The sequence below is a fragment of the Vigna radiata genome, chromosome 10 (assembly GCF_000741045.1).
Source record: "Vigna radiata var. radiata cultivar VC1973A chromosome 10, Vradiata_ver6, whole genome shotgun sequence".
In the NCBI taxonomy this organism is placed as follows: domain Eukaryota; kingdom Viridiplantae; phylum Streptophyta; class Magnoliopsida; order Fabales; family Fabaceae; genus Vigna; species Vigna radiata.
The window spans coordinates 16,361,761-16,416,487 of NC_028360.1; the positions used below are offsets into that span (position 1 = coordinate 16,361,761).

Here is a 54,727-nt window from a genome sequence, read left to right on the forward strand (position 1 = left end):
AAAATTTAGCCTATCCTAGACATCACAAACGTACTCAGTTTTGCAATTCCTTGCATCACGTGTAGTCTTGATGTCTTCAGATAGTCTTCTCAGCGTCTTCAATGGTCTTCAGAGGTCTCTCCAATTTTTCTTCTGTGTCTGCTGATAAACTTCCTCTCTGTCACGTATCATTAAGAGCCNGTTAATTTTTCAGTAACTTGCACCATTCGCTCAGCGCACAGGAGCAGATTCGCTATGCGAATAAATTTTATTTATGCAGCTAAACTGCTGTAATTCGCTCAGCGCACAGCCTCAGGTGCGCTTTGCGAATTTGCAAGTTTTTCTCTTTTCTGCTGTAATTCGCTTAGCGAACCAATACTGGTGCGCTTAGCGAATTATTGACTTTTGCTCCTCCAAATTGGTTGATTCGCTCAGCGAACCAATAATGGTGCGCTGTGCGAATGTGTTCCTCTGGCCCTGCGAATTTTTGCTGGCTTTGCGAGAATTGGCTGTCAACTTCACATTTATGCAACTTTTCCTGAACAATAATTTACGAAACACTCTGCTACAAATTACAACTTTTCACTGAGTAAAAACATGAATAATTACATGATTAAGGTAATTTATAAGTGTAAAAATATTTATTTTTCACACTTATCAAAATATATATATATATATATATATATATATATATATTATTTATTCATTTGTATTGTATTTTATAAATACTCTTTTATTAAAATAACTTTATATATATTTTGAAAGTTGTATCATTGAAATATTTATAAAGTATTGTAAATACATATTATATGTTTAAGTGATTGTCTATTACTTAATACATAATTTTAATAATTTAAGTTAGTACTTATTAAAATGGATGCTACAATTTTGAAAATTATAAATATTTAAAATAACATAGTTTTATTATTCCATTAATAGCACGAGTTATTTGTTTAGTCATGGAAGTCCTTTGTCTTTCTTCCAACAGTAGAGGAGATAACTTTTTAGATTAATTATTCTTAATAATATATAACAAAAGGCACTCGTCAAAGAATAAACAGTGATTTGGATAAAGTTGGCCTATTAAATATTATAATTATATTCATAACGTAATGCTGCAATAATTGAACCGAAACATTTCCTGAAAGTCACAAATACCCTAGACCCTAGCAGCATTTGCTGTGCAGTCTTTTCTCAAGATAATAATAATAATAATAATAATATTTGTATCATAATGTTTTAAAACAATAAAAAAAAAAACAAATAATTAAATAATAATTCAGCTTCGAGTATCTTTAAAAAAAAAAAATCTTTTAACAATTATTTATTTTTGACAATATATATATATAATAATTTATGATTTATTTATTTTAAATATTTTTTTAAATATAAATTTAAATATATCAATAAAATAATAATATGTATTCTATTGTTAAAAAATTATTAAAAAGATTATCACGTTGAAGATGAAAGGGATAGTGATGAAGGGAATCTTTTGATTGAATCCCTTAAAGAACGAAGGACCATAGTTGTTGGCTATCAACTACCTCACTACCTCATCTTTCAAATCCTAAATCAACTTACATTACGACAAATCCATCCCACAACAATGTCTGAATTCCACATGTAAAATACCCATTTTAATTATATTATTTATTTATTTTATTCAATTTGTTTCAACATGTTTAATTAAATATCCTAATTGAGAAAATGTCGCATTGTATTTTTCTTCCAATTAAAAATATTACTGATTTAACAATCAAAGAGTTATTAAACAAATTCCAAGATCATAACTTCAATATTATATGCACATTAAATATATAAGATTAATCAATTTCATTGCATAAGGTATCTATTTGTATAAAAAACAATTATAACTAAGTAAATGAACTTAACTCATGAATAACACTTTAACAATGGGCAATATAGTGTTAGGATAAAAATGTCTACAGTTATAAATGATAATGATACAACAGGTGGTTAGTTACTAGAACTAAAATATGAAACGAATAAATAATTGGAAATTGTAAATAAAAAAATACCTAAAGAAATGTGGAATGTTAACTTTAATGTATTTTTGAAAAACCAATAAATGCAATAAAATTTCATTTTGCATGTATTTTATGCATACATCGTAATATATATCACGTAATTAGTATTCATCTGTATAATAAGGATACTATTAGTAAAGTGGTATTTTTAAAGTGTTCCTGAAGTTTGAAAATAATAATTATATAAAATTTATTTAAAAAAAAAACTTACAATAAAAATTCGATATATAAAAATTGAAAGTACAGTAAATATGATTTTGTTAATATTTAAACAATTTTGCTAAAATACAAAAAACATATTTGTAATAAATCCTACTTTATTTAAAAAAGTGGAAAGGAAACACATCTATTTTGTACGGTTGTATATCTGTGATTTTTTTTAATTCAAATGATATAATTATTTTAAAGATATATTTTAAAAAAAATATTTAAATTTTTTAAAATATGTATTATTTATCTTAAGTGAAGAAGTTATGTATTATATTTAACGAAATATTTTTTACTTATTAGGGATATTTTAAATAAAACTATTTTTATTCATTAAAAGATAAAATTGTTTAATTAAAGAAATAAAAAATTCCGTGAATTCTTTTATGTACCGGTATAAATTAACAAAGAATGAAATTATTTAATAAAAAGTTACATGCTAAAAGAATTACATCTTTTATATAATAGTATAAATTTTAAAAGAAGGGTTGATATATACTTGAAAATATGTTTCCATTCGGATTGATAAAATCAGATGATATTAAAGTGTCAGGTGTCAGAAAATTTTATTTGTAAGAATTATTGACAGCAAAATTTTCGATAGAAATAGCAATGCAGTGGTAACAGAAACAGAATAAAAGAACACAAGACAAAAAAATGAGCCCATAAAAAGAATTAAAGCCCAATTTTTTAGTTTAGAAAATATTTTTAGTGTGTTGATCCCAGCATTTCTTTTTACACCTTCAACTTTTACAAAAATTCCACAACTAACCTATTTAAAATATATTTTCAATCCAAAAAATTGAGTAGTTTTAATAAGTAACCCCGGTGAATCCATTTTGTAATTTTTGTAGGGTTGTAAATCTCCTAGAACAAGTACTGTTAAATGTTTATATGTACAACTTATTATAAATATAGAATTGATTTAATATTCGTTTTAGTCTATGTAAGTTTTGTTTAAAACGATTATTAACTTTTTCGAGTGTTCAAAATGGTCATAACTTTTATAATATTTATTCAATATGGTCTTTTTTCATGGCAGTGTATAACTTTTATAAATCGTTAAAGACATAATGTCACAGTGAGCCATTAGTTCTAGCGTTCCCGTCACATCATTTCATATTCTTTCTAATATCCTCGACTCCATCGTCGTCGCATCACTGGTCATCAAATTTTTCTTTCCAACCACTACGTCGTCGCAACGCACCACCATAATTTTCTGCGTACTACCAACCTGTATACAGAAACCTAAATTGTAAACCTTAATATGCAAACAGAAATTCAAATTGCGAACCCTAAACTACAAACAGAAACCCAAGTCGAGAACCCCAATCTGCAAAGCGAAATCCAAATCACAAAAACATAAATCTCTACCACAGATCTTGCACCTTCATCACCAAAAACCTGAAAAGTTGCTCGCAATTTAAGGTTTTTTTTTTTTGTTTTGTGATGTCGTGGTTTTATTTCGTTGCAGGTTTCTATATGCAATGAAAGGTGATTCACAATTATGAACAAATTTGGATATCTGGCAGTTGCGCGACGACTTCTCTTTGTTCTTTTGTAAATTTGTGGTAATGAAAGTGCGAGATCTGCATGAAAATTTAAGCTTTTGTGATTTGGTTTTCGCTTTGTAAATTAAGATTCACAATTTGGATTTTTGTTTGCATATTTTTTATTTATTTTTAGATTGGTGATACGAAGAAGAAGAGGATGATACATTATAGTATCATAGTGGTGGAAGAGAGAGTTTGGTGACTGATAATACAACATATGGATGAAGAACAAAAAGATGAAATTATTTAATAAAAAGATACATGAGAGGCTACAAAAATTTACATATTTTATATAGTAGTGTAAATTTTTAAAGAAGCATTGATATATGAGTGAAAATGTGTTTCCATTGGAATGTTGATAAAATCAAATGAATTAAAAATGTCAGGTGACAGAAATAAGAATGTCAGGTGTCAGAAATAATTTTGTCAAAAACATTTTTTTAAAGAAGTGAAGTACTGATAGCAAAATTGTGGATAGAAATAGCAATGTCCTTGTTGGTAGTGAGAAAGAGAAGAAATGTTGTTTCTTCTTGCACCTCCACACATTTTTTCCTTCACCATTACATTTTTTTGAAATTTCAAAATTATTTTTTATAATTCAAAAATCCTACATCTCATTTTTTTTTGTGATATTTGTTAAATTTTTTTTTAAGAATTTCGAAATTTATTGAAACTTAAAACTTTTTAAATAAATTTTGAAAATCATTAAAAAAAATTTAAAAATTTCAATAAACTTTGAAATTTGTTAAATAAAAAATCTTTTAATAAATTTTAAAATCTATTAAAAGAAATATAATCTTAAAAGTTATTTTTTAAATATAAAGATGGATGAAAATATGTGTGGAGATGCAAAGAGGGTTTAGAAGAAGAGAGCGCATGACAAAGAAATGAAGTCCATTAGAAGAATTAAAGCCCAATTTTTCAGTTTGAAAAAAAAAAACTTTTATAATCTGAATTGTGTACTCCTACCATGATAGGCTCAATCACTGCTCTCTAAAAGAAAAAAAAAAGTGCATTAAATTAAATTGTCTTCAGAAAAGAGCATTCTGAAAACCTTATTCTCAAAATAAAATTGGTCATAACCATTCAACAAGTGGAGAAAACATTTATTGGGTGTAATAAATAATTAGTTAAAGTATGGTCAGAAGGTGTTTGCTTTACCCAAACCCATATAAAGAAGAGCATTTATTTATCCACCTTTTTTCCTTTCTGTTTCCCATAAAACTTGCATTTTCTAAATTATTCCTCATTAAAAATACAGTAAAAATCTTTATACATTTTAGCATAGCAGGAATCTGGAACGCATGATGCCTGTTTCAATTCCCTGCGCTGCTATGCTACTTTTACATTGCATAATTAACAAATGAATAATGATAGTTAAATAATTTTTTTTATAATATTTGAACATCATTTACGTGTCATTATGTAATTGATTAATGGTGAGATTTATAATTATTATTATTATTAATTATGGAATAATTTTAAACTAATCATATAATGACACGTAAATTATATTCAAAAATAATGTCAATAAAATATTATCTAAGCATCACTATCCTTATAAGAAGAAAATAAGACTTGTCTCTTTTCGTATCTTCTGGCAATCCTGTGCTATCTCGTCCTTTACTTCATAACTAAATAACCCAACATGTGAGACTATGCAGGAATTGATCATGGCTAAAATAGGTTGTGCAGCAATTTCTGATACCTAATATAGATATACATAAACGTATCTAAAAGGGATATAAGTCATGAAAAGGTAGAACAAAGTGCAATAAAATTGTGACGAATGAGTGAATAGGAGCACAGTACATTATCCAAAAGCATGGTCTGTTGCATCAGTCAAAGCTTTCAAAGCCTGCAAATTTCACCTTTGCCGAGGAATCTTGTTATTGGACCGAATGGAACGCCGACTACAAAGATGCTCCAAAAACGATGCGATGCAGAAGTAGCAGAGCAGCGTAGGGAATTTAAGAGGGTATCATGCATTCCGGATTCCCGATTCTCCTCAGTCAAAATCATAGCTTTTGGATTGTAACTTGTAACGGTTACCATCTATATATTTCTCAAGAAAGAATCATGTTTTAAAATATATATTTTTAGATTAAATTTTTTTTTTTAAAAATACTTTTATATTTTGGATTGAGTATTTTTGAAAGTATTTTTATATTTGAAAAAATAATTTCTAAAAAAAATGTACAATTTTTATTATATTTTGAATGAAGGACAATTTGAAAATTGTAACTTTAAGTGTATGGGAAAATTTCAGAAACTTTTAGTTTTGGGACTTAAACCCTCGTAATTCATAGTAAAATAATTATTAAAAAAATTCTTATTACATAGATAATGCAAAAACATTAATGAATATCTTTTTAAATAATAAGAAGTATGTTATTAGATATAATTATAGGTATTTTTAAATATATTTTCATGGCACAAATCCATTCTTTCATCTTACACTACACAAATTCGCACTTTCATGCACAAATTTGCTCAAATTGAAAAGAGTAAACAGCATCAAATTTCTAAAATTAGCATTTTTAATTTAATTTTCATTATTAAAAATAAATTTAAAAATGATAAATCACCCAACAGTAATATATATATATATATATATATATGAAAACCTTAAAAAAAATAAGAATTAAAAAATAATGAGTTATAATATACTTATTAAAGTCTCTTTTGACACTTTTAATTTTAATGTATATATTTAAACTATTACAATATTTTAACCAAGAATATGAAATTACATCAAACACATTTTTCCAATAAACCAAAATAAAGAAGTGAAAAGAAAGTTTACAAAACAATAAAACAAAATACACAAATATCATCTAATACAAAAGAAAAAGTAAACGGCCAAGTCCAGATTATATAGACATCTATAGTCTTGGTCTATTTTTTTTCATATAACATGGTCATAGAGAAAAAATTTAATTAAACAATGGTTATAAACAAAGATTTTGATAAACTTTTAAAAAAAAATCCTGCAAAAGTAATTGGAAAATTTTGAAAATAACAGTTTCCTTATAAAAAAAAAAAACACTTTAGCTTCCTATAGAATGTTGTCTGTACCTAAAGTTTTAAAGAACAAATTGAACTACCACACCACAAACAATTTTTTCTCTCAAAAACCCTAAAAATCAATACTTCATTATCAAACTCTAAATAGAAAAATTATACTTTCTTATACATACAAAAGAATGAGAATGACTCGTTTAAAGAACATTCATAATTTTTCTTTACTTCTTCTTATCAGTTTGTGAGAATAACAAAAGAATTAGAGGTATGTCTATTAACACTTAAATTGGTAGAGTTCAATAATGAATATAACAGGTTTCCTTAGACAGTGACATGGGAAGACTTCCAATAAAAGAAAGAAGATGAAATAAAGAATAAACAAAAATTCGATCTATTTATTGAAAAAAAAAATTAAGTTGAACATCAGAGAAGAAAACATGCATGCATGCTGGCCAAAGAATTAGATTTAAGGTTGTTGAAAGCTAAACTCCATCGTGTTTCACATTATCATTGACATAAGTTTGAATATATTACATGTCATTAAATAGTACGATAATGTAATCTTATAACAAAATTGAATGAAAATAAATTATTAAAAATTTAAGTGTGAGTCAAAGTTTTAAGATAAAAATAAAAAAGAAAAACACTTTATAAAAATGAAAAACGCATATATACATATAAGTTATTTTTATTACTAAGAGGTAGTTTAGAATGATATAAAAACAAATTCGTGAATACTTAATAAAAAGAATCTAATACATATAATATAATTTGTTTTGAACATTAAATTATATAACTGAAACATATTAATAAGAGATAAAAGGAAAATGGTGAATTGTTTACTTTACCAAAACTTACATTTTTTTAATTAAAATTAGATCTAATAAGAAATAATTATTTGAAGAGTTGTTTTTTAGAAAAGATTATGAGTTGAAGTATTATTCTTCAACATCAATACTGTGTTTGTAATAAAAAAATAATATTCATAGCACTACATCTAGAAAAGTTCTAATTCTAAACAAATCAGATATAAGAAAAAAAAGTTTGATAAATAAAATGAACTCTACTAAAAGTCAACCTAGTTCCGTGTTAAAATTGGATAAAACTTTCATTTGATAATGCACAAATTAGTTAACTTATTATTCAATATTAATATAATCAAACTTCTATCCTCTCGTCGTATATCTTCATTCATAATAAAAATTAAATTAAATTATATTTAATATACTTTTTTACTCAACTCAATTAAGTTGAAGTGAATTCATGTAAGTTAAATTTAATTTTTTTTTATTTAGAAATACCACTCAATCGAATTAGATTGATCATTGAATTCATTACGATTTAAAAATTATCTGTTTTTGTTTGTAAAATTAGTACTTTAAAATATATTTTTTATTAATTATAAGATAACAAGCATGTTTATCACGCATATATACAAATAATACTTTATAAGATAATATAAAATTGTTAGATAGATAATATTTGTATTCATTGTATAAGTGTATATTGAATTCATTAGGTTTGAGTTTGATAAGGCTCTTTTATTTAATATAGTTTAAATTTGGTAAACTAAATAAAAATGAACCTTAACCAATTCAACCTACTGTAATTGATTAAACAAATTTGAAAATTAAGTATATTTGAAAGTTAGGTACAAGCAACATTTTATATCATCAAAAACAATACAATTTATATAACATATTCCATTATTGATAGATTTCCATTTTTGTGTTAGCAAGAGCTTTAAAGATAAATGAAACCAAGGTTTATTTGCTTCATGTAGACTTAAATTCAACATTCTAAAATGCTAAAACAAACCCACTAATTGCTAATTATCAACACTGACAAAGAATTTAGCAAATAAATGGTTTTACAAAATCAAAAGTTGCCAAATTGTCGAGAAATAGAAGTCGAATTGTTTTAAAAACGTCATCGATAGATATCATAATTTTTTTTTAAAATAAAGATAATTATTTTCTCTTACATTTTAAATATACAAAAAAATAATATTTCAATTCATAAAAGAACTATTAAAAACAACTTTATGGGATTAGAACACGTAACAACAAGATAAGGATTTAAGGAAAATCTTACCTATAATCTTTAGATTAGGTGACACAATTAAATGTGTGGGACAAGACAATTGTGTTTGTTTGTTAGATCTGAGTCTACATTCTTTAATCAACCATATGACTACCATCGTGAAGTACCTATTTTTCATTCAATTAGTCAAACAATTGACGTTTGCTGCAAATATATGTCTGAACATGGTGACTGAAGAGGCAACTCAACCTAGCAAACCAATGTTCAATGAAGAAGTTTCAATTACAACAAAAATGTTAAAGATTTATTTGGTTAAGAAAATTAGTAGTTACTAAATTATATTTTAATTTTAAATTTGTTGAGTGATGTTGTTAAAATTACTTATTGTATATTTAATAAACCTTGGAATATTATCTTTTTTAAAAATTAAAAAAATTAAAATAGTTGATAATAATTTGTGGATATTGTTTATTATGAGAAGTGATTGCATATCAAGTTTCTCAATGGTGGAAGTTTCCTATCATTATATATACAAATTCTTCCATGGAGTGGAAAATACGTATCTTTGGAAATTTTATTTTTCTACTCTGAAAAAGAAATCGACATGATATAGATTCATGAATGATAACTGATAAATTGGTGATTTTATATTGGAAAATGATATTTTAATACCAATTTTTTGACACTATTTTGATATTATATACGTGTCAAAATATGTATGGATGATTTCAAATTAAAAAAAAAAGTTTGGTTTTTTTCTTCTAAATATGTCCTTGCTTCATCTTTTTTAATTTAAAATCGTTCAACCACATTTTGACACGTGTACAATGTCAAATGTCAAAATTTGGTGTTAAAATATCATTTTCCTTTTATATTTATTAGGAAGGTTATCTAGAATGTGTGAAAGGGGTGTGGAGTGGTTTTAGCATCCCTAAGAGAGTGAAGGTTGTCCAGAGATTTGCATGTGCAGTTGGACCACCGTTGCATGTCAAAAGTTGAAATCAGTGATTAAGTGGGATAGATATAATTGGTAACATAATTCAGAAAAGGAAAATGATTGGTAAATTGAGGAAAGAGAAAGAAACAAGTGTATTATTACATGGTTTTGTGACACAGGATGGAACAACAAAAGAACATGCTCCCGGAGACAACAGAGAGCAACATCAACACCGTCAACCCACCGTGCTTTTTTATTTCTCTTTATAAACACTGTCTCCTAACAACATTCACGTAAATTTTTCATTCATAGATTCTAGACACACAAGAGAGCCCGTATCATACATTTCCAAATAGTTAGAAATACATGTACATTCTTTATCAATCAAAATTTAATATAATTTAAATATTAAATTTTATTATTTTTTAAATATTACTCCATAAATATTGGATATAATATTAGTTAGGCGCAGTTTATTAATACAAAATAATTAAATTTGGAATTAAAAGATTACAAAATTATATTTTTTGAATTTTTGAATGGTCTCTACGTACAAATTTGTAGTTTTGTGATCTTGTATACAAAAGAACCAACAAGTATTCCGCTGTCCAGTCCATTCTTCCTTCACCAAAATGCAAGACATATAAATTCAGTCTTTAATACTGTATTCATGCAAATGTCTAATATTTGTTTAATTTTAAAATACATTTAATTTTAATTTTATGTAGCTTTGCAATACATTTATTAATTAAAAATTATTATAAAGTTTAAGTGTGAGTTTAAATTTTATATTAATTAAAAATGAGAAATATAAGCTTTTGTATAAAAAATCCATAAAAAATCACAAATATATAATAATTTCAAACTAATAATTTGGTAATCTTCACTATACAACAAATAAGCTAATTTTTATATGATAATTCATGTCCTGAATTACTTAATTGAGCTATATAGTTCACTACAATATAACTACTAAAAACTAATGATTAAAATGAATTATTTTGATTAAAATCAGCTTAGTCACTTGTATATTAGGATATTTTATACCTACAACAATACTGGCTGTTTTGTTAAAGAACAAAATAAGTTGCATTACCATTTGCTTACAAGTCAGTAAAATAATAAATTTTATTAAAGTTCATTAAAACCTACAAATTGTGATCAGTGAATAATAAAAAAAGCTAACATGATTTTGTAATTCTCAAACAACTTCAATCAATATTCTATATTTTGTTTGAAAAAAGATATATTAAATATTTCATCTATTGCTAGTGAGACGGATAATTGAAAAAAAAAATGTTATGAATGTTTTATTCAAATCATGAAAATCTCTCTTATTTTTTCTAAAAAAATAACCTTAAAAGACAAAAGAATAACGGAACTATTAACAGATAACCTCTGCCATTAATTCAATGTAAAGAGTTAAAAATTGATAAACATTAAATACTTCTTACACAGAAACAATAAATGTATTTTAAATATTTATTATCAAAAAGATTATTTCAGCATTTATGGACATTTATGTTTTATTGCAAACATGTATTACAAACACTAGCTATTTTACCAGCACATAAAATTATTTTTTTTATTGAAAAATATTTATATTTTGAAAAACACATTTAAAGGGATAATTTTGAAAACCACGTACCAACCTTCTTTAATTCAACTTAATGGATCACATCTACCAATAAACTTTCTATTGAACTTCATCATCTTTCCATCATTTCAAACCATATAACTTATTATTATCATTTTTTCTTTAAATTAATCTTCAACTTTTCCACTTCCATGAGACTATATCAATTCTTAATTTGCCAGAACAAACCAATTTTCCTTTTTATTTACCTAAATAAATAAAAAATCACCAATTTTTGTTTCTCACTTTCTTTAAAGATCAATTATTTCAATTTTTACCTTTGTATTATTTTAAGATGTAAATTATTTTTTTGTTTCAAGTAGTTGTTTTTATTTTATTTATTCTATGAAGATTTTGTAATTATGTTGATATTTTTAATTAAATTTTTTTATTTAGTTATGAACATAGTTTTTTAACTACCATTTAAATTTTCTGTGATATTTTTATTTTGATATAACAATATTTAATTTTTATTATTATTTTAATTATTTAATTATAGTACTGACTAATTAGATGAATTATATAATAATATATGTATTAATCGGTAGACAGATTACAATATTATATGAAAGTGTAAGACTTATATACGTCAATTATTTTAGAAATGTGTTTTTATATTTCTATGCCTAAAATGTGTAGACAGAGAGCAATATCTATAATTGATAACTTAAATTTGCATTTAAGGAATTACACAAAACTTTTTGAAACAATCACTTTTGTCTTAGGTTCAATTACTCCTACAATATATTAATAAATAAATCTAAAACTAAACACGTAATTGATTAAGTCAACAATATTAATTATTTAGATTGATGAACTTCTGCAAGAAATAATGATGGTAACATCCAAAATACACAATTTACTTAACAAAAACAATAAATTTATTTAAAAGTAAGAAATTTATTAATAAATGTAATTACCTGGTTAATATATAAATATATGTAATTCATATTATATATATATATATATATATATATATAATTTTTTCATTATTTATCCAATAAAAAAAGTTAATCATAAGTTAATAATTACATAAATATATAGAAAAAAAACACTGAATAAGACCATGAGAGATGTATAATAAAAGAAAATTAATCATTATGTTATCAAATCTGAATGACATAATCCACATCTTATAGTGAAAAGGAATAAATCTAAAGGAAGGACAACAAATTTAAAGTTTAACACTTAGATGAGAAATATAACGATTGTTATTGCTGTTTCGTGTAAATATGTTCACTGTAGTAACATACTTTATATATATATATATATATATATATATATATATATATATATATATATATATATATATATATATATATATATATATAAACCAAAAAAATATTAATAGTACCCAAAATGTAAAAAACTATAACATTACTCACTCTAAGAATTATTAGAAACATTATAAAATGATTTAAAATCATTCAAATATGTCCTAATATAGATATAGCATAATTTAATAAAAGAAATAAATATTTTATAAATAAAAGTTTAGATTATTGAAAAAAATCCTTACCTATTATAAAGTTCAAACAAACATAGTAAAATAAATTGTCCAATAAACAAACAAATATAATGAAAAGTCCAAGCCAATCATTAAAAGATATTTTCGAATTATTGAATTAAAAGCCGTTATAATCAATTTAATATAAGTCTACAAAGTAAATGAATATAATTTTTTATTAAAAATTGCTTCTAAAATATGTACACATTACACAAAATTAAAAAATTTAAAAAATTATTTAAATTTTAAAAAATTAGTATAATATTAAATATAATTACCAAATAATTAAATTAAATAAATATTAATATCCTATATTTTATTTAAATTTTTTTTGGACAAAATGATTTAAAAATTTAAATAAAAAGAGCCTTTATAAAAAATATGTTGTTATAAAAAATTAAATAACAATATAATATTGCTATGAAAATTAAATAAAAATATTAACATAATTATATTTATTAAAAAAGTTATTTCCAAAAAAGATGTTGTTATAAAAAGTAAACAAAGAAATAAATAACTAAAAATATTAATATATTTATACTCATTGCAAATACCTTTATAAAAAAGTAAACCAAACAATTACTTAAAAAGAACTAATTTAACAGAAAAAAAAAATGAAAGTATAAATATCCTTCCTATAAAAGAGTATACATACAAAAGTGAGAAATGAATAACTTATACGAAGAAAAAAAAAATACAGGAAGTACATTTTTAAATACCTAAGTAAACGGAGAGTACTTTAGCAAATAAGAAAAAATTGGTATATACAATAAAAACAAGAAAACAACCGCATGGTGTTTCTTTTATATATATTTGTATTGAGAGCGATACATCTATCGTTCTATCCGTTGCTGACGTGGCCCAATGAGAAAAGCGAGTGCTTCCACTCAAACACAATCGATTCGAACACAATCGGTGGACGATTGAAATTTGCATGTCGAAATTTGAACACGTTTTTTTGTTCAGACAACTATACGTATACCTACCAGGATTTAGTATGTTTTATACAATAATAACAAATTTTATAAAACAAAAGTGTAATAAAAATTACTTATAAATAATAATAAATAAAATATAAGGCCCTGTTTGGTTATTCCCTTTGCTGCACTTTTTTTTTTTTTTCTAAGCTCTCTGCAATCTGCCCTCTCCTTATTTATATTCATATTCTACACATCAATGCCACTCACTGCTGTGAAGTGCAGGTCTTTCCTTCTACCTTGTTACTCACTCAGTCAAGCGCGTTCATTTCTTTCCACCATCTCATTCTCTTCTACCCCTTTTCGTATCTTCTCTCATGGCTCTCTCTGCATTATCATTCCCTCTTCATCTCAGACAGACAACACCGTCTGATCCCAAAACATCAACCCCTTTGGCTTTGCCTTCTTCCCACTCTCATTGGGGTGTAGATCTGCTCACACAATCCCTACGCAGACACAACCAGGTGAGGACATGCATGTCTATTATTCATGCAAGAAACTCATATGTGTTCAAATGGCGTCAGTTTCGTAGCTTTCCATCAACTCAATTCTGCTTTAGTCACTCTCTTCTTGTCATATCGCAGTCTATTATCTTTGTCTTCTTTTGTTTCATTCTTTTTCTTCTTCTTTTCCCTGTTTTTCGTTTTTTTTTTGTTATTTTCAAGCATCAAATTTGAAACTGGACATGCTGACAGAAATGCTGGTCTTGCTTTGGATTGATACAGGTGAGGAAAATGCGTCATGGGGTGTGTGCATCTCTATCAGAGACGGGAGAGTATCATTCCAAGAAACCGCCAACTCCTCTGCTGGACACCATAAACTATCCTATCCACATGAAGAATCTCTCTACCAAGGTACAATTGTTGAAAACACAAACACATGTGTGTGACTTATGTTTCATATTATGCAACAGGAAAGAAAAATTCATGGGTGTGTGAAAAGTTAGTTTCTTATAATCTGAGCATTAATGCAGGAATTGAATCAGCTTGCGGAGGAGCTGCGTTCTGATGTTATATTCCATGTTTCTAGAACTGGAGGACATTTGGGATCAAGTCTTGGTGTTGTAGAACTCACTGTTGCCCTTCACTTTGTTTTCAATTCTCCCCAAGACAAAATCTTGTGGGATGTTGGTCATCAGGTTTGATTTTTTATCTTCAACTGTATTTCTTTGGGAATCAAACTTGGTCAATTTAATTATTTTGTATGGACTTTTCAGTCTTATCCACACAAGATACTCACCGGTAGAAGGGATAAGATGCATACCATGAGACAAACAGATGGACTAGCCGGGTTTACCAAACGCTCTGAGAGTGAACATGATTGTTTTGGCACTGGTCACAGCTCTACAACAATATCAGCAGCACTGGGTAAATCTTCTATTTGCTGATCGTGTTTAGCAAAGAGTTTTTTAGGACTTAACTCAGAAAACAGTGTGTTAAAATATTATATGAATTATACATTTGGGAGTTGAAGCGTGTTCTACTTCCAAAATATTAATTGGGGATTTGATATCGAGAATGATTTCAACAAATTGATCATATTTTTAGAGATATTTTTATTTCTACATCATCGGGAAAGGTCATTCTTTATTTCATTAATTTAAATTCTGGATATAAAATTAAAGATTTTACTGAATTCTTAACTTTGACAAATGATTCAATCAATAGGTTGATTTAATTGAGTCTGAGAAGTCAGAAATAGCCTCTCTTCTTGAACCTCTGAGACCCATGTCTTGGTTTTATGCATTTAGACATCCAAGATTTATAGATAGTTTTGCTACTATTACACCAATTTTTGACAGTAATATCCAAGAGTATTTTTTGTTTTTTTTTTTTTGTGTTTAGACCATAACTTTTGCATGTTTTTTTCTGCATAAACAGGAATGGCTATTGGGAGGGATCTGAAGGGAGACAATAATAACGTGATTGCTGTTATAGGTGATGGGGCCATGACGGCTGGTCAAGCTTATGAAGCCATGAACAATGCTGGATATCTTGATTCTGACATGATCGTAATTCTAAATGACAACAAGCAGGTCTCCCTACCTACTGCTAATCTTGATGGTCCCATACCACCTGTAGGTGCTTTGAGTAGTGCTCTCAGTAAGTTACAATCAAACAAACCTCTGAGAGAACTGAGAGAGGTTGCTAAGGTGAGCAATACAGTTCATATGCTCTATAAGGACTTGTGCTGCTGCAAAGTCGTAGTGATACTGATTCTGTACAAAATGAGTTTTTTGCAGGAAGTCACTAAACAAATTGGTGGCCAAATGCACGAGTTAGCTGCAAAAGTTGATGAATATGCCCGTGGCATGATCAGTGCTTCCGGATCAACACTGTTTGAAGAGCTTGGACTTTACTACATAGGTCCTGTTGATGGTCACAACATAAATGATCTTGTTGCCATTCTCAATGAAGTTAAAAGTACTAAAACAACTGGTCCCGTGCTGATTCATGTTGTCACTGAAAAAGGCCGTGGATATCCATATGCAGAAAGAGCAGCAGACAAGTACCATGGTAAATGAGGCATCTCAAAATTTTTACTGTCTTTGAATGGACCAAATACCTCCAAGCCGTTAAAGACAAAAATATGAAATCTAATTTGTCGCTTTGGACACTTTCTGTTCATCACCGTGATTTTGCAGGAGTAGCCAAGTTTGATCCTGCAACTGGGAAACAATTTAAAGCCCAGGCTACCACCCAGTCGTACACAACATATTTTGCAGAGGCTTTGATTGCAGAAGCGGAAGCTGACAAAGACATTGTTGGAATCCATGCTGCTATGGGTGGTGGAACTGGAATGAATGTCTTCCTCCGCCGTTTCCCAGAGAGATGCTTTGATGTGGGGATAGCAGAACAACATGCAGTTACATTTGCGGCGGGTCTGGCTTGTGAAGGTCTGAAGCCTTTTTGTGCAATTTACTCATCATTCATGCAGAGAGCTTATGACCAGGTAAGCACTATATAATAACCCTCAAACACCTTTGTCTTTTGATCAGTCAGTGATAACACGACGGATTACTCTTATCAATGGTCTAGACAAGATTGGTGTATATGGTTTATCTTTACAATGAATGCTAAAGATGTGTTCTGTGTCCGTTTCTAGGTAGTGCACGATGTAGATTTGCAGAAGCTGCCAGTAAGATTTGCAATGGACAGAGCAGGATTAGTTGGAGCTGATGGTCCTACACACTGCGGTGCATTTGATGTGACTTTTATGGCATGCCTCCCCAACATGGTGGTGATGGCTCCCTCTGATGAAGCAGAGCTTTTTCACATGGTTGCCACTGCTGCTGCCATTGATGATCGACCCAGTTGTTTCCGATATCCGAGGGGAAATGGTATCGGTGTTGAACTACCACCAGGGAATAAAGGCATTCCCCTTGAGGTAAGTTAGAGTTTTAGAGATACCCTTATGGAGATAATTAGGAACATAAATGTGCAAACCAGCTTAAAATTTGTGCTGTGACATTTGAACAGATTGGGAAAGGTAGGATACTAGTTGAAGGGGAAAGAGTGGCTTTGTTGGGCTATGGATCAGCTGTTCAGAGCTGTGTGGCTGCTGCTTCCTTGTTGGAACATCATGGCTTGCAAGTAACAGTGGTGGATGCTCGTTTCTGCAAGCCATTGGATCATAACCTCATCAGCAGCCTTGCAAAAACAAATGAGGTTTTGATCACTGTGGAAGAAGGATCAATAGGAGGATTTGGATCCCATGTTGCTCAGTTCTTGGCCCTTGGTGGCCTTCTTGATGGAAAACTGAAGGTAAGATTGTGATCCATGATATACTTATACATGTTTTTATGAATGTTAATCTAGTTGTGGCTGAAAAGTGATGTGGGTTTGTATTAAAACTGCAGTGGAGGCCAATGGTTCTTCCTGATTGTTATATTGACCATGGATCACCAGCTGATCAACTGAAGGCAGCTGGTCTTACACCATCTCACATAGCAGCAACAGTGTTCAATTTACTTGGACAAGCAAGAGAGGCACTAGAGGTGATGACATGAAAGAAAGAAAGAAATGCAGAGGAGGATTTGGGTATTCAACTTTTCATTCCACCAGGGTAAAAAGTTCCATGATTCACCTAGTGTAATACAAGGATGTTTGTAAAAAAATAATACACATGGAAGATGCATTAGGAGCTTTGTTTGGTAGGACTGTTCGGTGGTTGGTTTGAATGAATCTGACCAACTTGAGAATCCAGACCAAACCATCGAACCAATAAATTCTGGTTTGGATTTTAGCTAAAGTGAATCTCACCCGAAAATCGAAATCATTCGGGCGAACCAAACCAATTAAATTCAATGGAGATTGATTCAGACCAGTCATATTCAATCATGCAGTTTTTTTTATTATCAATCTCTCTGCATGGACTTTCATACTGCTCTTTTATTTCTAATTTTTGCTATTATTTAATTTATGTAAAGCAATTATCATCAAATTTTAAGAAAAATTTAATCAAACTAACCCAATTAACTCATTAGTTTCAATTTACTTCATTTCAACTTCAAACCTATCATGAACACTTAGTTGCATTTATATTAGAAAATTAAAGTGCCAACTTCAAACCCACATCACTTTTCAGCTAGCATCTCAATTGATATTAAAATGTTAGTAGCACACGATGTGTTTCTTTGTTTTTGGCGAATTCTTTATTATTGACTTATATTCTTTGAAGAAATAATGAAATCGTGTGGAATTTTCTCCTTATATATATATATATATATATATATATATATATATATATATATATATATATATATTAACCATTCTTATAATTTATAGTGCTTTATAAATTTTATTGAATGAGATAACATGTTCAATAAATTCCAACTCCCAATTTTCAAAGAAAGCGATTGATTTGAAATCATTTGATGATGGGCTGCAAATCAGATAGATAATATAACAGAAGTCAATAATATATAAACACATACAAGTACTTATTTGATATAATATATTCATTTAATTATCTAATACTAATGAAAATTAATTTAAATAATCAAGAATGAGAACAATACATAGATAATAATAAAAATAAAAATCAATAATACAATTTTTTTTTTACTACAAATGATTTGACGACACTGGAAGTTTTTAACCAATACATAAGATTTGATTTCCAATTTGAATATGAAATTGAAACTAAAATTATTTTATTTCAAAACAGGTAAACTCACGTAGAAAGAGATTATACCTCTTGTTATTAAGAAAAACCACTTCTTGAAATGAAAAAAAAAATGATACTATTTTATACATGTTTTCATTAAGTAGCATCAAGCATGTATTATATTATTCACAAAGTTCATAATATTAGTTTATCTATGATACAACAGCATAAATGCTTTAGGTTCCCATTCTTTTAAATAGTTTTGCAAAACACATTCCATAAAAGAAATTAGGCTTAAATAATGTTTTAGTATTTATTTTTGTCCATTTGGTTCAATGTAATCTTTATTTCATTTCTTCTCAATTTGTAATATTTTTAATTTGACTATTTTTTATTGTCATCATTGTTGAAAGTCCCACATCGACTAGAGATAAGGCCAATTTATGATATATAAGTGAGGTGCAATCCTCACCTTACAAGTCAGTTTTGTGAGGTTGAGTTAGACCTAAAATATACTTTCTAATATGGTATCAGAGCCATGATTAGAGCCTATCCTAACGACTTCTAAGTGGACATTTATATTTCTATTCCACCCAATGTTGCAATTTCATTTCTTTCCAGTGTGCTCCACTTTCTTTCTTATGCAAGTGTCCCATCCCTTATAATTTTCCGGGTTAAATGAATTTTACTCACTGATTTTATGAGCTACGCGTTACCTATACTACTGAGTTCAATTTAATAAAAAAATTAATTTTCCTGATAAATATTAAAAAGTTCTAAAATTTTAAGCTGAAAATGTTGTCATATTATAGTATATGGATAACTCATAATAAATCTCTTTAATAATTTCCCTAAAAAATTCCAATAATAATAATACCCTAATTAAAATTATCTTAATGACCCTCTCCAACGTTATGATAACAAATTAATAATAACAACTTTGCATTTATTTCCATTATTAAATGATGTTAAAATTTTCATACTTTCAAAATTAATTCATTAATGAAGAAATAAAATAAAAGTCCATATTAAAATAGCGAGATGTTGACAGAATTGTTGGTGATTGATGAAGTGTGGAAACATGTTCATTTTTGGTTAGTCCAAGGTGATGTTTGTTGGAATGAAATTTATTTTGAAATTGTGTTCTAAACCGTAGATGTTGAAACTAATTAATTTAGGAGACAAACAAGGAATGGTGGATTGCCTGGTTGGACATGTGTAGCAAAAAATGGCTTGACAATGTTTTTTCCATTCAAATCAAAAGTATTTCTCAATACAATTCCAATTTTCTTTATAAAAATGCGTCTATAGATAGAAAATTATGTACCAAAAAAATTCCTCTTTAAAGATATAAAAATGCGTCTATAGATAGAAAAAGTACATTATACAATTTTTTTTTAATTAAAAGTTCTTTTTTAATAGCTCACTGAATAACGTTATTTCTGATCACAGATATTAGCATATTTAACCGCATTTTTATATAATGAATGAGCATAAGTACAATTGAAGAAGATAGACCTAATCACATTTTTTATATAAATGAATGAGCATAGTAGTACAGTTGAAGAAGACAGAGAAAGTTTAATCTTAATATGTTTATATATATTGGTTATTTCAATCTTATTAGTTGTTTAAAATTTTCATTATATATTGTAAAAGCTTTTTTATTGCAAGTCAATGACAAACTAACAACTGTTTATTTATTAATGAGGATTGAAAATGTCTTAAATAAAAAAAGGATAATGATATTTAGACAACATTATTTTGACAACACTTGAACATTGATTACATGTTAATATGTGATTGGTCAAAAATTACTCCACAATCAATAATAAAAATCATAAACATTATTGTGGAGTAATTTTTGACCAATCGCATATTGACACATAATCAATGTTCAAATGTTGTCAAAATAATGTTGTCTAAATATCATTATCCGAAAAGATATTTGGGTTTTGAACACTATTTCAATCTAGATGTGGTAACTACAAAAAAGTTTTTTTTCCCATGAATTATAAGAATATTATGTGAAAAGATAATTGTGTTACGTCGGAGTATTTGAATTATGGTTAATTATCAAAGTTATCATGTTGTAAGACTAAATTATTCTTAAGAATTTGTTTAAATTTCTTGAAATGACAATTTTTACGATTCTCGGAGTCTAGTACTTAGATTACTTGTATAGATTTAAGTGAATTTTTTAAATCGTGTAAATATGATTCTTTAATCGAATTTCTTTTATGGATTTGTAATTCGAATAGTATTGTAAGGGGTGCGAGTAGTAAAATCCAAACTCACTTTATGAAGTCCCACAGCAGTTAGTGGGCTTATGTAGGCGTGTTTCATGGAAGGGTGTTGCTTCCTCCACCACCACAGCTTTGTCCTGCACCTCCCCAATTTATTTATTTTTCCAAAAATATCCTTAGGTTAATTTTTTTTACTTTTACCCATCACTTTTTATACTTTTAGAAATCCTAATTATTTACCCTAAGCGCACAGAACACCCACTCTCCTTTTCTCCTTCTCGATATTACTAGGTGAAGTGGTTCATTTTGGTTGACCCATATGTTCTCAGAGTTGAAAGACGACAAACTCTAATTAGCTTTCTAGGTTTGACCAAAAAACAGTAAAAATAAAAATCCCAAATAGATCAATCTCTTTCGACCTTCTTGTCTAGATAATCTAAGTTACCAACTTACACCTTTTCTATATGAGTTTCAACCAATTCAATGATTATTGAAACTCATTCTACATTACAATCATCTCTTGGTTGTGCTTAAATGTCAGGTCACAAACAAGACACCCGGAAGTAAATTGTTTTACTTTATGATGTAACAAGTGATCATGCTTGTAAGTGAGAGATAAACATAATCGATTATGCTAAACACCCGTAATTATTCAACCTTTCATAATTTATAATGTTAATGCCAATCTTTTCTTCTATTTTTTATGAATTATGTTAAAAAATGCATTTTTAAATCTAATTTATACGTGGACTTCTAACATAACATAATATTAAAAATCTACCAATTATGAAATTGGAGAGAAAGAAGCTAAAGCAAAATATACTAATGGCACCACATGCTTGTCCAATATATTCACAATAATTTGCACTCACTGGTCATTTTCTGATGTCGGCAGATCCTAGGATGTATTGTGAAGTGAAGATCACTGTGGATAAACATCCGCATATATGTCTATCCTTAATGATAAACATATGTTTCAGTTCAAATCCCGAAATCTAAGGTTGTAGTCTTTGGCCGACCAGCAACCGACATTGGCATTTGTGTTGAAATAATAAGAAATGAATGTTGTGATGAGACCTAATAAAATGGAGTGGAGTGATGACTTGAAATCCACCGTCAACATGGAATGTCAATCAAAACCAACCACCTTTTTTCTTTAAACAAGAAAATGACACATGTAATTGCAACAAATCTTACCAACAACATATGGTTTGAACAAAAACCGGACCAGTTTCACACTCAGTTCACAGCTATTTAATTGCACCATAAAGTGGTGAGTAGTAGGTGAAATTGAGCACATTGCTGATTTTTCTTTGAGGAAGAAATGAAATGCATAGATGTGTCATCTTGGTTGGTCGTTGAAGACAGTGCAGATTCTGAAGGAGATATTGGCTTCTTTAGTCTTGTATACCAAGTAGTTTCTAACGAGGATGATGCTGAATCTTGTACCTGTGACACTGCTGGTTCATGTGGTTTATCTGAGGATGTTGAAGGTGGTGAAGATGAAATGTGGCAGTCAGATACATGGTTGGAAACAGAATGCTCTTCTCCTTTGGTAGTTGAAGATGAAGTGGAAACAAGGATTTTGAAAGTGAATGTGAATGATGTGGAAGATAAGATATTTTGGGAGACATGCATGGCAGTAGGGTATCCTTGAATGATGAGACCAGATTTTAGAATATGTATGTTCATTTCGCAGAGCTTGTTCGTATAGATCAAAGGATGTTTACTCTTCCTGTTCCAGTCACTCTTATCATTTTCAGGTACTCAATCTTTTTAAGGATTGTTTCAGTGATTCAATGTGTGTTAGTTTGGTTTGGATGGGTTAATTTTGTTGATAAAACTTATTTGATTCGATCACAGAACAAATTGATATTCGGTTTCAATTAGTTTCAGAATAGTATCGAATTTGATTCAAGTTTTTCTAATTTATATTAGACTGGCTGTTTCAATTTTTATTGTTTTTATTTTAAAAGACGATAATTATATTTGGATTAGCAAAATATAGTTTTATTAAAGATATTATATCTGGTATAAATTATTATAATTTTTTTTTTGGGGTTAGAGTTTATTTGAAGACAGAATATTACTGTTATGTATTTTGTAATTCTTTAGACAGAATGTAGTACTTCAATTTTATTTTCTTTCCAATCGCTGTCAAAATATATATATATTTTTTTCCAATATGATTAGATCATAACTCATAACTTGTATACAGTCATAAATTTTAGATAAGTATCATAATTTAAAGGCATAACAAAATTAATGATTCTTTTTCATTATTAAACGTTGGGCAACATTTTGTGACGCTGTCAAAACAAAGGAAAAGTAATTTGGCACTTTTAATAATATAATAATATAATAATATATATTATGATTTTAAATTAAAAAATAATATAATTATAATCAAAATATTATTGTTTAACCACGTCAAATGAATGAACGTAATTAATCGTTTTGTCTCCAAAACAAATTTATGTGTTTAGTAGTTGTCTTAACCAATTCAGGTATCTTTTAATTTTTTTAATAACCATACATTATTAATAAAAAAGTTATCTAATAAAATTAACATGATATTATATTTATAATGACATTATCTATTTTAAAATAAACTATCTTTCTTTTTAAAAATATATATAGGATGGTGAGGTTGAAGTAACCATCATCACATTCCTACATGGAAATAATAGCAGAAATAAATATCTTTAAAAAGGAAATAATTTTTGTTCCGGATATAACGTTGAGCCAAAGTGGTAGACGGTTTTGTGAAGGTTGAACGGGCTGGTGAAGACTAAATGGTTACCTGTTGAAGGTCAAACGGTTATCTGTTTCTTCGCATTCCAAGTTGTTTGTTCTCTCTCCTTGTTTTCTAAGCCGGGCGGATCGGTATCTGTCAAAGACACTCCAACACTTTTTGAGTTAGTAAAATGACCGAATGACTATTGTAACAAGTAGAGCATGTATTATGTAACGTGTTCCGAAATCATATTTAAAACCTTTATTTATACTGATTGTAATGAACTTTTATCTTTCGTGGGTCTGATAAGGACTTAATCATACCTTAATTTCCATTAAGAACTTTAATCAACTATTATTATTTTTAATCTATACATGTGGTCAGTCTGGTAATCTATTGGTCTGGATGATCGACCTGTTGGTGTCTAGAGACTGTAGGATACAATTTTGAAAAATGTAATGTCAACTTTTGAAATGCAATATATTAATCTACATTCAACGTTAACGGATTTCAACACGCACAACAAACACTTTTTAATTTCTCCTCAAAGCAAAAGCAACAAATCTCCAAATTTATACTTTTAATGAATCATATATCTGTTTGATTTTTGTTATAAATAAATACTTTTTATCAAAGACTAAAGTCAGAATTTTATAAAATTATAGTGACTTTTAAAAAATTAAATTTGAAAGCCTAAAATTTAGAAAGAAAAATGTACGCTTATTTAAAGGTAATAAACTCTGTTCGAATAGAAATAAATAAATATACATGGTAATCTTTTGCATGTGTGTTTTTTTCTTCTTATACACTTGTATTAACAGTTTCTTGTCGTGAATGCGGTGTCCATTAGTAATTAACGTCTTCTTCAATTGTTTTTGCATGTAGAAGAATGTTTTTTATTCATTAAGTAATCAAATTGTTTAGTTTAAAATATAAATTATTCATGATGGTCATATATTTTTTTAAAAAATTATTGATAATTAAACAAGCGAATAAAAATACCTCAAGCACGTTAGTCAGACTCTTTTGTATTCGGTCATGGTCAACGAATTTAGTTTTCTTCTCTCAAGTAAACTGACTTTTTTAGACTAAGAAAATGAAATCTTTCGACTTAGGAGACTTTGGGGAACACAGATAATAAATTGGAAGAAACTTAGAAACAACATAGAATTGCGTACGAGAAACATCTATAAGATGTAAAAACATTTTTATATTGTGATTTAGATGTTTATATTGTCACCAAATTGGCAAATATATAATTAACTAATGTTTATGGTATAATTTAATTTCAACTTATAATGAACATATAAGTCCATTTTAGTCAACATCACTTTAGTGGGTTTTGTTTTGCTTATCATCTTCCTTCCAAGACCGGACAATGGATCGGATTTATCAGACCGGACAACGAACCGGACTCACGAAACTACTCTGTTTTGTTAATTGAGTGTTTTCTACTCTCTCTCCCATTGAAGCTTCATTTTTCTTACAGCTTAATTAATTTAAATTCACAAATTAAGTTTCTAACTTTCATAGATACTCAAACGAACAGTTTTATTATTTTGTAGTAGTCTTGTCCACAAACAAAGTTCTCGTACCTAAATTATGAGTGTGTAATCTTTATTAATAAACTTATTTCATTTTTAAGAACATTTTCATATTTAGATATAATTTTAAAAATAATTATATCAAGCATCAACAACATTATTATTGGGAAAAAATGAAAATCCTGTTAGAAGTAATAAGTCATTTCCTCCTATAAATATCAGTGATTAACAAAGTTACTGGATAAGAAAAAGACACCAAACATTTTTAATTTGTTGAAATAGGTAGTAAAAATATTCAGTAGATTCTCATGTGTTATTAATATTAAGAATTTAAGGAGGAAAAGTGACGCAGAAGTTCAAGAATGAAAAAGATTCGGTCTGTGTGATAACACTAAAATTCTAGAAATAATGTAAAATAATTTCCAGAGGAGGAACTGGGGTCTTCAATAGTTGCTTGATTCTTCTGTACGACAATCTTTGTTGGATTCTATTCCCTTCACTTATCTCTTTCTCTTTCCTTTTTATTTTTTTCTTCCTATGCTTTTCTCTTTGGTTTTTCTCCCTCATTTTGGGCTTTTTTGATCTTTGCGACTAGCCATAATGCAAGCTGCTCAATCATCACTCACTGATGAAGCTCCCGAGATTTCCCATCAGGTTCTTTAACTATTTTTTGCATCTTTAACAAGCCAAGTTCTTTTCTTTTCACTTTATTTTATCTCCGGCTTTTCCCTTTGATTTTACAACTCTTCTTTGTAACCCTTTTTTATTTGGATTCTTCATATGGCCACTGGATTTTCTCTTTTGTATTGTCCGAGTCAAGTCTTTTTGATGGGTATGTCATGCAGTGTTTGATTTTTATTTTTATTTTTTTGTATCCAATTTAGGGGTTTCTAATTTTAGCTTATTCTGCCGTGTCTACTCAGGTGGGCTGTTTCTGAAAAGCCCACGTTTTTAATTGATTTCCTTAGTCTTGTGTGTGAGTTTCAATATTTAGAATGCTGTTGGTCAGGATGTGAATCTTCGTTCTTTCCTCCTTATTGTGGGCTGAGGATGAATTGGACATGAATCTATCTTTAAGTGCCTACCTTATCTGATGAGAGCATGTCAACATGTGTGTGTGTGCTGTACTTGTTGGTTTTGTTGTTTCATTTATAAGAGGGTATAGGAGAAGATGAGAGAGAACATGCATGTGCTCTATCGGTGGTGAGGAAATTTTGATTTTGAGTTTGCAGAGTTTTTTGGTAGGTCCTTGAAGTTGATGCATCAGTTGTGTGCTCTGACGGATAATGTCGTTTGTAAAAGGGGTTCTGGATATGACCTTTTTCTTCTTAACTTGTTTGACATCTTGCTATGTCTTGATTTACCAGTTTCTGTAGAGAAACGTATAGACCTTTTGCCAGTTGCATTGATTGAAGCACTTGATTCAATTCTTGAATCTCCGTGTTGAAAGAGGACATCTAATAATGATCAACTTGTTAAGGATAATTAGTGATTCATCATGGAGCTAGATTTATGTGCTACCTTTTGATGTGCTTGCACTGTAACTGTCGTGTTTGCCATATTCAATCTTTTACATGCTTGCATTTTAATTATTGCATTCATGATGCTTTTCGAAATTATTTTTTCTATATTATCTGCTGTTCTTTGTCAAATTATGCCAAACTAAACTGCTGGGAGCCTGGCACAAGCTTTTGTTAAAGTGTCCTTGTTACATGCAGGATGTCCCACTGGGAAACAAAGAAGTTTCAGATAGTGGACCCAATGGTAGGCGCCCTGATATTTCACTTCAAGTTCCTCCTAGACCTATAGGGTTTGGGAGCACTAGTGGTGGGAGGGTTCTGGACCATTCTCAAAGTTTCAGCAAAGGGATATCATCATCAAGAGGCTTCTTGCGGGCCTTGAGCTTCAAAAGAAAAGGAAATGTAGGGGATGGGGAAAGAAGCAGCCTACTTAGTTCAGACCCCAAGACAGCTGCAGACAGTTCTAATATGGCCTCCATATCTGAAATTGCATGGAAAAGATGCACTTCTCTTCCTGTTACACCAGCATCAAATCTGTCTCCTTCAGTTGCTACACCCATTTCTGCAAGGACATATAATGAACAAACTAAGCCACATGTAAGTTATCTTCTACTTTGCTTTATTTATGGATTTTCTAGATGAAATTTTGTGCTAACTGTACCTGTGGCCATAGAAAAAGAGAATCACATTTAAAGGTCATATTACACTCAGGAATCAGGATTTTGTTTCGAACATGCTATCAAAGAAACTGAACATTTGCCTCCACCAAAAAGGGAAAGATGAAACTGATCAGATGTGAGATTTTCAATGATGTATTTTAGAAAGCATGAAATTTAAACTCATGTTTAGTGCCTTCTATAGCATATCTTAGATGCATGATTGCATAAAATTTAGGGTTTCCTTTTGTGTAAAAAAAATTGAAATGAAGAAAATGCCTGTTTTGTAATTTTGTACGCAGAAAGACGTTGATCGTTCTAAGGTTTCAAGGTCCCTTTCTGTACCTGGACGAAATGTTGTTATTGTAAGATCTGTCTCTTTTTCTACCCGTAGTGAACAGGAGCAACAAGATCAAAATGAAGGTATGTTATGCCACGAACTCTATTATTACAGTTCCATTATCCTGCTTTCTTCTGTTTTTCAATTCTTAAGCTTGAAGATATCTAACCTTTTCCGAAGGTTGGAATTTATTGTAATTAACACTGGAATTACTTTACATGTTTTCTAGCATATATTACATTTGAAACTTATGGGAACTCTCTATACCTGGCCAATCAGATCAAATAACTCCTGTGCCGATAGAAGTTACAGCCGATGAAGAAATTCCTGAAGAGGAAGCAGTGTGCAGGATATGTTTCGATGTGTGTGATGAAAGGAATACCTTTAAAATGGAATGCAGTTGCAAAGGTGACCTGAGATTGGTGCATGAAGAATGTTTAATTAAATGGTTTAGCACCAAAAGCGACAAGAAATGTGATGTGTGTAGGCAAGAGGTTCAGAATTTACCTGTAACTTTGCTTCGTGTGACAAGCTCTGTTCAACGACAAAACAGACAGATGCAAGGTCAGCAGAACCTACATCCGGAGTCAATAAGGTGATTTGAAAACCACTGTCTCAAATCCAGCAATCCATTATTTTCTATTCTTTACCATACACTTTAGTTTCGGGTAACCATGACATTCCTTTTCGGCTAAATTTCTTAAACTTGTTTGCAGCGCATGGCAAGACTTTGTGGTGCTTGTCCTGATCAGCACAATATGCTACTTTTTCTTCCTTGAACAGCTACTGGTATGCCTATTATTTCCTTTGACAATAACTTCTAACATCCATCATTGAAGAACTCTTACTTTTGATGTAACAGAAAAATGAACAGTAGCTACTCATGCATAATTACCGTTGTATAATACCCTTTCCCCAGTAAAAGTAGGATAACTGAGGAGTTAGTGTAAAAATGTTTATAGTTTGGAGGTGTTTCTAATTTTTCTTTCTTTTTCTGACATTTCGGTGTTCAAGAATAATTGGTTTACTTTTTCTTTCTGTATGTTGTAGCTTCCTGAATTGAAGACTCAAGCTATTATTATTGCAGCACCATTTGCCTTTACCTTGGGCCTCCTAGCTTCTATTTTTGCAGTCATTCTGGGTAACAACCTTTCTTTTTCGTTTTTTATGACGAAATGATATTTTGTTTGAATTTTAATTGTATATGTACTTTGTTGTGTGCAGCAATTAAGGAGTATATATGGACATATGCTGCTCTCGAGTTTGCCCTTGTAGCTTTAACTGTGCATCTATTTTATACAATGGTGAGTACGAATGTAGAAATTTCTTGTTCACTTCCCATGATTGATTATACAGTATCAAAGCAAACCCTTCACAAGTCACAACCAAGTTGTCTCGATTAGCTGCCCTCCATTCTTCTAAAAGAATTGAATTTCGGACAATCCCAAGGGGCTATTTGTGAGGGGGACCAGGGAAGAAAAAACTTTACAATTTGCTATCAAAATGGAAAAACAATTTGTGGAATATCAGTTATGTGGTTAGTAGTAGATATAGCAGTCCGTCAAAACTTTTCAGGTTTTATTTCGACAAATTTTATCTGTTAGTAATTGCTGGGAAATGAAAATGAAATAAATTTCTTCTCCATGGTAAAATTGACTCATAGGAAAGATAAAATCAACATTTAGATATGTTAAATGAGATCATTGTAATTGAAAAAACTATACATTCCAGATCCTTAGCTGATTAACTTTGATATGCTAAAGCATTTTGACTCTCTTGCAGTTGCATTTGATGGCCATTTATGCCATACTACTTTCATCAGTTTTGGGTTTTGGAATTGCTATGGCCATCAACTACGCATATATCCAGTTTGTCACCTGGAGGCTTCAAGTCTCTTATGATGATAATCCAGTATGAATCTCATCACTGGAAAAACAGCTTCATGGATTTTTTTTTTCTCTGTATTTACTGACAAGATGATCTGTCACAATGTTTATTATGAACCTTTTGTTTATCAATCAATACCACTACTACGTAGTATATTTTTTTCGAAATAAATATCATGAAAATGTACAATCAAGAGAAACAGAATCTCTTACATGTATCTATGAAGTTATAAATTTATTTCACCGAATACGTTTCTGTAACAAAAGTTAAAAAGCAACAAAAAATTCTCCTTGCTGTGGCAGGAAAGCTTTCTGTTTATTTAAAGAACTGATAACAATCATCTCGCCTGGCTACATTTTTCATCCGTTGAAGTTACCAATGCTGAATGAGAGCGAATAAATACTTGTTCTCTCACAGTAAATATGTAACTTTTCTTCTCATTTTTATTTAAGAAATTTAAATTAGAAGAAAAAGAAAAAAGAAAGTGACATTATTATAGGAAGAGATGCATAAGACGAAACAAAAATCACAGCAGATGTTTATTCTGGTGTTTATATCTCTATCTATGACAAGGACTAAGGAGTGTTATTTGGTTCAACAAGCTGTGTGAATCAGAGTAAACTTTTTTCTATCTGTAATAAATTGTTTTTTAATAAAAAATGTCGTATTAAAAGAATTATTTTTGAAATGTTATCTTTATTCTAATGGAACTAAATACTAAAGAACATACTAATTTATCATATGATTAATAAACCTGTTGAAAAATAGGTATTTTATTAGCAGAGGAAAAAGTGGGCAGAATAGATTGTTGGAACTAGCTACTGACCGTGAACATTCTTTCAACACTTATTACAAAACAAGAATGAAAAGAAAATAACAAAGCATTATAAAGGTTTCTTATTCTGTGGTTGGCACATAAATGGTCATTTCCGTATGAACTCGTTTAGTAAAAGTAAAACAGTGAAAGCCGCAAGACATCAATTTACATGAGAGCAAAGAATAAATGCTAGTAGATCTTTTATGTTTTACCTTCATCTACCTTTTTCAATGATAGAAAAAGTATAGCAATGTATCTTGATAAATATACTCGTTAAAAATGGCAAAAACCAAATTTACAAATTATATATAAATTGGAATCCAGGTCTCCTCCACCGACAAGAAAATGCTTATCGTACATTGAAAGAAAAAACCATTATTTTTTGCTAAAACACAGGAATTGTTACTTCGAATAGTTTTGGATACCGTACGAAAATACTATGCATTTTATTTGGACAAACTATATATTTTCACTTTAACCATATACGTGCTTCCTCATTCTTGCAGAGCTTACTTGCAATATAAGTAGTTTATTGTTACAGACATATTGATGATACAGTATTGAAGGAAACATGGGGAGTTTTGAAGTTGGCATTGACATGGCTGAGATTGACATTGAAAGTTTGTTTAACTATGCCATGAAGGGGCAATGGAGGGAAACTTTAGAGGCCTACAAGAAAAACCCTGGTGCATTGGAGGCTAAGATCACAAAAGCAGAAGACACAGTGTTGCATCTTGCAGTGTATTTAGGCCAAACGAACTTTGTGAGAGAGGTGTTGGATGGCATCAATGAAGAGGTGTGTCTCAACGTATTGCAGATGCAAAATTCGAAGGGAAACACCACTTTGCACCTGGCAGCAGAGGTTGGTAACGTGGACATGTGCCACAACATGGCTAAGAGGGATTCCAAACTCATTTGTGCTCGTAACTTGGAAGGTGAAACCCCTCTCTTCTTGGCTGCTGTTCATGGCAAAAGAGAGGCCTTCTTATGTCTGCATGACCTAAAACAAAACCATCATGATGATGAGGATGACTCCTTGGTTACGAAAAGCAATGGCAACACCATTCTTCATTGTACCATCTCCAGTGAACACTTTGGTTAGTTTGTCTTAATCTTTAGTTCGATTCTTTGAGTCTGGAACTTTCATTTGCACTTTTTTTTTCATTGACAAATTTTAATTTTTAGTATTTTGTTAACTTCCACTCATACCTTTCAAACCAACTTTATAACTCTCAAACGTTAATGAAGAGTTAAACCCACAACCCCTTTCACCTTCTCTTTCAACTTGTACTGCTAAACCAACCTTATATCATTTTCTTTTGCAGTAACTGCATTTAGTTCGATTGTTTGAGTTTAAAAGTTTCATTTTAATGCAAGCTTTACTTCAAATATGTATTTTTACCAACTGTACTAATTTTCGTTGATGTGACAAACATCAAACTCTTATACAATGTATCATCTCATCTCTCACTAGATTAACAAGTCAGAGTAGTAAAAAGAAGGAAGGTCTGATTTAATCTGAGACACACTTTAGAAAAGACTAAACTGATACAAAACATATATGATGAACCATAAAAAAAGGTTACCCTGAATTGAAAATTTTATCGTGTTGATAGGTATAGCTCATTCTGCTGTAAATATCTTACTCGAGTTCAATTGTTTCTATGAAAAAATTGAATTTGATAGGTTTGGCGCTTCAAATAATTAAGTTGTATCCAAAGCTTGTGAATTCTGTAAACCAGCACGGGTTATCACCTCTGCAGGTTCTGGCTGGGAAGCCTAATTGTTTCAAAAGTAGCACGCGGATGGAGTTACTTCAGAGTATTATTTACAATTGTAAGAATATAACTTTCATGCACCAACTGTTTCTAACTTTTCTACATTTATATAATCAAAATGTCTAAATTTTTCACATTAACTAGAGTGCTGTCACTAATGATAATGGGTGATTTGTGTTGGCCAGGTTCGATTGTTGATGAGATTGAGGAAACAGATGATGTATGTTACAATGAAGAACACAAAACTCACCACTACCCAACGAACTATGAAACATGCGCCACCTTCTTTTCATTGTTGAAGAGTACTGGTGCGTCCTTGTACTTAGTATTATCATGTCAAAGTGATGATGTGTGTATACTTTATATATCATAGACTCTATGAACACCCTTTATATCTTTTACACTGTTACAGCAATAGGAAAAGATGACAAAGCTGCAAGCAATGACGAAGAGAGTAATGTCTCGCAAAAATCTGGTAATTTCCCCTGTTGTGAGTATTTCGTGATGCTACTCCTACCCTCCAAAACCAATCAAAGAGTGTAAATACCAAGCCATTTACCAGACATGTTCATTTGGTTGAAAGAAAAATTATCTTTCAAGCAATAAAATTTCTACACTTTCTCCTTTTCTTCAATTTATATTTCAAATCTTCTTCTGTCTTTAATTTATTTTGTCTCGATCCATCTATGCAAACATGTTTTGTGTCATGCATGTTATTTAAACGCTAGGGGCTTTTGAAAGTACTAATGTGTACAGTATTTACTGAAGCAGAGGAAGAGCAAGCAAAGAAATCAGAAAAGAAACGTTACGGGTTCCCACCCAATTGGGCAGCAGCGATCCGATTCCTAACTCATATGATGAAGCTCTTGCTAATCATTTGCGGTGTTGGTAAATCTATTTCTCTACCCATTGTTAGTCAAAATCATAGAGAAAGTGTCAGATGTGTTGCATCACTTCCTTTCATGTTTTTACACTTTCTTAAAATGAAGAGATTTTTTGCATACAACATATCCATGTTAAAAGTAAAATTACTTGACGTAAAAGAAGCAGTCGACAAATTGAAGTAGAGAAAGGTGAATGCATTTTCACTTTTTCTTTGCACAGAATGACTTTGATAACGCATGCAGGAGCAAATTGGATTGGTAAAATCCAACGAAAGAAGGTGAAACACATTCAGGCTATGCAAGTGATGAATAAACTAATCGAGAGTGGTTCTTCTTCTTTGTACAAGCATGATTATACAAGTATGAGTGTTCATGGGAGTGTGAAAAGTAGAAGAAAGCCGGCACCTATTCTAATTGCAGCAAAGATGGGAGTGAGGGAAATGGTTGAAAAGATCCTTGACACAGAACCAATGGCTATCCATGAGGTGGATTCTGAGAACAAGAATGTTGTTCTTTTGGCCATAGAGAACAGACAACCTCATGTGTACAGCCTTTTGAATAAGAGAAGTTTGATTAGGGAAACTGCATTTCGTCAAGTAGACAAGAATGGTAACAGTGCATTGCATCTTGCTGCTACCTACGGGAGTCATAGGCCTTGGCGTGTCCCTGGTGCTGCTATGCAGATGCAGTGGGAGTACAAGTGGTACAAGGTCAATATTCTTCCTATCTCATAAGAATTTCAAAAGGTTTTCACAAATTAAGAGTGCTCTTAACTTTAAGGAAAATCTACTTGTTTTAACTTCAAAGTATTCCTACAGTTTCAATATGATGGTTTTGGTTCCTGTGTTTTTCATCAAAATACGATATAAGGTTGAAGATGAAATCTTGTAACAGTTCTAGTATACAAAGATAAAAACTATACTTTTCAAAATTCAAGGAATCAAAAGCATTTTATCATATATTATATACGCGTAACTGTATAACGAATATGCAATGACATATCATGAGTTTTTGTGGAAATAAAATCGTATAATTATGTGCTTTAATCTATCCGTGTGAAATAAAATTTAGTAAATATTTTTGTTTTTCTTACTCTTGTGTAAAAAGAGATCTCCCAGATGCATGATGTGTTTGGAGGTAAATATATCATAATGATTGTGGTTTTCAGCTTGTTAAGGACTCCATGCCACCAAATTTCTTTGAACGTTATAATGAGAACGGAGAAACAGCAAAGCAGCTCTTCATTAAAACACACCAAGGACTTGCGAAAGAAGGTGGGAAATGGCTCGCCAAAACATCAGAATCATACACACTGGTAGCAGCACTGGTTGCAACAGTTGCATTCGCAACCTCGACGGCTATACCAGGTGGTCCTGATCAACGCACAGGTTATCCATTACTTGAAGGAAGAACTGCTTTCAACATCTTCGCCGTAACATCACTAGTTGCACTATGTTCCTCTGTCACAGCCCTTGTTTTATTTCTTTCAATACTCACGTCTCGGTTCCAAGAAAAGGATTTTGCTTTGGACTTACCCAGAAAGCTTCTTCTGGGATTGACCACACTCTTCACATCTATAGCATCTGTCTTGGTCTCATTCTGTGCAGGGCATTTCTTTATAGTTGAGAATGAGCTGAAATTTGCAGTTTATCCCATATATGCTGCTACGTGTTTACCTGTGTCGTTTTTTGCACTTGTGCAACTCCCTCTTTACCTTGATCTCTCCTTGGCTATGATAAGGAAGGTTCCCCAGCGCAGCTATAAAGTGCACTCGCACGGAATGCATCATCATTATTAGCCCAAGTTATTTTTTACAATTTCATGTGCAGCATTGTTGTCTGTTAAACTACCATTTTTGGACACATTCATTTCCTTGTTCAAAGAATCTTTCTTTTAATTGGTTGTTTCTAGGCAATTATCACGAGCGCTTTTGTTGTGAAGTGTTAATTTTGAAAAAAGAAAAGAACATTTCACACTAATTTATTATTTATACATATTTCTTAACTTTTACATGACTTGTCAAACTCTTAATAGGAAGAAGTCTTAGCGTTTTTCGTACAGCAAACTTATGCTTGGTGTAATGGTTATGGTTCAACTGCTGTGGGATTCAGTTGTTAGTAAATTGAGTGCTTTTGTTTTTACCATTTCCGCATCATTGGGTTATATATTATGTATAATCTTTTTTTACAACACTTATATTTTTCAATCAAATACTATTTCAGCACATTTCTATTCCGTTTGTAGAACCCTACTGTGAAAGAGTGAAACTGCATGAGATACCACCAGAGCAACATGCTACGTTGGTTCATCTCACAAACACTAACACTAAGATTTACAGCCTCGATCTGCATCACTCAATTGTCCCAAAAGGAATGGTCAACTAAAAGACGAGGAAAAACACCTTTCTATGATTTCTACACAATAAATATATTAACCGGAGAGGGGGTAGGACATGTGTTGGAAAATATCTACATATGACCTAAACTACAAATTATAAAGAGGAAAAGTAAAAGTGGAACCCACTCTAATCACATTTAGTCACAGGTTCTGTTGTCTCTTTTCAACCATACGGTGGAACGAACGAGTTTTCTTCACATTGTCTGCAAAGAGTCTATGCCTGCAACCAAAATGTGCACATCAGGACTCAGCTACCATAGATACTGACACCCAAAATCAAGAAACCCATCATTGAAATGATGCAATTTTGTAGGCATTAAATTAGATATCAAAAAATTGGGAGCAGAAAATTCTTCTAAGAAATTGGCTAGCGTGATAATGGCAAACCCGCCAACCCACTACCTGAGGGAACATGTATCTAATGAAAGTTTTCTTCCCAAAAGAGAGATTCAATTCCTTATTAAAAGAGAAAAAAGAAAGTTTATAATAAGGTGAAAACGGGCCGTAACACAAGATTTGTCAAAGTCTGGACGGCAGGCTTATATAGGGAAATAAACTTAACGTTATAGATTCAAATTCATTGGTAATATGAGCAAAAGAACAAAAAATCAGACCTTTGGTACTCTAGCTTCTGTGTAACTATGCCATTCAGCAACAGTTCTGAACTGTACACCATTGCCCCTGCAGGTGAAAAACATGGTATTCTAAATTTTCAATACGGAGAAAATTTCCCAAAGCCATATGAAACAGTTTCTCTTACCCTTCTCAAGAAAAGGCACCGAAAAGGCATAATCTTCTTCACAGGATAAGATCAGCAAATCATCTGGAACTGTGTGGCCGTTCAAAACCGACCTTACACTCTCCACAACCTTGGAAAATCGTTACAAGAAAAAATAATAATTGAGATAGATCAAATGTAATGTCAAAAGCTTGAGCCAAAAGAAAGATTTGTTCTATGTTACACACGTGTCTATGTTTTCAGAGAAAAGGAGGAAAACAATTACTTTGATTATACAAATAATAATATAGAACAATTATAAACTTTGATTATTATTCTATGATTTGTTCACAAAAAATCGTGAAAAGAAGGAACTATCACAATTTTAAAGATATAATTTTCCTCGACCGTTTATGAGTGCAAGTAATGAATATACATGGAGAAAGATGTATACCTGTCCATGAACTGCTCTTGCTAAATTTGAAATCATCTCTTTACTAGGTTTAGTATTTGGGGTGATCAATACTCTTCGACCCTACAGAAAATTATGATCATTTTACCAGGAGCAACATGACAACAATGCATGTTTGTATATAAAAGAGGTTTAATTAAACTTATATACGTCCTAAAAGTTAAAATTTGGTTCACTTAGTTCTGGTGTAGGATTTTATCCCCGTAAGCCATGTTTTGCTGATGTGGTTTCATAATGAGGAACTAAGTTATAGCACTGAATTTTATGACATGATCTAAGTTGAAAACTAACCGTAAACTAATGGGGACTTAATAGCATCAAGTTGAAAACTATGGGAACAGCTGTTACAATTAAAATCAGAGGACTAAAGATAAAAGTGGTAGATAAGAGGATTATAAATCCAAGACTTGTTTATAAACAACAATGGTAAGTGAGCCTTATCTCACTGGGTAGGCTATCCATACACACAAATACGTTTGGACATAATAAATTAAAACAATTTATAAGTGAGACCAAGAGATGGGTTCAATAATCCAGTAAATCTTTGATAAAAATCAGAATTAGAAATTGCTAAAAATTTGCATGATCTCTTCTAAAAACAAATGACTTTGGTACAATTACTGTTGGTGACAACAAATCCATAATCCGATAATTTTAAAAAAATACTACAAACTCATTTCACCACGCATGTCATATATTACCTTTAAAAGAGGATGCTGAACTGCTCGAGCGAGTGAAACTGGCAAGCTGAAACCTAACTCCTTTTCCTTTTTTGCATCCCTCAATATGTGATTTCTCTCATCAATAAAACAGTTAGCTTGTCCGCAGCTCTCGATCCACAAGTGTGTGACCACCATTTTACCAAAAGCAATAGCTTCCAACATATTTCTAGTTCGCACAAATTCATCAGCTATGAAGTGGGTAGCATCTGCAATGGAGGATACCACAGAAACTCCAAGCCGTGCTAAAATCTGCTATGAGCACCAGAATATGTCTGAAAAACCATGCCTTTGCACTTACTAATAGAAGTTTAAAAAAAAAATCAAATGATACCTTCTTCTGATGCTTAATAATATCTTTGTCCAAGTGGCAGCTGTAAAGAACTCGAACATCAGTCATGTCCCTCCTCTTCCTTGAATCTTTAGACGGAGTAAGTAATTCAGGTCTGCTGGTACTCAAGCTCTGAAGTTCCTTGCTAAGAGGCGATGCACCGTTCACAGGCCTCTTATACTTTGATGGAGTTGAAGATGCCAAGTCAGATAACTTGCTCCTCTCTCTTGGCAATTCATCTGATCTGGTGGCTTCAGAATTACAAACATTATCCCCTGGGTTTGTTTTATCTAAATTTACCTCTAGTATTTTCCCTTGTTTTCGATCAACAGAAGATATTACTGAACTATCCTTCGAAGAAGAGTGATCTTTGCTATTTACATGTGATTTGACATCAGAATCTGTTCTCATTTTTCTCTTACCAGCAGTAGATTTCCCAGTATCTATAGGTTTTGCAGATGGTCTGGAAGAACAATCTAATGTCTCGGATCCTTTATCATGATTAGAAAAGTTCCTAATTCTGAGAGATCTCCTTCTTTTAGGACAATCCACAATATCCAATTCAACACCATCACTGAAACTAACAACACTTACCTTCAGAGCCGAATTCTCAAATTGACTCAATTTGGAATTATGACCTACTTCACAGTGACCAAAAGATCCTGTAGTAGATTTAGAATCCAATGATTTGGATGCCTGTAGGCCAATTCCACTTTTCTCAGGGGAATCAATACCTATATTCCTATCTCTCAAACTCTGGGACGATATATCAAGGTTTATTGATACATTTACTGATAACCGTCGTCTAGTTCTGTAGGCAATTGGTGAAATATGCCAAACACCATCCTGCAATTTCCTTTTATTGACTGAACTACCTTTTCTTTCTTTGCCATCAGGATTATTCAACTCATGAAGTTCTACTCTTTTCAAAGCTCGAGCTGACTTTCTTTGTACATTTTTTGGAGACAAGGATATTCTACCATTTTCACTATCACTGGAGGTTTGGTTGCCTTGTGCATTTAACTTACTCCTCTTTGATCTAGTCATCACACAGTCATTTGTGTGTTGCCTGACTTCTTTAGTGTTTCTCTTTGATATACCTGAAGTTTGCAACATTGATTTAACATCAACTTTCCTTTTCCTGTCATATTGTCCCAAATGTTCCTTTGACGAAACCAGCCCCACTTTTCCCGTAGAAGAGTTATTGAGTTTATAACTTAAACCACTACGAGTAACATGAGCAGTATCATTATCAACAATATCCTTGATATTGCACAATGTTTCCATAGCCTCAGCAGCCATTTGAGTATCTGGTCCTACATCCAACATCTCCTGTTCTCCTGCATTAGCATCAGACTCCGTATCTCCTCCAGAGCAATCAGCCTTAAATTGTTTATCCAATTCATTAGCTAGATTGCGTTTTAACTTTATTGTTGCTTCTGGTATAACATTGTCCCTTGCTTTCAGAATATTCATCCCAAGTTTTGAATCAGAATGAACTACAGTCTTTCTATTATTAGGAATACTCTCGTTTTTTTTATCATCATTTAGATTTAGTCTGCATACTCTCCTTTTCTGGAATCCCGGCAACGACCTTGGCCTACGTGTTTCACCCTTAAGAAAATCATTCTTTCTCCTTAGATATATATCTCCCCCACCCTCATCCTCACGGCTATCATCCCATTCATAAATCCCAGTTCTTGCAGCTTTGCCTCTATCATTTACAGTCCTGGCCAAACTATGTTGCCTTTTTGTACTGGGAATGGATTTTGACTTTTGCTCCATATTATTAACACAGTTAGTTTCTTGATCAAACTCTGTGATATTCTCTTTAAGAAACCTATCTACAAAGTCAAGAGCATTGACCTGTGACAAAACTCCAGGTTCTTGAGAGTTAACGTAGCTTAACCCTTCCAAATCACCATGGTAAATAGGCAGCTTGTCTAAGTTGTTTCCTTCATTAAGAGAAGTTCCATTTGTTTCAATAGGTACATCATCATTGAAAAGTTTTCTCACTGTCGACTTAGCAACCTGACTCTTAAATCCCCCAACTTCCACACTATATTTCCCACTATCATTTTCCTGATCAATTCCCTCAACTTTCTTTGAACAACTAAGAAAGGACTCCCCTTTATCCGTTACAACCAGTGATTCCTGATATTGGTCACATCCTGATTTACCCTTGACCACATCCTTATTTTCTTTCGAATCTACCTTGTGAATGGCAAGAGCAGCTTGCCGCAAAGATTCTGCACGAAGAAAAGTAAACCGAGGTGGCATTGAACCTGAGAAATATATAAAATTTATTAAGGGAATTAAAATGAAACGAAACACAATCACATGTTACATTTCAGAAAAAAAAAATTACAAAATAATCAACCTAGCAATGTATTTAGTCCTACACAGAAAGCTAAGATAATCAATCAGATACAAAGTACGTGGAAAAACAAAGAAGCAGGGATACCACTTCCCCTAAAAATAAATGAAAAGGATAAAAAAAAATATGGAAAACTCGTCACCACACTCAACCAAATCAGTACGTATTTCACCCCAAACGTGAGCTAATTAAAACATAATATTGGGATGAAATTCGTAGATAATGCAAAGTCATGATGTGTAAGCCAATTTTTATCTTCTTCAATATGCATGCCTACTAGTGCAAGAAATGGGTATGGACAGATAAAGTTTCCACAAAATTGTTTTAATTTTCAATTACCACTAAAATTGCTAAGATGCTATTAAACACCTAAGAATGAATAAGCCACTAACAAAATCGACAATGTTAAAAATCACCACTTGAAAATCGCCACTTTTTAGAACGCTGTTTCCATTTATTTTCATCCATCCACTGATGAAGTCTCGAAATTCACAGACACACAAACAAAAGCCATGACAGCTGAACAGTGTCAGGTACCTACCAAATTACCAGCAGCTCCCAACCAACGCACCCAAGGAAAAAATTAGAAGGAAAATCGGAATTGACTCACTCACTCACCAGAACGGTTTCGCTGCCACGATTTACCCTTTCTGCTATCCACTTCACCATTGTCACTGTCGACAGAAAGCTCATCATCATCGACATTCTCCAAAACTTGCGTTCTATCAGATTCACACACTTCGTCCAGCAACTGCGTCTCAACATCACCCAACGCCTGAGTTTCACTAGCGAGGTTCATCGCTTCGTTTTCCAAAATGTCGTCATCGCAATCAAATACCTGAGTTTCCCCGGCAAGTACCACCGCCTCGGTATCCAAAACGCCGTCGTCGTCGAAAGGCACGGTATCTTCGAAGTACCGCCACTCCTTGTCATCGCACTCATCGTCCTCCACGCCTGAGATTTCGCCAAAACAAACAAAAATGTTATATTTGATGCAAAATTAGGGGTTTCAGTCACATGATAGATATAAAAGAAATTGAATTGAATGAAAAAGAAAGCGACCATCGGCGTCGAATGGTTGAGTGTCTAAGTAATCAAAATCTGCGTGGATTCCATGATCATCCTTGCCGGTAGAATGGTTCGGACTCATCGCTGAAAATCCCTCTCGAAATTAGGGCACAGAAAGATAGAAAAAAAAAAGATTAAAGAAGTCAGAATTTTTTGGAGGGAAAATGTCGCGGGCTTTTCTGGATAGTGGCCGCATCAAAGAACAGTGTAAAAACAATGGTAATCCTCACTTTTTCACGTTTTAGGGTTTGTGAAATTTTTGCAGTTCTTCACTACTATGTGTCGGTTATTCTCGTTATGGTGAAGTAACAAGCTCAGTGACTAATCGTCATTCTTTACTCACTTTTCAAATAAAAATAAACGAATATTTATTATTTATTTAGGATTCAATATATTTTAAAAGTTTTTAACTGTTTTTCTTTCAAACTTTAATTCATATTTTCAACTTAAGTTAACAAAAATTATATTTATTTATTTTCAAAATTAGTTTAAAATGAAAAGATTTCGAACTAAAACATATCTAATTCTATTTATTATTTCTAATTTTGTCCTACATCTTAATTTCTTAATTTTATATATATGTAACTTAATTTTTTAGACTTTTAAGTTAATATAATTCTATACTTTTGATCTCATTTAACATAATATCATTACAGGTCTTTTTGTTTCCGGTGATTTGACAAAACAAAAATACCCAAAGTTTCAAAACTATTTATGTAACATTTTAATACAAATAATATTTTATTTTAAATTTTTTTATTTCATGGAATAACCTATTTTAATTTATAGTTTGAAAACATCATATAGTATTTTATAAAATTCTATTATGACTTTTTATTCTAATTCAAACCTTATATTTTAACTTTAATTTATATTTTAAAATTACTTTTTGCATCAATTTATTTTATAAAGTTATAAACACTTAAGTATCGAATGTCAAATAATTTAAATTACTATTATCATATAATTTATGATTATTTCCTAAACTGATATATATATATATATATATATATATATATATATATATATATATATATATATATATATATATATATATATATATATATATATAGTTTTATGTTTTCTATAAATTTAAATATTTTTAATTAAGTTTTCTTAAATTATATTATCAATTATCTAACATTTTCATATTTTTAAATTAAATATTTTACCTTAATTTTTATTGATATGATATAACTTTTATTTTATATTTTTATTATTTAAATTAATGGAAATAAATCTATACATATATTTCTACACTTTTTTATAAATAGTTTTATTGGATTGTGAAATAATTTTAAATTATTTAAATAAAAAATATTTTTAAAAATAAATAACTTTTTAATTTTATTATAGATCATTTTTTATTATCTAAATGAATTTTTATTACGAGTAATTATCTAAATTTAAGTATAATAATTGGCAACGTAAAATTAAAAGAATATATTGTAAGTAATTATTTAAATTTAAAATGTAGTTACTAAAAAATAAACTTAGAAAATAATTATACATATCAAAAGATTAAATCTCTTTATTAATAGGAAGTAAGTATTTGCATTCAAAAAACAAATCATTGAAAAGATAAAATCGGAAAAAAAATATGAAAAAAATAATAATCTTTCAATAACTAATGAAAACACATTAAGTCATATTTTTATTAGATAATTAAATTCAAATAAATGGTAACTTAAAAGATTACAATAAAAAAAATAAATAAATAAATTTAATTTAACTGTCACTTAATAAATAAAAATAGAAACATAATCAGTTTAAAATAACAATTGTTTAAAAGGTCAAATTACAAAAAAAGATTAAGTGTAAGGAAGATAAATAAAAATAAAAATTTAATTTAAATTCTCTTATAAATTAAATTTATTTCATTTTAATTTCTGATATTTTTTTCAATTAATTGTCTAAAAAATTTATATTTGTCAATAATGTATATAGTCCACTAAAATGACTTAACCATTTGACTTTTGTTTTAGTATTTTTGAAATTAAAGTTTAAAAATTTTATTTTTGAAGTTATTTTCAAAATGTTCTGTTTTTTTACTATAATCTAAAAATTACTGATTTTAAACATTCAATAAAAGAATAATTTTAATTAGAATTTCGATTAAAAATTTCAAAAACTTTTAATATTTAATTTAGCTGTTTTTTTATTTTTCATATCCAGATAAATAAGCAATAAAAATATAAAATAAAATCTATATCACTTTAATTAACCATGTCACCTTAATTAATATAAAAATTCTTAAAAAACATTAAATTTTAAATTCTCAGATAATTGTTTTAGTAAAGGCTCGATTAGAAATATATAAATACATCAATGATTTATATCTTTTGCTTTTTTTTTTAATATTTATACCTAGATAAAGAGATTATTTTTGTGCTTATATTTATTTTTCATAGTTATCCATTAAATAAAAATAAGAATAATAATTTTAACAATTTTACTGTTTTTTTTAAATTTAATATTTTTTTTTAATTTTATAATCTTTTCAAATTTAACCGTTTTTATGATAAAATTACTTATAAAATAAATAAATAATATTTACAATAAAATTAAATATGTTTAATTTCATAATTGTGATAATAATAGTAATAATTTTATTATTCTGTATTATCATATAATAGTACATTTCCATATAATTTTTGGATTTGAAGATGTAGAGGGTAAGAAGTCTGAAGTTGAACACGTCATAGAGTTAGGAATAATGTCCAAAATATAATTTATATGTTACTAATTTTGAAAAACTAAATTATGTAGAAGATATATAGTTTCTATGTAAAAGTGTAGTGGGGAGAAATTGTGTAAAAGAAATTATAATATTTGATTATAATTGTCATCGTTATTATGCTATTATAAATATTCATTATTTGTAATCAAAATCAAATTTGATGTTACATTTAACCCTTATAACATGAAAAAACCAAACTTGAAATGATTAAAAAAATTGATAATTTTTAATAAAGGTTCGCATTAGAAATATACTACTGTGAGCATAATACATATGTGCAAGACAGATTGGAAAACTAGTGTAACTTTCTTTATAAATGTGATAGCAATTTTTGTGCCTAAAAACTGGAAACTTGTAGTTTTATTCCTCCTATGGGCTTGGAAAGCCAGAATAGTCCTTTGCTCTTTATTACTTTTATAACAAAACCCATTACCGCAAAATATATTACATATATATGAAGTCATTGCATGTTAAAGCCAATGCACTCACATGGGATATGTTCAGTTTTTTTTAGTAAATACTAATTTTTCAAAGCACAACAATGTTATGTTCAGTTCCTTTAATAAATACTAATTTCAAAGCACAACAATGTTATGTTCAGTTTCTTTAGTAAATTCTAATTTCAAAGCACAACAATATCTAACTGAAAATTCCAACTGATGATAAACAAAGCAAAGGATGCAAATGAAAACCAGTAATACCTCCTTGCCTCTAGACAGCTGGAACAATATCTAAGGACTTGTCATATCAAGTGTGATCATGCGGCAGCTACTACTGCATAGACACAAAAGGTAATTGTTCTTATCTAATTTAAATTTGAAGAACTACCAAAAGAACTGAGTCCAAAATTGTCATTAGGACATCAAACTTTGCTTCCCGGCAAAAGGGTTATACGTAAACACATTAAGCCCATTCATTTTCAGTTCAGGAGCCCTAGGTTTGTATTATTTGCTGCTAAAATAATATGGGGGTAATGCTCCGGGATCAAGCTCCCAGAAGCCTCTCAGATTGCCCCCATGTTCTTCTGTTAATTTAAAGGCAGGGATTTGGTGGGAGAACCTCAGCAACTCTTTCCAAAATATTCTCATGGTCCTAGCTGATCGTGCATTTAAGTTGCTCTTAAAAACTGACTTATAACCACTCACCAACTCCAAAGGTACAACATCCATCCACAAATCATTTTCTCCAACAACTTCCACTATGTCATACTTCAAATTTGCCAGATCAGAACGTTTTATTTTAGTCGTCCAATTCTTGTACAATGCCCAAATTTCGCCTTTCCTTGGAAAAATTTCATATTCCTTCTTACTGTTAGTAATAGTCTGCACCTGATGTGAAATAGAACGGGTGTCAGAATACGTGTAGGGACTGGCACACGTTTTGATTTTAAATCTGCCAATGGAAATAAGCATGTCTTTATCTTCCCATCTGAGACAGTTTTCTGGTATCCAGCAGTTAGTAAGATAAGTAACTTGCAACTCAGGTTCTGGTCTGATCCTAATCTTCTTAATCTGACCATAGTATTTTGGTAGTCCATCCTCATCCCCGTAAAATGCCCAAATTTGGCCAACCTGAAACTTTTCTATGGACCTCCCACCATCAAAATTATAGAACTCGGGATCTGGAATTTCAAAAGCCTCCGCGTCTGAGGATGAAAGATTACTACCAGTATGTTCAACGGGATCCTTGTTCTCCTTTGAAGAATTGTTTCTTTCCAAATTATGCTTTGCAGTAGATGCATCTACCTCCCTGGCAAATTTCGACATATCTGAAGACCTTGTGCCATTCCCACTAGACGGACAATGTCCCACATTTATATCCAAATCTCCAGGAACATCAATTTCCTCAATATTCCTTGGCAGGGATACAGGATCAAGTTCCCAAGAGCCTACAGGAACACCAACTCTTTCCTGACCAGTCATTTTAAAAGATGGAACCCTGTGAGAAAATCTGAATAACTCAGCTGATGGAATTTGTATGGTATGCTTGCCTCCATCCAGTTGAGAGAAGAGAGATGTAAAACCTTTCAATTTACCCAGGTATGCAACAACTACTCCCACACCTTCAATGTAATCTGATAAGATTTCGACAAATTCAAAATCATACTGCCTATGAGACTCCGCATCCATATGCCATTTGATATCCCAATTTTTAAAAAGAGCCCAAGTTTCTCCCTTTCTAGGATATACTTTATACCTACTGCGGCCATACTTTTCACAAACAATAAGATGGGAGAACATCAGTGGATCTTCGGTAATTTCTGTATTACCAAGTCTATGTTCCCCACAAGCAACTGGCAATTGCTCATTTATCCAGTGGATTTCATCTTTCTCTTCTGCGTCTGGTTCAAACCATGTTATACGCAACTTGAATCCAGGAGAGAAAACTTTTTTGATTAAAGCATAGAATCGAGGCATACCATCAACAGTATCGTAAATAGCCCAAATCTGCCCAGCAGCAAAAGACTCCTGTTTCTTGTCTTTTTCAAAGTCACTGAACTCTGCATCTGGATAAATAAGCTGAACTGGTTGATCTGCTGATTTCAAGGGTGAATGCTCTGAAGTTTTGTCTGTGTTTGAGCTACCCACTGCCTCTTTTTCCCTCACCTCCTTAAGCTCCTCTTTTAAATTTTGAACGCTCTCTTCAGAATAAAAGTTCTGCTTCCCCTTTACCTGTCGCTGATCTTTTTTATCAGCAGCCGAACCATTTTGTTCATTAATTTTAGCTGCCTCCTCATGTTCCTCTTCACCAGCACCAAATGGAGATCCAGTCCCTTCATCATCACTCACATTCTCCTTGTAGGAAACCTGATGCTTTTGTCGCGTAGATCTACGTGGATTCTTTTCTATGTGGGTAGAAAAACCAGGAACAGCATCACTGTCAAAACGAATCTCCTCTTCAGATTCAGAATCAGTACTGCCCACAGATTCAGAACTTTCACTGAATTCAGCTACCCGCTTTCTCCTTCTCTTTCCATTTGGCTTTACAGGGTCATCCACAGTATGGCGTTTTTTTTTGTGTGATTTGGTGTGTGATCTGTGAGTATGCACATTACCTTGAGATCCAACACCAACATTGAAAGCGCCATGATTCTGGCTATGGTTTTGTGCACCAAAAGCTTGCTGGGTTGAATTAATTGTTGGTGCTGTACTTTGCATATCAAATGCAACGAAGGGCCTATTGCAATGTTGACAGCGAAGAGATCTGTGTAAAACTTCCAGAAAATACTCATATCTAACAGAACAATGTGAGCACATGGTCCAAAAAGTAGGGCGGCCACGATTAGGCCCCTGATGAGATGTCTGTCTAGACTGTTGTTGCTGATGAGGATTTAAGTTTGTAAAACTGGGTCTGACAGTGGTTTGCATCACAGGATTAAAATTCATCTGAACATTCTGATGATGATGAGTTGGCATGGTAGCTCTGTTCATTGGAGCCCTGCGCAGATTCATATCAAGCCTAGATCGTTTTTCTCCATCTAAAAGAACTCTTTGAGCTTCCCCAATCAGTTTAAATGCCGCTTCTGCACCAGAAAACTTGTTTTTGTCAGGATGAAGTTGGAGAGCAAACTTCCTGTATTGCTTCTTAATTGTTGCATCATTAGCCGTCAGCTCAATTTGAAGAATTTTATACCAGTCCATCTCATTGCCAAACAATTTCTGATCAGCAAAGCAATGCACATCACAGACAATAAGCATCTGATTAATATTCTCCAAATCAGGATATAGTTGTTGAGCCTTAAGAACAAATTTTCGAGCCCCGTTGAAATCTTTGTTTTGCATTTTCTTTTCAGCAATTTCCTTGGCCCTTACGGCCTCTTCTTTATTGCACTCCATCAAAAATTCAGATTTCAAAACCTGAAAGTGAGTGCTATTGCCACGCACACTGACAACCAAGCTACATTTAATTTGTAACTCTTACTGTGTGAACAGATCCTCCAAGACCCCACAAGTCGAAAAAAAAAATTACAGTCTACACATTCAGATTGACCCTGCAAATATTGTATAACATGTAATTATAAGATCCCGTCTAAAAAATCTTAAAATGAAGTTGTTGATATCACAAACAAATTTCTAAACATAAAATTAATGCATCAGTAGAGGACCTCCAGATCTTTCAATTTGCTAGGAAAACAGTAGCGGAAACACTATAGATATCCAAAACACAGTTTTCAGATCACCATAGTTTAATTTGTGTGAACTTGTCACACCAAACAAACATAATAACTAAGGAAAAAAGAATCAGCAAGATAAGGTGCTTTCTTCAATTTCTCCTCCCCCTATTTCCGTGTAGCTTTCCTTTTCATTATTTTTAGAGACATCAGCGTAGACATAAATAACAGAACCAAATGAAATGTAGAGACAGCTGTAAAAATGCTTCCATGCACCCATGGCAGGTTCTGCTAATAAAAATACTTAGCTTGAGGTCTGATTTTCAATTCTTCACAGCCAACAAATATAGTTTTTTTAACCAATCAACAATCAATTTATCATCTAAATTCTACTTTTGAAAATTCTTTCCAGTACAAGTGTTTTAGAAACCATACAACAGAACCAACCATTATTTCCAGTTTCTGCTCAAGAGACAAACTTTTGGAAAATAGAAAGGCATTCAAGGGTCAAATAAATTTAAGAAAGCAGAAAGTAAACAACGCCCAAGCCTTCACTAAGGTTCTAGAAAACACAAAATCAGCATAGGAACTGATATGACATGGCATGAAGATACAAGTTTACAAAGAGTCGACAAATGTACCATGATATCAAAACATTTGGAAGAAATGACAAATTTTAATAAATACGGAATATAAACAATAAAATTAGCATGCACTATAAAATTAACTTTAAAACAATATAAATCTAAAGAGAGAATAAATATTTTTATATTTATATAGATATATATATATATATATATATATATATATATATATATATATATATATATATATATATATATATATATGTTCTCATTTTGTAAATTATTGTGATATTTGCATTTATTTTGGCCAGATATTTTTTTTAAAATGTAAAATGCAATTAGGAGTATTTGAAGCACCAGGCAACAAATATGCATCACACTGCAAGTTTGAAAAATGATACTTTGTTGCATGTGGTTGAAGCATACCTGCTCCGAATGGGTTTGGTGTAGCACTCCGTCACGTTAAACTTCCACCAAGGAACCAAAATTCAAATACAACATAAAAAAACCCTACAAAAGCTAATCATTTGTAAACCTGCATCATAAAAAATCAGAAAATATATTAGAAAAAGATTACTGTGCCATAGGCACTTCTTTATATCGCAAACCTGTCACAGCACCAAACAGAAGCAACATTCAAACACAAAGGAGAGTAACAGCAAAAACCCTAATTTATTCCAAAGGTAACCAAAAACACAGAATTAGGAAACAATTCTTATCCAACAAAACATCAGGAAAGCTTGAACAAACCCTCTCCCCAAAAAAAAAAAAACAAAAAACAAAAACAAAAAATCTTTACAGTAAGACATTCATTGTTTTTTAAGTCAAAGGAAATAAGTTAATGCACTAAACAAATTTGAATATGCATATGGGGCAAAAATTATTAAAACCCTATATTTGAAAAAACATGAAATTAAAAAAATAATAAGGTTTTAGAGATGAAGCCGTGGACGCACCTGGTAATGTAATTGAGAGTTGAGAGAAGAGAGCATAGATGCCACACCAAAATAAAGAAGCAAACTTCGAACCTGCTCTTAGTGGAACCCCAGACTACTAATAGTATGATTGTTTATTGTTAGGATTCTATTGTTCTCCAACTGCCCCTTCAATTTTTAGTTTCCAGTGTTGTTTCCTCTGTAATTTACTTAATGTGCAAGGGTTCTCTCCTTTGTTCTTTGACCCTGGAAATGGTTGATCCAACGGACCACATTTTTTGGCTTAGGGGCACTTTGGTACATCCATATTCATAGATTTTTTTCACTTCACAAATTTTGAATGAATTACCATGATTCAAAATTAGTATAGAAAACAAATGCAGTTATTTAAATAATATAATTTTAAAAATTAAAAATATGTAATTTATTATCTATACTTACTGTAATATAAACTATATTCTATTTTTATTTGTACACATTGTTTTCACTTTCACCTTTTATAACTGTTTTTTAAAAATAAAACAAATATTTTATCAAATTACTGTTTTTAAAATTTTATTTATTTTTATTTTAAAATTTTTAAATTAAAAAATTATTTACAATAAAATTATGAAATTATTTTATATTTATTTTTATAATTACAATAATGATATTTTTTATTGACACCCATTTGTGCTTGTTTTTTCAATATATTCAAATGAAAAAAGTTATATAATTATAGTTAAAGATAGAATTGTTCAATTAAAAATATATAGCATTGTATAAAAGGATTTTTTTTCATTTTAGATACACATTTTTCTATTACTTTTATCTTTTAAATTAAAATAGTTATTTTGCTAATTTTACATTTTAAGTGATATTTTTTTAAGTTTAACATTTTAAAAAAAAATTGTATTGTTTTTTCTTTAAACTAAAATAACTATTTATAATAAAAAAAATCATATAAAAATAGATAAAACTGTATAAAATAAATTTAGGAAATCCATTTACGATTACTTTTATAATTATAGCAATAATACTCTAATTATTTTTTTGTCAAAAAAACAGTGATTATGAAAAAATATTAAATCATCGAATTATTTAATAAAATATAATATTAAAGGTTATTATAAAAAATATGTATCTCTTTTATATAATAATTATAAATTTTTAATTTGTTTTTTTTTAATTAAAAGTAGTCTAGTGATCCGAGTATTTTTTTTTCTTTAACAATTATTTTCATTTTAAATATAAAAATAATAAAATAGTGAAATTATTATGCAATGAGATGAGATAAAAATTAGGTTGTATTGTTGTAATTGTTATTATTAAAATAGTTATATTTATATGACTAAGTTATTTTAGTTGAGTTTCTCTAGGTTGAGTTTTTCCAAGCTGAGTTTATCCAGGTCGAACTCTTACAGGTCGAGCTTATTTGGATGAGTTCTTTCAAGCCAAGCTCCTTTGGGCCAACTTCTTCTAGATTGAACTCTTCAAGTCGACTTCTTTCAGATTGAGGTCTTAAAAGTTAACCTCTTCTAAACTAAGCTCATGTAGGCCGAGCTCCTTAAAGACGACATTTTAAACCAATAGGTATTTAAGAGTATGAAATTGAAGTGTCACATTTCAAATTTTTGAAAGTAGTGAACTATCAAATCAGTACATATGCAAAAGACCAAAATAACCATAGTTTGGAACAAATGTCAATAAACTACAACGTGTATTTTGGAATAGGCCGACCTCATCCACATTGAGCTCTCCATGTTGACTTCCTTTAGGTTGAGTTCATATAGGTCAAGTTCCTCCAAATCGAGGTCTCACCTAGGTCAAGGTCTTTATGGTCAAGCTCCTTTGGGTCGACCTCCTCTAAGACGAGGTTTTAACGTTAACCTCCTTTAGGCCAAGCTCCATTAACTGAGCTCCTCTCGACGAGCTCCTCCAAGTTAAGCTCGTATAGGTCAAGATCCTCCAACCAGGCTCCTTAAAGTCAACCTCTCAAGTCGACCTCATTCAAGATCAGCTCCTCCACACCGAGCTCCACCAGTCAAAATTCAATAGGTTGAGCTCCTTTAGTGTGAATTCAACAGGCCAAGTTCCTTCAAACTTAGATTTCTAAGTCGGGCTCTTCTAGGTTGAGTTACTCCGCCCAAACTCCCTTAGGTTGAGCTCCTTCAAACTGAGCTACACCAGCCGAGCTCCCCTAGGGCGAGGTCCTCCAAGTCGAGTGATAAATAACATTGTCTCTCGAGAGACTTGTACAACACTCAACAACTATTGCACTCGATAACTCAATTAGACCACAAAGTTCATAAAAACACAATGAACTTTTTTTGGTATTTTCACCAAACACATAATGTGCAATGAAATATAACATGAAAAAATTAATATTTATTGAGACTAAAGTTCAATCACTTAATTATTATGCATTAATAATCGTCTCGATTCAATATTCATGTCAAAATCAACTCACAATACTCAAATTTTCTTCGAACATCAATCATAGTTCGCGCAACAATCATTAACTTTTTTGAACCAAGACCATAACTTGCGTAAATCACGTTCAACCTCCAAATCGAAACAGAGATCTTCTATCACAACAGGTTGTTCAACTATCATCGTCTTCCTCGCACACCATCATTAACATAAATTGCAAAAACCTAATTTGTGAAATCGCGCCTCTTCTCCAAAAACCTGCAAAGTCATAAATGACACCACCATTGAACTTGTTTAACCTCCATCAATGATGCGAAAGCATTTACAAGGAGCAATATTTTAGATTAACTAGGAAGTTGAAAGATATATCAAAAGCACATTATTCCTCGGTATGCTCTTGTAGTTATGTGACATATTTACGCATAAATAGTTTAATAAGTAGTTAAATGTATTTGTCAGTTTTCTCCGTAAATTAAATTATCTTTGTTAATATATACTAAGTTTGTATATCTTTTTAGTTAAGAGCAAAATGTGAAACACTCTTTTACACGACTTTGGAGTTTTTTTAAGGACGGTGAAACTTCTTCTTATGCTTTTGACTTTTGGGAACATGATTCCTTTCATGTTGATACATTTTCTCTCTTGTGGAAATATTGCCAAATATGAATACTCTCATACATTTTAATAATATATGCTTACTTAAGCCTTTTATAAAAAATCTCTCAATATAATATTATGTAATTGTACTAGTGAATCACCAAGACTAATTATCAATTGTGATATTATTTATAGGTTTATTAAGAGAATATTTTATCATAAAGATCATTAACATGAGTCAAATTTACACAAAAGATCAAACATCACTTTAAATTGAAAATCTTAAATTATCTTATACATTGTTCAACTTTTTATTTATAAATATTTTTTTCTTATATATCATTTCATTTTTTTTATTTTTACTCCATGTAAAATCTTTAACTTATGCTTAAAATAGTAGGGGATAAATGATTATTATTTTATATTTTCCTTAAAAACTTTGATGAAATATGCGTGTGATTCTCACATTATTTGGTCTTAGTTATTAGTGTGCATTTTAACATATAAGAACACACGAATGTCATAATGTAGAGTGTTTCCACAACCATGGTCATAACAACAAACATGCAAGAAGAAAAAAAATAAGGACAATGATATTTTGACAACTCTTTTTTAACAACTTTGACAACAGGACACGTGTCATATTTTATTGGTTTGTTTGAATTTATCTTTAAAAAAATATTTGAAACGGACCAATCATAGACTGCCACATATACGTTGTAAAAAAGTTGTCAAAAAAGAGTTGTTAAAAAGACTTTTTCCAAAAAATAAATCTTGGAAAAGAAAATACATTTTGGTAGCATTAACAATTAGACGAGCATAAATATATCACAGGAACAAAATAGATATTAGAATAATTAGTCACAAGTTCAAAAAATATCAAATATTTTCCACAAAACAAGAAACAATAAAAAAGGATCTTAGTAAATAAAAAAGATTTAGACAAAAATAGTAACAAATACCACATGTAAAACAAAAAAATGGCAATATTATAACATTTTCATCCTTCAACTAGAAACCTCTCAATGCTACTAAAATAAACAACTGAAGGCAACGACAAAAGAAATAAACATGAGAATGAAAAATACAATAATACCGAATTGAGAACTTCAATACAATTCCACTCATGAAGATAATAAATGGAAGGTAGATTTTCAACACAAACTTGTGCAAAAAAGAATAAAGGTATATTTTATTGTTTTTACCATTATGAATTTTTAGTGAATATTTAAATTGTGACTTTTAAGTTCACACTTTTTATTACTCTAACATTTATGATTTTACACATCCTCTCTTTTTAAATTAGATATGTACGAGTGCTGTCAAAATGGGTCACCAATCCGATTTAGGTATGATCAACTACGGGCTGATTATTTAGTGAGTCAATTCAACTGAATACATTAATTAGCAAGTCAAAAAAATTCGATCACTAAGTCAAACAATTGACTCATTTAATTACAAATTTTTTAAAATAAAAAAAATTACAATTTTTTTGTAATTTAAATATAAATAAATTTCACTTCAAGATGATGTTAAACTCAAGACGATTTAAAATAATAAAAAAGTACAATATATAATGAATCAGACAGTATTTTTTAGAATTTTATAAGATAATAAAAATAAAATTAGGTGAATTAGTGGACCAATTCAACTCACCACATACTTAATCCAAATGAGTCGAGTTGAAAATTATACCGCATAAAAAAATGTAGGGTGTTGCTCCCTACACCTCCCCAAGTGGGACCTGTACCTCCCCATTAATTTAATTTATTTCAAAAATATTCTACACCTCCCCACTATTTTCTTTTATTCCAAAAATACCCTACACCTCCCC

General features: G+C 30.6%; 4 protein-coding genes and 1 pseudogene across 7 annotated transcripts; 3 read left to right on the forward strand and 2 right to left on the reverse strand.

Annotated features, from left to right (window-relative positions):
- The first annotated feature begins 14,231 nt into the window (after nucleotides 1-14,231).
- Nucleotides 14,232-18,275, forward strand: LOC106775981 (probable 1-deoxy-D-xylulose-5-phosphate synthase, chloroplastic). The gene is made up of 10 exons (XM_014663256.2): nucleotides 14,232-14,378; nucleotides 14,640-14,768; nucleotides 14,888-15,052; nucleotides 15,131-15,281; nucleotides 15,795-16,066; nucleotides 16,157-16,430; nucleotides 16,559-16,866; nucleotides 17,020-17,301; nucleotides 17,394-17,678; nucleotides 17,774-18,275. Exons 1-10 carry the CDS (start codon nucleotides 14,232-14,234, stop codon nucleotides 17,921-17,923), a joined length of 2,163 nt encoding a protein of 720 aa, XP_014518742.1. The 3' UTR covers nucleotides 17,924-18,275.
- Nucleotides 18,276-25,857: 7,582 nt separating this feature from the next.
- LOC106774476 lies at nucleotides 25,858-30,084 on the forward strand. Of its 3 annotated transcripts, none has more exons than XM_014661482.2 (9): nucleotides 25,858-26,015; nucleotides 26,146-26,204; nucleotides 27,269-27,667; nucleotides 28,029-28,149; nucleotides 28,346-28,661; nucleotides 28,783-28,855; nucleotides 29,117-29,207; nucleotides 29,291-29,370; nucleotides 29,849-30,084. In XM_014661482.2, exons 2-9 carry the CDS (start codon nucleotides 26,151-26,153, stop codon nucleotides 29,981-29,983), a joined length of 1,269 nt encoding a protein of 422 aa, XP_014516968.1. In that variant the 5' UTR covers nucleotides 25,858-26,015; nucleotides 26,146-26,150; the 3' UTR covers nucleotides 29,984-30,084. The 3 variants fall into 3 exon arrangements, with proteins under 3 accessions (XP_014516968.1, XP_014516970.1, XP_014516969.1); XM_014661484.2 differs by having other exon boundaries at nucleotides 25,890-26,029; XM_014661483.2 differs by lacking the exon at nucleotides 25,858-26,015 and having other exon boundaries at nucleotides 26,037-26,204.
- A 1,133-nt stretch (nucleotides 30,085-31,217) lies between these two features.
- Nucleotides 31,218-35,473, forward strand: LOC106774921. Of its 2 annotated transcripts, none has more exons than XM_022786636.1 (7): nucleotides 31,218-31,867; nucleotides 32,457-32,606; nucleotides 32,734-32,856; nucleotides 32,961-33,023; nucleotides 33,317-33,436; nucleotides 33,676-34,142; nucleotides 34,601-35,473. In XM_022786636.1, the coding sequence occupies exons 1-7, from the start codon at nucleotides 31,342-31,344 to the stop codon at nucleotides 35,228-35,230; spliced, it is 2,079 nt and encodes a 692-aa protein (XP_022642357.1). In that variant the 5' UTR covers nucleotides 31,218-31,341; the 3' UTR covers nucleotides 35,231-35,473. The 2 variants fall into 2 exon arrangements, with proteins under 2 accessions (XP_022642357.1, XP_022642358.1); XM_022786637.1 differs by having other exon boundaries at nucleotides 33,320-33,436.
- Nucleotides 35,474-35,631: 158 nt separating this feature from the next.
- Nucleotides 35,632-41,812, reverse strand: LOC106776200 (annotated as a pseudogene).
- A 3,121-nt stretch (nucleotides 41,813-44,933) lies between these two features.
- Nucleotides 44,934-50,063, reverse strand: LOC106775955. The gene is made up of 3 exons (XM_014663215.2): nucleotides 49,906-50,063; nucleotides 49,376-49,484; nucleotides 44,934-48,245 (listed from the first exon to the last, which is right to left on the reverse strand). Exon 3 carries the CDS (start codon nucleotides 48,088-48,090, stop codon nucleotides 45,199-45,201), a length of 2,892 nt encoding a protein of 963 aa, XP_014518701.1. The 5' UTR covers nucleotides 48,091-48,245; nucleotides 49,376-49,484; nucleotides 49,906-50,063; the 3' UTR covers nucleotides 44,934-45,198.
- Between the last annotated feature and the right edge of the window lie 4,664 nt (nucleotides 50,064-54,727).

What these genes read in the sequence shown, in the direction of transcription:
- LOC106775981 (XM_014663256.2), top strand. Translation starts at nt 14,232, where the DNA reads ATGGCTCTCTCTGCATTATCATTCCCTCTTCATCTCAGACAGACAACA. An exon ending in TGTGGGATGTTGGTCATCAG is followed by an intron (nt 15,053 to 15,130) that starts GTTTGATTTTTT and finishes TGGACTTTTCAG; the next exon opens with TCTTATCCACACAAGATACT. An exon ending in TTCTTGATGGAAAACTGAAG is followed by an intron (nt 17,679 to 17,773) that starts GTAAGATTGTGA and finishes TTAAAACTGCAG; the next exon opens with TGGAGGCCAATGGTTCTTCC.
- LOC106774476 (XM_014661482.2), top strand. Translation starts at nt 26,151, where the DNA reads ATGCAAGCTGCTCAATCATCACTCACTGATGAAGCTCCCGAGATTTCC. An exon ending in CTCCCGAGATTTCCCATCAG is followed by an intron (nt 26,205 to 27,268) that starts GTTCTTTAACTA and finishes TGTTACATGCAG; the next exon opens with GATGTCCCACTGGGAAACAA. An exon ending in TGCATCTATTTTATACAATG is followed by an intron (nt 29,371 to 29,848) that starts GTGAGTACGAAT and finishes ACTCTCTTGCAG; the next exon opens with TTGCATTTGATGGCCATTTA.
- LOC106774921 (XM_022786636.1), top strand. Translation starts at nt 31,342, where the DNA reads ATGGGGAGTTTTGAAGTTGGCATTGACATGGCTGAGATTGACATTGAA. An exon ending in CATCTCCAGTGAACACTTTG is followed by an intron (nt 31,868 to 32,456) that starts GTTAGTTTGTCT and finishes TGAATTTGATAG; the next exon opens with GTTTGGCGCTTCAAATAATT. An exon ending in TCAGAGTATTATTTACAATT is followed by an intron (nt 32,607 to 32,733) that starts GTAAGAATATAA and finishes TGTGTTGGCCAG; the next exon opens with GTTCGATTGTTGATGAGATT.
- LOC106775955 (XM_014663215.2), bottom strand. Translation starts at nt 48,090, where the DNA reads ATGGAGTGCAATAAAGAAGAGGCCGTAAGGGCCAAGGAAATTGCTGAA.